Source organism: Triticum aestivum, chromosome 2D, assembly GCF_018294505.1.
Source record: "Triticum aestivum cultivar Chinese Spring chromosome 2D, IWGSC CS RefSeq v2.1, whole genome shotgun sequence".
In the NCBI taxonomy this organism is placed as follows: domain Eukaryota; kingdom Viridiplantae; phylum Streptophyta; class Magnoliopsida; order Poales; family Poaceae; genus Triticum; species Triticum aestivum.
In genome coordinates this window covers 314,554,543-314,626,237 of record NC_057799.1, presented here as the reverse complement: position 1 = coordinate 314,626,237, position 71,695 = coordinate 314,554,543, and the positions used below count along the sequence as shown (strand labels likewise).

The 71,695-nt window shown below is 46.1% G+C and overlaps 4 protein-coding genes across 5 annotated transcripts; 1 reads left to right on the top strand and 3 right to left on the bottom strand.

Moving 5' to 3' along the window:
• Window positions 1-4,939: 4,939 nt before the first annotated feature.
• LOC123049261 (protein PHLOEM PROTEIN 2-LIKE A10) lies at window positions 4,940-6,335 on the top strand. The gene has a single exon (XM_044472206.1). It carries the CDS (start codon window positions 5,029-5,031, stop codon window positions 6,097-6,099), a length of 1,071 nt encoding a protein of 356 aa, XP_044328141.1. The 5' UTR covers window positions 4,940-5,028; the 3' UTR covers window positions 6,100-6,335.
• Window positions 6,336-16,720: 10,385 nt separating this feature from the next.
• On the bottom strand, window positions 16,721-39,520 carry LOC123052906 (uncharacterized). Its single transcript, XM_044476268.1, has 5 exons — window positions 39,152-39,520; window positions 38,888-39,050; window positions 38,443-38,660; window positions 22,068-24,427; window positions 16,721-17,706 (listed from the first exon to the last, which is right to left on the bottom strand). Exons 1-4 carry the CDS (start codon window positions 39,218-39,220, stop codon window positions 24,398-24,400), a joined length of 480 nt encoding a protein of 159 aa, XP_044332203.1. The 5' UTR covers window positions 39,221-39,520; the 3' UTR covers window positions 16,721-17,706; window positions 22,068-24,397.
• A 1,643-nt stretch (window positions 39,521-41,163) lies between these two features.
• LOC780630 (phytosulfokines 4) lies at window positions 41,164-41,800 on the bottom strand. 2 transcript variants are annotated; one of them, XM_044472204.1, is made up of 2 exons: window positions 41,596-41,800; window positions 41,164-41,486 (listed from the first exon to the last, which is right to left on the bottom strand). In XM_044472204.1, exons 1-2 carry the CDS (start codon window positions 41,722-41,724, stop codon window positions 41,352-41,354), a joined length of 264 nt encoding a protein of 87 aa, XP_044328139.1. In that variant the 5' UTR covers window positions 41,725-41,800; the 3' UTR covers window positions 41,164-41,351. The 2 variants fall into 2 exon arrangements, with proteins under 2 accessions (XP_044328139.1, XP_044328140.1); XM_044472205.1 differs by having other exon boundaries at window positions 41,164-41,483.
• Window positions 41,801-46,567: 4,767 nt separating this feature from the next.
• Window positions 46,568-54,470, bottom strand: LOC123052905 (dnaJ homolog subfamily C member 7). The gene is made up of 7 exons (XM_044476267.1): window positions 54,010-54,470; window positions 53,728-53,769; window positions 53,507-53,629; window positions 52,940-53,169; window positions 52,519-52,555; window positions 47,121-47,178; window positions 46,568-47,035 (listed from the first exon to the last, which is right to left on the bottom strand). The coding sequence occupies exons 1-7, from the start codon at window positions 54,151-54,153 to the stop codon at window positions 46,956-46,958; spliced, it is 714 nt and encodes a 237-aa protein (XP_044332202.1). The 5' UTR covers window positions 54,154-54,470; the 3' UTR covers window positions 46,568-46,955.
• Window positions 54,471-71,695: the final 17,225 nt, after the last annotated feature.

Genomic DNA, 71,695 nt, shown 5'->3' with positions numbered 1-71,695 from the left:
CAACAAACAAATAAAACACACGACGGTCACGCAAAACATGGAACGCATCTGGAGCGCCGGTCTCGGGGCGTTACACCCTAGATGACTCTAACATCTTGAAAATATAACCAACATCACCTTTTCGACTCTTTTAATGCAATGCAAAATTCAAAATGGAATTATATTGCTCCCAAACTTTTTGCGGCAGTGCAGTATATTGCATCATAATTATTTGGCGAGGTTGGACATTTTTCAAAAATGTTTTGGTAGCCAAACAATTTCCAAACAGAAAGAAAATGACAATGCAGTAAAAGAAAAGGAAAATGGGAAAAGTACACTATGCACTTGGCCTAGTTGACCCAACAGTGTGGCCCGGCCCATTTGGATCGGCCTTTCCCTAATCCCCCCCCCCCCCCGCGCACACGCGCACACCCGACGACCGGCTCGCCATCGCAGTCGCACCAACTCGCCTCCTCGCATCGCTACAGGGCACCGGGTGGATAAGAAGACCACCGCGGACACGCAGGGCAGCCCCAGGTCTTTTTCTCCCTCTCCCTCGCCCGCTTTCTTCCTCCCCCATGAGCACCCCGCCGTTGCCGCCGCCATGGCCGTGTCTTTGCGCGGCCACCGAGCCCCGAGTGCCTCTCCGACGAGCCCGACAGCTCCACCTGCTTCCTCTACTTCCCCTCCGCCCCCTGGATCGAGCCCGGCGCCACCATAACCTCGGGATCGAGCTCCTCCCCGACCCCGTCCGTCGTCGATCGCCGCCGCCGTACGCCTCCGACAAGCCTCCCCGAGCACGCTGCCACTTCCCTACGGCTCCCGGCGAGCCATCGCGTCTCTCCCCTCGCTCCCTCGCACGGATCCATCGTCGTAGCCGCCGCTGCCATCGCCACCCGAACGCACCTCTGTCGCATAGCTCGCCGCCGTCGCTGTGGGCATCGTCATGCTCACCCGAGCACACGAGCGTGCTCAGGACCGCTCGCTGAGGCCGCCCGTGCCACTTGCTTCCCTCCCCATGCCCCTTAGCACGTACCTCGATGAGCGCCCGAACGCGTCGCTGCCTCCGCTCGCCACCGGCCTACCTCGGGTGACCAAATGGTCACGGGCTCGCGACCGTTGGCCTCGCCGCAACGCGTATGCCTTGCCCAGCCTCTCAGTTCGCTCACGAACGCACCGCATCGCCTTCGGCGTAGCTCGCCCGAGCGCGGCGCCGCCGGCGACGCCGTAGCTCCCGGCTCCGGCCACCACCATTCGACGCGCGGTCGAGTGGCCGTTCGAGCGCGCCTAGTCGCGCTCTTCCCCGTGCCCTGTAGTCTTTTTCCGACGAACCCCGTGGTCGCGCCACCGCGTTTCGCCTCGCCGGCGTTGCTCCGGCGCCGACGTGGCACGGCCAGGCCCACCTCCGGATCACTGACGTCGGGGCCCACGGGCCTCGTTGACTGGGTTGACCCAGTCAACGTGCTGACTGGGCAGCCCAGTGACGCTGACATGCGGGCCCCACCGCATATTTAGTTTAACAAACGTTTTATTAATTAAAACCTAATTAGTTACTAATTAGAGACTAACATGTGGGGCCCAGTAGCTATTTAACCTTAGATTAGTTTAATATAAACTCTGTTAATTTACAGAGGCTGACATGTGGGCCCCACTGGTCAGGTTTTACCTGGTCAGCGCGGCTGTTGACTGCTGACATCATCTCCATGTCATGTTGACGTCATATTCCTTTTTTGTTAATTCTGTTAATTTAAATAATTTCATAAAACTATTAAAACTTTAGAAAATCGTATAATAAATTATAACTCGGATGAAAATGTTTTCTACATGAAAGTTGCTCAGAAAAATCCAACGAATCCAGATACGCGGTCCGTTCATCTGTCACATGCCTCTAGCATGCTGAATATGGAACTTTTCCCCTCTTTTCCTATGTCCGGAAAACGCCAAACACCGGAAAACCTCTTCAGACGTTTCCCTCTTCGTCTGCAACATGTAGTACAGCGTTAGAACACCCCTAGCTCTACATATTGTCATGTCATGCTTAGTGATGCATTTGTTTGCTTTGTATTTACTGTTTTTCCCCCTCTTCTCTCTGATAGACCCCGAGACCGATGCTGCCCCTATGATCGACTACCTCGTCGACGACCCTTCTTTTGCAGCAAAGCTTCCAGGCAAGCCCCCCCCTTGATCACTCCGATATCGCCCATTCCGTCCTCCCTCATGCTTGCATTAGATTTTGCTACTGTTATTGTTTGCTTCTATTCTGATGCATAGCCTGTTTTTGCTACCTGCTTTCATACCTTACATGCTTATTCTAAACTGCTTAGTATAGGCTGGTTAAAGATCCATCAGTGACCCCCACCTTGTCCCAGTTGCCCCGCTTTATGTTCGATGACTCGATCAACGTGATTGACGTCCAGGCCCCGACACCGCACATCACCCCCCTTAGTTGTACTACTCTGCAGAGTTACTATCGAGTGCCGAGGGTGATACCTCATCAGCACTTCTGATGTTAACCCTGTAGTGTAGCTATTCGGTCGTGGTCATCGAGGGTGATTCCTCCTAGACCACTCCGATAATGACTCTGTCATGCAACCCCTCAAGTGTGGACCAACGAGGGTGATTCCTCCAAGTCCACCTTGATGGTTACATCGAGTGGGAATCCGTCGAGGGTGATTCCCTCAGGTTTCCCCCTTGCTGTTTCAGACACATGGTTACTTTGACTTACCACAGAGCCATGATGACATCGGGTCAGCCCCGAGGGGTACCCGCGAGTGATGTGAAGTCGGGTTGATCTGGAGGATACCCGCAAGTTTTCCACGCGGCGCGATCGGGCATTCTTAGCCCTTGTCGCAAGTCCGTGAGACGGGGCGATGGAGTCACATGATCGTGTCTCTGCTCGTTACCGCACACTACCAAGACACTAACAGTTTGGATATTTGATCTTAGTAGGCCTCTGGCCTTTTCACACTAACCACCACGCGGGAATAAGTATGGGCACTATGCGTCGTATGTATCAGCCGAAAGCTCGACGGACGCCAGCGATGGAGCGGCGCGCACCGGGTTGGACTACGTAAGCACTTGCCTTTTTAAGGAGGTAGCCAGGTCAGTTCACCGGCCACGTTCACAATGTGCAGGAGTGCAAAGGGCGATGGATCCAAGACCCCTGCGCGCTTAGGATGTAGACCGGCGTGCTGGCCTCTCTGGTGAGCTTAGGTAGGGCTGCGGCGTGTTGATCGGCCGAGGCCGGTCATAACCTGATGGTGTGTCAGGCCAGAGTTGATCGAGCGTGTTGGGTAAGTTGGTGCACCCCCACAGGGAAGTATTCTATCTATTCGAATAGCCGTCTCCACGGTAACGGACGCTCGGAGTTTTATCCCGATCGATACAACTAGAACTGGATACTGGATGCTGAGGCATAAGATGGATGTGATGGCTTCAGGATTGCTTTCTCGTAGGGAGTCGAGAAAGGATCTCTGGGCGCTAATGTTACAACATGTTTGCTAAATATAAACTGTTATTCTATACTCTTCTGAATGCTGCAAGATGCTTGGAGCTGCTTGAAGATGCTAGTCTTCGATAGGCTAGGCTTTCCCCTTCTCTTCTGGCATTCTGCAGTTCAGTCCACAGATACTACCCATTTCATTGACACCGATGCATATGTAGTGTAGATCCTTACTTGCGAGTACTTTGGATGAGTACTCACGGTTGCTTTGCTTCCTCTTTTTCCCCTTTTCCATTCTTCTCGAACGTCGCAACCGGATAGTGGAGCTCAGGAGCCAGACACCACCTTCGACGACTACTACTACACCGAGGGTGCCTACTACTACGTGGAGGCCGCCGACGACCAAGAGTAGTTAGGAGGCTCCCAGGTAGGAGGCCTTGCCTTTTCGATCGATGTTGCATTTGTGCTAGCCTTCTTAAGACAAACTTGTTTAACTTATGTCTGTACTCAGATATTGCTGCTTTCGCTGACTCGTTTGTATTCGATCTTATGTATTCGAGCCCTCGAGACCCCTGGCTTGTAATATAAAGCTTGTATTATTTTAATTTGTGTCTAGAGTTGTGTTGTGATATCTTCTCATGAGTCCTGGTCTTGATCGTACACATTTGTATGTATGATTAGTGTACGATTGAATCGGGGGCGCCACAGTCTAGTCTACCTATGGTGTGTCCTCCCCTCTAAGGTCTCGCTTGGATAATCGACTCTTATGACCCACACAGAGGGTTTTTCCCAACCGTTCATACCTCTCGGCTATTAAATAAACCCAAATGATAATGCTCACACGTGTGGCACAAAGCAATTTCGCCCACACGTTTTTTGATGACAACTTTAATTACAAGAGGATGACAACTTTACTTGTGAAGCATGTCAACTTTCTGTTTGGGTGACAAGTTTCAGTTTTTTGAGATTTGTTTTTTTCCTGATGATAACTTTAGTGTAAAAAATATGTGGGCGGTGTTAATATATGCCACACGTGTGACAGTTATCGTCGTAAATAAAATATTTAAAACAGACTTCACTCGTCCCACGCCAAGGGAAAGGGATCCACGATCAATTCTACGGGAAAGTATCGAGTGCTCCCAGCCTTGGGGTACACCCGGTGCTTCAATATCAAAAAATATTTTTAAATGTTTCAAAAAAATCCAAAAAAAAGTTGTAAATATTCACAAGGAATGTCATCACATCCTCTAAAAATTTCAGGTCCAAAATCGAAATGTACATTGAGAAACAAAAAAGAGAAATCTAGGTGTGAATAGTATCAATGTTGCTTTTGTCTCTTCTTTACACTATTCATTCTAGATTTTTTTTTCTCAATGTTCGAGTTTGGACCTGAAATTTTTAAGGCTTGTCACATCCATTGTGATCATTCACATTTTGTTTTGGATTTTTTGAAACATTCAAAATATTTTTTTTGACATTGATGTATCGGGAGTACACTGAGAGCACCGGATACTTTCCCCGATTCTACTCCACGCGCCACGTAGTCTCGTGTTCAGACTACCACTGGTCCTCGCGAATTCCCCATCCGAACCCCGATTCCGGCCGCCATGAACTGCGTCCCCACCTTCTCCCGCCACCACCGCCGCTGGATCGTCTGTGCGGGCGCTGCTGCTGGTGCTTACCTGATCTACCACCACCCAGCCGTCGCCGCCCGCCGCCGCCGCTTCTCCCGCCTGGCCTCGGCTCTCTCGTCCCTCGCCGATGCCGTCGCCGCCGTCGCCTCCGACCTCGCGGCCTTTCTCCAATCTGACTCCGACTCGCTGCCTACCACTCTCACTCAACTATCCAAGCTCGCCTCCTCCCACGAGGCGACCGCCTCCGCCTCCGCGCTCTCCGGGGCCCTCACCGCCGGCGTGCTCCGCGGCTACGCCTCCGTCACCAGTCCAGCTTCCGCAGGCGAGGTAGCGTTTTCGGATCGTCTTGTTGAGAAGCTGTTCTCCCCAGCCGGCGAGCGGCTCGTCTCAGCCGTGGCGGGCAGCTTCGGGCGCGACATCGTGCTCGCCTGTTATTCTGTCCCAGCCGATCCTTCAGGATCGGCGGGATCATCACCGGCGAGCTGGGTAGACATTGTCACCAGTGGGAGTTGCCGTAGGGCGATCCGCAGCTGGGTGGAGGTCTTCACGTCCACCGCCGTGGGCGTCTTCATTGACAAGACCATCCACATCAACACCTACGATCAGATCTGCGCCGCTGCCACAAACCCGGCCTACGACTCCAAGCTGCAAAAGCTTCTGGTGGCACTCTGCAGTGCTTCCGTCGAGACGTTGGTGAAGACCTCCCACGGCGTACTCTCCAATGGCAATGGAAATGCTCACAGTGGCAATGGTGAGGTTGGGGAAGGATGGACAGAAACGGTCTCGAGTGCGCTTGCTGTTCCAAGCAATCGGAAGCTTGTTCTGGATCTGACGGGCAGGGCGACATTCGAGGCAGTGCGGTCTTTCCTTGAGTTTGTGCTGTGGAGGCTGCATGATGCTGCAAGGGCTGGCGGTGATGCCACAGCGAGGGCTGGATTGTGTGTCTTGAGGTATATGAGCGAAAGGTCCATGGTTGTCGCTGCCATCTGCATAGTATTGTGCTTGCATGTGTTGAACCGCACATGGCTCTTGGCACCGGCTTGAGCTTGAGCTTTACTTGAGTAGAGAATATACTGAAACTGAAGTGTTCAGAAAGGGGGAGGGGCAACAGAAACAATAAGTTTGGTCACTTGTAAATATATTTGTTGTGTAACAATTTGACCCTGCATACAGTTTATAGAAATTTCTGGCAGTGTAACTTTGCCTGCTTATTTCTAATTCTGTTGGTCAGTTATATTTCCACTGTGTAAATATGTGATTGTAGTGAGATGGTGATTCTATTGTGTTACAATACTGTCGCACAATTTTAAAATCTGCTCGGATCAGCAAGTTAAGTTTTCAACGGAAGTTTAGAAGATTTTGATCGTCTAGGTAATCTCACCTGTTTCGTACATGATCCGTTTTATCCAATTGCTTGCTCAACTTGCTTATCCTTATCGACATTCAGAATGTTCCTTTTTGTGTGTGCCAACAGATTGATCGAGTAAATATCAGTATAGATTTTGCGTTTCTTCATTTACTCTGTATGTACTGAAGAACAATCAGACAAAGGTGTTAATGCTTCATGGCCTGCCTCTAGTTCGCTTTTTGAGGAATTCTTCAGTTTCTTCCCGTATTCGTATAATTATTGCACGGGAAAATGATCTGTTGATTCATTGGTTAAAAGTGACGATCCTTGTTTGGGAGTACTGGAAGGGTTCTGTATCCAGAGTAACTTCGTAATGGTTTCGCTAATTCTTAGTCGACTAAAATTTAACTAAGTCCTAGTCGACTCACAATGGGATACATGATGCAAGGAGAGGCCGGTTTTCCTGGTTTCTTTTTTTAGTTTAGTCCTTAATCCCCTTATGTCTATTAACCTACGTTTTTGTGTTAAGTTAAAAAAAAAACTACATTCTTGTGTTCCTCCCTCTCGATGCCGCCGCCTGTCATGTTTCCTCCGCACGTGTTCCTGCCTTGCGCCGCCGCCTATCGTTGTTCCGTCGCCTCTCTTCCTCTGCCTTGACTGTCAGTTCCCTCCCTCCCGTCGCCGGTCGGTTAGTTCGTTGCCTCCGTCAATTTTTTCTCTCACAAATATGCTAGGGTGCATATCTTTTCATTGATAGGAAGGAAAAGGGTACAAGAGGGGGGGGGGGGGTTGCCAACTCAAGGTCTTGTGCACATGAGGCAAGACGTTGAGCCGCAGAGCGTTGGTGACGGGTTGCTCAGCCCTGGTGACGTTGAACCTCCGACAATTTCACTTTTCATTTTCAGTTTCCCATTATATTTCTAGGAGAGGGGGTAAAATGGGTGGGCTTTCAACTCAATCAAAACATCAACTGAATCAATTCTTAGGTTGATCTACTACTATATGGTTGTCTAAAGCTGGGAAAATACAGAGGAGTAATTTCAAAAAATACCAAGGAAATTCAAAAGAAAAACTAAAAATTAGGGTCAAACCTGGGTGCCCAATCTACTCCCGTATGATGGAAAAATGCTAGAAAATGTATCCGCGGCGAAGAAAATAGAGTATAACCTACGATCTATCCAAACATTTTTTTTCTATACAGAGAATTTTTTTCCTTTTTTACTGAGAATACATTGCTTGGTATATTTTCACGAAACTTCACACGGGAGTAGACTAGGCACCCAGGTTTGATATCCCAAAATTCCAGTTTTTTGAATTTTCGTGCTTTATTTGTTGATCTTCTTTGCGTATTTTTATTCACTACCGCCAGGTACGTTTCATGTCTTATTTGCTTTATTTTTCTCCTTTGAAGCTTTGAAGGATCTTAGTGAACCTGATAGGTAGTATGTCAAACTACCCAAAAAAGACACATCCAAGATGATACGTGTTTGTCATAGTAAGTCATGTTTTTGTCATCCATGTATATCTATGTTGTTTTATGATAGAATTAAGATAGTCATACTTGTGTTGTCGTAGATATGTTCCTTGACAATATTCGTCGTTTTATCATGGAAGTGTGCTCTTCCATGACAGAAAATGTCGCGCCATGGAAGTGCTTCATCAAGGGTAGCCAACATGTTGCAACCTCCCAAATGGGTCATCGTCAAGCTAATGGGTGCGGGTTCTGGATCCGATACCCGTTAACGATGTGGCCAACTGTCGATCCTCGATGTGACGGCTTCCTATTGGCCGATGGAGAAAATCCCAATCTTGAACAATTGGATCCCTTGACATACTTTTCTGATGAAACTGAAAGTTACTATTATGATCACCCTATTATGGATAATGTTTGGCAACCCCAAAGTAACCTTCAGGTATGAAGGTCCACGATGTTCTTATGGTCTAAGGACGTGAGTATACATTAACACATAATATGGTAATACTGATAACATAGTGACGATGGGATCCAGTAGTATATCATAAGTTGTGTATGTCCAACACCATTGCTCTGCTAACAATGTGCTCCCATTATTGCAGACATCCTTGTTACTTGAACGATGCCCTGTGATCAAGAAAACATGACCATCATACAATACATGAGATAGTCTTACAAGTGAGACAAGGGATGTAGTTGGTGTTTATGTCTTCACACATGAACCGAGTTTTCCTGTGTGACGGTACGGGAAACAACAAACACCCTCGGTAGGGTGGGGAACGTGGTGAGAAGTACCAGAAGGGAGTTTGCATACGGGGGTTACAATATTGATCAATGAGTAAATGGTAATGGTTAGCCCTAGCCTCGCCTTATATAGAAGAAGAGAGCTAGGGTTTACACGGTGCCTAACCGATCTAACGTCGTCGGCATCTTGGCTTGCACGCCAAGATAATATTTTAGCCTCGAGCTAGGCCACCACCAGGCCTCCTAGCCCTAGGCACTAAGGCCGGCCCACCACTGGGCTTCCCAACTGATGGGCCACAACCGGTGTGTATTGCACTGTCAGTAGCCCCCAAGCATGACTGGAGGGGCGTCCCTATGTCTCCCCTTTAACGAGTCCACCTTCGCACTTTCTTAAGGGGCGACCGAGATGGTTCGGCCGATGCGCACGGCAGGCCACATGCTCTTTTTCTGGGGTTTTTTCTTTTGTTTTCTGTCTTCGTTTTTGCTTTATTTTTGTACTTTTGTTTATACTTTAAAATATTCTACATATATATAATACAAAAACACTCTACAAAACACATTTGAAAAAATGTTGAACAAGTATTTAAAAAGTATTGAATAAGTATTTGAAAAATGTTAATCAAGCATTCGGAAAAAATTTAAACGTAAATAGAAAAATTGTTGATCATGTATTAAAAAATGATGATCTTTTTATCATGTATATAAAAATGTTAATCAAGTATTTAGAGAAAAATGTTGAACAGGTATTTGAAAAATGTTAATCAAGCATTTGAGAAATGTTAAATGTTTATAGAAAAAATGTTGAACATATATTAAAAAATGATGAACATAAGTTAAAAAATGATGAAAAAATTTGATCGTGTATATAAAAATGTTAATCAAGCATTTGAAAAAATTGTTGAACAAGTATTTGAAAAATGAGAATCAAGCATTTGGAAAATGTTAAATGTGTATAGAAAAAATGTTGATCATGTATTAAAAAATGTTGATTTTTTATCATGTATATAAAAATATTAATCAAGAATTAATGTTGATCAAGCATTTGGAAAAATGTTAAATGCGTATAGAAAAAATGTTGACCATATATTAAAAAAAATCTTAAACTTGTATTTGAAAATGGTAATCAAGAATTTCAAAAAATGTTGACCATGTATTCAAATAATGATAATCTGGTATTTGAAGAAACTGGTGGAAAACAAGAAAGAAAGAAAGAAAGAAAGAAAGAAAACTGAAGAAAATTGAAGAAAAATAAATAAATAAAAAACAAAGTGAAAACTAAGAAAGATTTGAAGAAAACCAAAGAAAGGCAACGAAAAAGAAAAAAAATCCCCAAAATGATTAATCCGCATGTTCCCTAGACGCCGTGCCTTGTTTAGGTACATAAACCAAGGAAAGGTAACTAAAACACTAAAAGTGGATCTCGGGACCCACTATAGCACCCCCAGCAGGTATACTGAGATGTGGACCCTGGAATACCGCCAAGGGTCGTGAGTGGTCCTTGGAAATAAAGCTTTAAGGATTGATATCGGCATAAAAGACCTTAGAATTCAAACCCTCACACCAACGGCCTTCAAATACAATGGCATTGGATTGTTTTTTTGTAAAGGGTCATGTCAAAAGATGCCCTGATGGTCTGAAACGTGTTGTTATGTGGGTCCATACATAGATGCATAAATGAAGAAGCTGAGCATTGGAAATTAATAAAAGGACTTCAGATCCCGAGAAAACCTCAGATATGTTGTCAAATTAGAAGATCAAACTCGCCTACAAAGCGGAAGACCAGAAAGGACAAAGTTATCCCAAGAAGTTTAGGGGCTACTAACGGTGTCCCGGATTAGGGGGTGCACACCACGTTGTCCTGCCATTTATGGGTCGAGCCGAGGACCGTCGAGAATCGAGGATTGGTTCGTATCCACCATGGCCCCCGGCGTAGTCTAGATGGAGCCCTCTGAAGACTTGGTGTATGCTTCAAGGCATATTCAAATATTCGGCATGTCTATCTCTAGATGCAACCGACCATGTGTAACCCTAAATACCCTTGATGCCTATTTAAGCCGAGGGGTTTAATTTATAGAGGCAAGGTTTTTAGAGGTTAGAGTTTACACATATGATCCCGAGGTAGATCATCATGTACTTTGTACCCCATCCACAATCAATATAACAAGAGCAGGAAGTAGGATTTTACCTCTTCGAGAACGCCCGAACCTAGGTAAATATTGTGTCTCTTGTCTTCTTGTTACCATTGTGCCAAGATCACCACCTTAGGACCCCTTACCTGAGATCCGCCGGTTTTAGCACCGACACCCCCTCTAGACCTACTTTTGATCCTACAGTCTAGGGCTAAAAAGCGAAATAGAGAAGGTTTACTTATTCAACATTTAATAATATGGGAAAATAATATATCCAAATAATTTTTTTGATTAATCCAGTATGATGCTCGATGCTTATGAGATGAATACGATGGAAAATAAATAAAATAACAAACAATTTCTAATTTGTGGTAAACCCTAGGCTCATGTTGTTCGAATTGTCAAGGAACCGGAAATTACATCAAAGCATTAGTTAGCACTCATGGTAAGAGCTTTCCTTGCGCAAATGTGCATCATTTAATTTGCTTTGAGGCTAATGTAGAGAAGCTTGAAGTCCTGGTAAGAGTCAAATATATTCTTTTAACTCATGCAGGATATAAAAACCACCCACTCTCGGTTGGCGAAGTCATTCCAGAGATCAATTAGGCTACAATAGTCTATTTTTGCAAAATAATTTTCTGAAAGCCCCTTGGTTTGTGGATCACGTACAAAGCTTTGTGGGGGCACAACCAGCAGAGCTCCTAATCACATCAAACGCTCACCTCCTCACCTGGGCCAGCACTAGTGGGTCGGGCCAGTAACAGGAGTGCATGTAGCGCTTCGTAGTGTTTGCGTTGTACTTGTTTTCTGGGTGGTTTTTTAAGCACAATTAATTTATTTTACCAGATTTTGTAATAAATACTTTCAAAAAACTAGAAAATTGTTCGTGAATTCAAAAAATCTACACGAATTTGAAAAACATTCCCTCACAAAGAAGTTTGCTATTTTGAAAAAAGGCTTGCAAATTTTAAAATGGTTATGAATTCAATTTTTTAATGATTTTGAAGAATACTTGAGAATTATAAATATGTTTGTGACTTTGAAAAAGTTCATAAATTTTAAAAAAGTTCATAAATTGCAAAAATGCCAATGAATTCTAAATATGTTAGCGAATCTAAAACAATCTTCCTAATTTCAAAACATGTTCACAAACTCAAAAATGTTTGTGAATTGAAAAATGCACGCAAATTCAAAAAATATTCGCGAATTCACAAAATGCACGAATTTTAAAAATGTTGATCAATTCGTAAAAATACACAAGTTCATTAAATGTTCCTAATTTTAAAAAATGTTCACTTATTTGAAAAATGTTTGTGATTTCAAAAACAACTCAAGTATTTAGAAAATGTTTGTAAATTGAAAGCAGTGCTCGCAAATTCAGAAAACGTTCACGGGTTCAAAAAGGTTTTAAATTTCAAATAATTGTTCCTGAATTATTATTATTTTTACAAATTGCAAAAAAGTTTGCAATTTGCACTAATGATTGTGAACTCAATTTGTGAATTTTCAAAATTTTAATAATTTGAAAATTCTTAGAAAATTTTCAAAATACTGTCGAATTAAAAAACTTCCCAAATTTGAAAACAATTCACGAATTAAAAAAGTTTGTGATCCGAACAATAGTTGAATTCAAAAAATGACCATCAGTTAAAAAAATGTTCACATATTTCAAGGGGAAATGGAAACACAAATTAAATAGAAAAATCTGAAGAAACCTGAAAGAATAAATATAGAAAAATAATTATAATTGGTTCCGTAACCTTCCCAAAACTAATGGGAAACACATAGAAAAATAGTTGAACTGGGCTGGTCCAATAAAGTGTGTGCTATTCTTATGTTTGGTCAGTATTCATCGACCTATGCGGGGAATAGGATTTTCCCCACAATGACCACCCCCAAACTCTCCATGACATTGCGACTGAGATAACATGACCCTGCCTTGGTCCATGGAAGTTGAGTGAGCCATCAAAATTGCAATACTATCAGCCGCTCATTGCGGAACACTGTTGTTGAATCATACAGGGGACGACCGACTGACCGGCGAAGTGGGCCGGCCCACTTGATATTTTTTTAAATGCAAACACCCCGATTTTGGGAGGGAGGATCCTGACCGGTTTTTCGGGACCTTTCTCAACCAATTTTTCTTTATGGGTTTTCGGTATCTAGGTTTTTCTTTCTCTTCATCTTCTTTTTTCGGGTTTTGTTTACTTTTCTCTTTTTTGTTGTTACAAAAATCTTCCAAAATTATTTGGAATTTTAAAAATCGTCCATGTTTCCAAAAAAATGTTTTCATTAAATTTTCATAATTCCAAAAAACTGTTTGAATTTTCAAAAAAATTCACGTATTATAATTTATTTTAGGAATTTTGATTAAAAATCGTTTAAATAATCTATTCAATTTTTTTAAAATGCTCCCGTTTTTGTCAAAAAGTTCCCAAATTCATATTTTGAACAAATTTCAAATTGTTCATATTATTAAAAAACTTTCAAGATTTTTTTATTAAAATCACATTTTGAAAAATTGATTAGAGATAAATAAAGTTCCCGTTTTCAAATTTTGTTCACATATTCAAAAACCAGTTCGCTACATTGAACATGATGCTACATTATCGGTCCGCTGCAGTAGATCAGCTCAGTGCGGTGCAGCGGTCACTACAGTCGTTCGGATCACGATAGTACTCGCTTTCCGTGGCTTCGCTACTGTTCGTGCATGAGCAGGCCCATTTAGATGAACCACTGTGCGGCAGTCTCCTATTTGATGCAAGAGGTCCATCAAAAGGAGAGCTCCTCGTCGGCACCTTATGCGCCAGTTTTGCATGGCGGCGCTCACGTGCAAGCTTGCTTGGGCCGGCTCATTTGAAAATTTCGTCGTATTTGAAAAAAGTTCGCCGGATTTGAAATTTTCATCGATTTTGAAAAAAATCATGCTTTTTTAAAAAAGTTCTTGCATTTTTTTAAAAAGTTCTCGGATTTGAAGAAATTTCATCGATTTTGAAAAAATAAGTCATATTTGAAAAAAATCATCAATTTTGAAGAAAAAGGTACAAGAATTTTCGAAAAGATAGTTTAGTAAAAAGTTGCAAAAAATAAAAAATCTTGGATGTTGGAAAAAAATCACGGATTTGAAGAAAGTTCATCGATTTTGAGAAAAAGTCAGATTTAAAAAATCATAGATTCAAAGGAAAGGTTCACGGATTTTGGAAAAAATATTAGTAAAGAAGTTGCAAAAACCTTTTAAAAGTCATAGATTTGGAGGAAAGTTCATGCAATTTGAAAAAAGTTCACCCTGAACATTAGCAAAGAACTGGATTTTTTTGCAAATTTGAAAAATGTTAGTGAAAATTTAAAAAGTTCACACATTTTAAAAAGGAAAAAATAAAATAGTAAAAGTTAAAATAAAAGTAACCGAAAATAAAAACCCAAAGTAAAACATTTGACGTCTAAGCGGCGCTGCAGGCGCCAAGTAGGAAATGGGCATCAAAATTAATCAAAAGCCACCCTGTGCGGCAAAGGTAAATCCAAGGCTCACATCAATTCAGAAGACCGAACGAGAGATTTCCTCGGATGAAACTTCTCCTTCACAACAATAATTTTAGTTAGGGTAAACTTAATGACATACTTCCTCCGTTCGCGAATAAGTGTACATCTACATTTTGTCCTAAGTCAAAGTTTTCAAAGACTTGCCATTGTCGTCTTTTGAAAGCGAACTCTTATCTAGTTGCACTCGGGTTCTCCTGTCGACGGGAAGTGCTCGGTTCGGATAACTTATGTTTCCGTGCCGGGACTATTATGTCAAGCAATACATAGAGTAAATCTCTCTTTCTTTTGACTGCCTCGTGGACGGACGAAAGAAGGGAAGTTGCAGAAGGGGGTAGTTAAGGCTCGCCAAGTAGACAGCAAGGCCCCACCCCGTCAGTCCTGTGTTGCATGACTACGACTAACGCAAGAGGGATTCCTGCGACTAACGCTAGAACAAAAACACCAGTCACTATTTCAATGACTAAACAAACTAGTAGACTGCCCGTGCGTTGCCACGGGCCAGCGAATAAATTTGCAAACAATGCTCAAGTAACCCTTCCCGAATGAAGACATTGCACGCAATGTTCAATCAAAACACAAATGCAAGTATCTTATCTCTATTCCAACAAACGCCATGCACCCCATCTAGCCTCTCTTTTCTGTTGAACTTCTCCCTAGCCCTATTTGTCCATACATCAACCATCCTCTCAATCTACTGCCCCTTGATTCTGCATGTGGCTTCTATGTCATTGTTTTGTTGTCTCGCTCTACTACGTATGTTAAAAATATGGCATATACAAGGCACCTCACCTTAGTAGAAATAGTAAGAAAATGCGACATATGAACATGAAAACATTCTTTCCATCACAAGTTCATTCACAAACTAATAATGCCCTCTTTATCTCTACGCTCTGCTTCCATCTCCACCTAAGATGCATCTCCATCACTTTCTCTCACTAATACATATTTTCCTACGGACCTCAAATATACATACAAGAATCACACGACAAGGTTGCATCATTGTCATTCCATCTCTTCTTTCACTTCGGCTCTTTTTAGAGTCTCCACACAAATGGAACCAGGGGTGGAGGCAGCATTCTGTCACTCCCCAAGCTTGCTTCATATTGTAGCGACAGAATGTTGTGCAATGATACTACTGGAAACTTGTGTGCGGTCGTCGTGCCCCGAGTCACGGCCCTAGGTGACCTGGTATGGACACTTATAGGATCAACTAAAGAGGAAGTAATTTGCAAATCTACATTTTTGAAACCAACCCCAGCCATGGCATAGGAATGTAAGGCGAAAACAACACAACAACTATAATATTTTACTTGCATAGAAGCATCCTTATTGCTCTACTGCTAACATAGGACAATGAACGTGCATTGGTACAAGAAAAATACGAGAATTGCCTCAAGCACACTACAACAAGCGCTAAAGTTCATCTCTCCATATCTCACCTTTTCATCGACCATTGTGATTTCTAAACAAGCTTAAGTTTTGAGATCGAATGGGAAATTCAAATTGAAGCACTTCCGAAGAGAAGCGAATGATATGATACAAGAGTTAGCTACGTTCTTGGATTTATTATAAAAAGCGTCATAATCGTGTCAATGAAACCCCCCCTTCACTTTTTCCATGTAATATCATATAATGTAATTATTATTGATAGTAGAAAGCCCGTGCATTGCCACGGGCTTATGGATACATTTTTTGATGGTTGCACATATGAACATAATGCATGTCAAATGTTGCGTGTAATAAAATGATAGCCCATAAGTTTTTTTTAATCCACGTCGCTTGTGATGTAAGTTGATAAAAAATCTAATAGAAAGTTGTGTATATAGAGAGAGCAATGATCCAACTAATTATTTGCTACAAACTTATATCTACTTGATGGGTTTCATATATTTTCATAAAATGTGAGGAATGTTGTCTTTACCTTCGTTTGCATCGTACAATGTCAATCAAATCCCTATTTTAATGAGATATAGATTGTAGGCTACTTATACATCACTTGGATAGTATTTCCTCTAAAAATGTCTTGTTAGGGTATGTGACATTTATGTCACCGCATAACAGCTGCTCCTTTCTCCTCTTCTTGAAGGAAAAAGAAAGCAGACACTCCTCTCACTCGCACCGCATAGCCGATTCCTTCTCTCCCCACAAAGACATCCAACAATGAGGTGTCTCTACATCTCATCTCCCATCCTTCTCACAACCACCTTCCAACGTAGCTCCCCCTCACACAGGCTTTGTAATTTTGTTGTCGATTACATTAGGTTAAACTCGCTCCCTTCAATACTACAATCAAACTACAGTTCCTCTCTCTCTCTCTCACCACAATATAAAAAATCAAACAACAGTCTCTCTCCCTCTCAAGCTCTCTGTAGCTCTACATGTCTCTCTCTTCTCTCTTATCTCTTCTGCACAATGTTACAATCCACTCTATCAAGAATTTGTCGCCTGTATTTGAAAGTTCACTGCCAACTTATCATATGTGGCCACATGTATATGTAGTTGCAAGCGTATGCAAAGGAAAGCTACATAATATCAATGAACAACCGCTGCAGCACCTGCATTTTAGTATTTCATAGAGCACCACAATCACTCTTTGGTGTTCAACCTACGCAGACTCAAGCTCATTAAGAAATCCTTTGTGGGTCTCTCACACACAAAGGAACTACACTACTTCCATGATCGCCCTGAGCTTGCAAGACCATCACTCAATCTTGTGTATCACCTTGAGCAGCATGCACAAGTGTCCCCTCTTCTTACAGGAAGCACTCATAGAGCGTCGTAACGGGGTTGGTTGGGTGGGGGGAGCTTTTCACATCCCATCACATATCTCCCTAAGAAAGTTTGCAATTTTATTGTTTTTATATTGTAGGCCCAAAATCGTTTCGGCATGTTCCATCAGATATCTCCCTGATCACTTTGCAAATATTTTGTCACGAAGACATCTTCAGACCACTTGCATCGTCATAAAAAAATCAGCAAGAGGTAGAAGAAATTTTGCGTCAATATGTGATTGTCAAAACTGAAATACCGATATGTTGAATTCCTATACACAAGCATTCAACAGTTTTTTGTAGACAAATAGACCTTCCCAAACCAACCTACACCCTTTTGCACAACCCTATGAGCCTTAAGCCCTGGCCAACCAATGACCAATCATGCACTTAATCAACCACATTATCAATGAGCGAAAGGGAGTGTACATTTGTCAGAACAAAGGGAAACCAAATCCAACAACACCTAAAAGAGTACAATTTTAGGGAAAAGAAGAGAAAACAATTCCATACCCGGTGGCCGTTCATGCCGACTACTTCAAGATCGTGTCCTCCAGCAGCACATCAGCCACACTCGTGGCACCATGCTTCACCACTCACTGCAAGTGAGGTGCAGCGCCATCTACTACACATGATGTTTCGTTGCTGTCTTAGACCAACAAAACACACATGCGCGTGAATCAATCAGCAAGGATGGTGGTACAATGATTTTCTCATGTTAGCAAACAAAGACAGTTATAGTCTGCAGTAATAACTCAACACATGCTTATGAGGTATATATGTTGTCTACCATGCAAGGCCAGGAGCATCGCCTAAGCGGGAGGGTCGTTCGACGGCAATGAGTCACTATTGTAGCGCCCTATACCTAGTTGCGCCTCCCTGCCACTTCACATCTCTCCAGGAACATCATCGCTGCTACATCCAGCAATGAGAGGTTCTCCTGCATGGCGGCAGCGATGGGGACATGGCAATGATTGCACCCTCAGTGGAAAGTGACGTGAGCTAAGGTTAAGCACACTGGCATGGATTCCCTTGAAGAATGATTCGGCGAATAACCAATGAATCAATAAATATGCGGTGCTACTTTGATAATCTATTACTATAGGCAAACAAATAATCGACCAAAAAAAGAGAGTTTCATCTTTTACTGAAATGGTAATTTACTCAAATGCATTTTGATATGGTGTTTTGCAAGCATAGTTAGATGTTTTGAAAGTTCTTTTGACATCTTAGAGTAGTAGTTATTACTATACGGCTATACCATAAAGCACAACGTCACTTTGATTATTCCACAATGTAACACCTCGGATGTAACTTTCCATATTTGTAACTCCAACTCTTGCTATTTTCGGCTATGTGTTATGATATTCCCTCCGTGGTTGGGTTTTCATTTTCGTTTTGCATTTTGTTCATGTCATGCATTGCATATCATGTCATCATGCGCATCTCATTTGCATACGTGTTCGTCTCATGTGTCCGAGCATTTTCCCCGTTGTCCGTTTTGCAATCCGACATTCCCACACGCACCGGCGCACCCCTCTTGTTTCTTTTCGTGAGCGGGTGTTAAACATTCTCAGAATGGACCGAGGTTTGCCAAGTGGCCTTGGTACACCACCGGTAGGCCACCTGTCAAGTTTCGTTCCATTTGGAGGTCGTTTGACGCTCCAATGGTTGACCGGGTAACCGCAAAGGCCTTTTGTGTGTTGCAGCAAAACCCCCTCCAAACAACCCAATAACCCACTTAAGTCACTTCCATGCTCTCGGTCGTTCGATCACGATCGTGTGGGCGAAAACCGTGCCTCATTTGGACTCTCCTAGCTCCCTATGCCTATATAAACACCTCCTCCTCCGAAATTTCGGGTCCAAACCCTAGCCTCTCCCTCCTCCGCGCGCCGGACAAAACTTTCCCCACCGCCGGACACGTCCGCCGCCGCCCTCGCCCAATCCGCCGCCGCCACGTGTCCACCCCCGCCGTGGCCCGGAGAGCCCGGATCGGGCCCTCCCGGCCCATCTCCTCGCGCCGCCGCCCGGGCGCCTCGCCCCGCGCCTCCCGCCGCCTCCGCCGCCGGCCACCGTCTGCCGGTGCCCCGCATCGACCCCAGCGCCGCCCGGCACCGTCCGCCGCGCTTCGGCGTCCACGCCCCCGAGGCCGCGCGTCCGCGCCCCGAGCCCGTCTGCCGCCGACCGCCTCCGACGCCCGTGCCGCGCCTCGCCGCCTCGCCCGAAACTCCGGCCGGCCGCCCTCTCTCAAACTCCGGCGAGCCGCCCGCCTCGATTTCCGTGCCAGATCTAGATCGGAGAAGGTTGACCCCGAATTTTCCTCTAAGTCCTGAAGTTTTTCATAATATGTTGCTCTATTCATCATGGCATATCTCATTACATACTGCTCTGTTTTGCGTGCATGATATATAGAAATGTTCGTCACGAGATGCTCTTCATTTTGTTCCATTGTGCCATGCTTGTTTGAGTTCATCTTGATGCCCAAATCTCTGGTGCAAGAGTGCTATATGATGTTTACTGCTGTTACTTATCAGAACTTGATGTTTTGTTATTTTGTTGCATTTGATGTGTGCATCTTATGGGCATGAGCTCTACAGATGTTTTGATTTATGCCATGCCATCTTCATAAAGATGTATTCCATATATTTTTGTGATCTATATGGTGACTAGCACAAGCATGCAAACTAGGCTTCGTGATGCTTCTGGTTTCAGGGACTTAGAATTTTGCTAAGTCTGTTACTGCTGTTATTTTGTTGCCATGTATCCATGTGTCTACAGTGAGATCCATGCTTATTTTGAGTATGTTCATTAAGGATGTTTTGTAGATATAGTTGTTCTCTATCTATCCATGCCCCTTTTTGCAATTATGGAGTGCCCTAGCATGTCTTAATCTTGCTCTACTTTTGCTATAAAATGTTTCTGGCAGAATGTTAACATGATATTCAATTTTGCCAAGGTTGTTGTAGTTGATCCATACATGCTATGAACTTTCTCTTGCCATGGTTAGTTTTATAAACATTCCATCTTGCTTTAGGTATGCTTGTTTTGTCATGCATTGCTTTGTGATGAGTGAATCAAGCTCACCAAGATGCCTTCATAATTCTGTTAATGCCATGTTCTGTTTTCTGCCAAGTCTGCAACCTGTTAACAAAACTTGCTATGTTTATATGGGTGCCATCATATCTTCTGATCCTTTTTGGCTCATGGTCAGTAAGGGACTTTTGTTCTATGCATTTAGTAGATTCATGCCATGCCTTGTTTTGCTATGTTAAGTTCCTGTAGCATGTTGATTGCTTGCTCTAAACATTGCTACTTGATGCTGTTTCAGCCATGTTCAGTATTTTCTCTGAGTCTGTGAAACTGATATCTTTTGCAGTTTTGCCATGCTTGTTTGAACCTGTTATGTTGTGATCTAGCCGTAGCTCAGTGTTCATCTTTTGTCAAGAATCTCCTGTAGATTACTGCCATATGATTTGTTGTTATGTTGGGGTGCTGTAGCATAGTTACTTGATGTATTCTAAGTGCTATCATGCTGTTAATCGCATAATCGTGTCATTCTTGTTTTGCTTGCCATTTGCAAACCGTGCATCCGTTTCCGGTGATCTTTATATCGATTTCGACCGAAATCATCTCATCTTTCCAGTGGCATACTTGGTTTGCCAAGTTGCTGCCTTGTTCATCCTTTTTCTTCCGGAGCACGCATACGCATCGCATATCATATCTCGCATATCATGCATGTATTGCATCATGTTGTTTGTGCATTTCCCGTGATTGATTGTGGTTCCATTGCTTGTGTTCTTGCTGTGGGTAGAGCCGGGAGACGAGTTCGTGAACGAGGAACCTGTTGAGTACGCGTACGAGGATCAAGCTTTCGACAACTCCGAGAACCTTGCACGCAAGATGACCATACCCTCGAAATCACTTCTATCTTTGCTTTGCTAGTTGTTCGTTCTTTTGCTAAGCTGCGCTACCTACCACTTGCTATATCATGCCTCCCATATTGCCATGTCAAGCCTCTAACCAACCTTTCCTAGCAAACCATTGTTTGGCTAAGTTACCGCTTTTGCTCAGCCCTTCTTATAGTGTTGCTAGTTGCAGGTGAAGTTGAAGTTGGTTCCATGTTGGAACATGGATTATTTTTGGCTTATCACAATATCTCTTATTTAATTAATGCATCTATATATTTGGTAAAGGGTGGAAGGCTCGGCCTTATACCTGGTGTTTTGTTCCACTTTTGCCGCCCTAGTTTCCGTCATACTGGTGTTATGTTCCTTGAGTTTGCGTTCCTTGCGCGGTTGGGTGATTTATGGGACCCCCTTGACAGTTCGCCTTGAATAAAACTCCTCCAGCAAGGCCCAACCTTGGTTTTACCATTTGCCACCTAAGCCTTTTTCCCTTGGGTTTTCGCGAGCCCGAGGGTCATCTTTATTTAAACCCCCGGGCCAGTGTTCCTCTGAGTGCTGGTCCAAACTAGAGCCACTTGCAGCGCCACCTCGGGGAAACTCGAGGGCTGGTTTTAGTTGTACGTAGTGTTCATCCGGTGTGCCCTGAGAACGAGATATGTGCAGCTCCTATCGGGATTTGTCGGCACATCGGGCGGCTTTGCTGGTCTTGTTTTACCATTGTCGAAATGTCTTGTAAACTGGGATTCCGAGACTGATCGGGTCTTCCCGGGAGAAGGTTTATCCTTCGTTGACCGTGAGAGCTTATAATGAGCTAAGTTGGGACACCCCTGCAGGGTATTATCTTTCGAAAGCCGTGCCCACGGTTATGAGGCAGATGAAAATTTGTTAATGTCCGGTTGTAGAGAACTTGACACTTGACTTAATTAAAATACATCAACCGTGTGTGTAGCCGTGATGGTCTCTTCTCGGCGGAGTCCGGGAAGTGAACACGGTTTGAGTTATGCATGAACGTAAGTAGTTTCAGGATCACTTCTTGATCATTTCTAGCTTCGCGACCGTTGCGTTGCTTCTCTTCTCGCTCTCATTTGCGTATGTTACTACCTGTGTGAACTTTTGATTAGTGAAAAATGTAAGATACCATATCATCTGCATGAATTCACATGAGTTGCAACAGGCCAGGTTGCTCCCCTTTAATAGTGAGCATGGTCTGTAGACAGAGAAGAAGATGTCAACAAACAAAGTAATACCAACATGCAGACCTGCTTAGGAAGACGCATTCACCCGAGGGAACAAAAGAACGTCTTGAGAATAAAGAACTCGCATTGTTGAAGCAGATTTCAACCAACAACAGTGAAAAACAGAACAGTTGTAGACACACAATTAATAACTGTTAAACTTGCACATTGTGTAGTAAATAGATGTTATGCTAAGTTTTGTAACTTCCTCTCATTTTATCAACATTACAATCTGACAATATATCTGATAGTACATATATGCTTATATACACAAGCTATGAGGCACAAAACTTCTTAGAAATAATGCAAACGCTATACTCAAAATAATTGAAGCGTGAGTAAAATCTGAGACCTACCTTTAAGGCTGATTTTGGCTCAAAATTACCTGTCTGGACATCACATCCAGCTAGCCTCCAAAATACCACAATGATGATAAATCCACAATGCTTTGCCCCCTAGAGATAACATATATGTTCCCATGTTGTACACACGCTGAAATGCAAAATGTATTGGGTTAGCGTCAACAACAACAAGAAGTTGTTCCTTTCAATTTCCTTACTTCTTCCATCACTACTCACCCTCCCACTCTTGTTCTGAATCCTGCACAAATGGCACACAAGATCAGCCCAAGATGTTCATGCCACCGATCCCATGCCTTTCAACTAAATTGCGCTAGCTCTAGCATGACCACTTCTGCTTTTTCTAAAAGCACCCCACAGATACCTGATCGCACTTTCACAAAGTATAAATTAACAAGACCAGATCATGAATTAATGTATAATGAAAAATTCTTTTGAGTGAGTTTCCCGTGGGCATCTGGTGGTGGTCGAAGGCCATGCACCCAAGGACACGACCATCCTGATGGGCAACTTAAACGCGGCAAGCACCAAGCCAAGGTCCAAAACAATCTTGTCCTTCACATGTGGCACATATAAGCCCCACGAATCCTCACAGTGAGATGTAGGAGGCACCTAGTTGAAGAAGCTGATCTTACCTTGCACCTCACATGGTGGTGGCCGTTGAATTGTTCTACACCCAGTGCCGCACGCACACGCCCCATCACCAACCTGATTTCTTCCCTCATGTTCGTGTTCCCATGTAGGATGTGAAAAGCATGATGCCCGCCTTCCTCTCCCTGCTCCTCGTCGTCTCAGGCACGAGGCCCGCCTTCATCTCCCTATCTCATCATTTCAGGCATGAGGCCCACCGTCCTCTCCTTTCTTGTTCTTGAGGCAGGTGGCAGTCCCTTCGATGCAAAGTGATGGAACTTGATCTTGTCTTCGCCATGCTTTTAGGGGATCGGAATCTCATCAGACTTCTAACAACGATCCTCTTTGAAAAGAAATATGTTAATAGATATTGGAACAAAGCTTTGACAACATGAGGTTTGTTATCCTGCACCAATCTTTGAAATGAATAAATGTTAGCAATTATACGAACACCGGAAGATCAACAACACTACTGGTCTCTCCATCACATACATCGATAAATTCTAGTCTCTAACAATCTAGAATAGCAGCGCTCTATGGTACACGATAATTAACAGTTTAACACTACTCAATAAAACATAAAACTTGGTAGTGATTATGAATGTACGAAAGAATGACTCTTTGCCAAATAGTAAAGATGAGAGAAGTAACACAAGACAGTGAAACTTGCACAGTAATACTTCACCATGGTTTTGACTAACCCTGAATATCAGGTGAATCATGTTTCCAATCGTTTTCAATCTAGACAGAGTGGACTTTGTCTTAACACCCGCTTTAGCTTCACAACGAAATTCCTGAATATGTAGGAATAAAACAACAAAGCTCAGTACTTTGCAAAAACCATGAAAATCTATAGAAAGTCCATTGTGTTCAACTGAAAAATAACACATCAGTATAGAAAGAACTATATGTTTGATAATAACTAATCCAAAAGAAACCCGAGTGCATTCAATTGGAAAAAAGAATGAAATAGAAAAACTATTAACTTCTTTGATTAGTAGAGAAGCACTATAGAAAAACTATTAACTATCAATATTTAAATAAGCTTTTTGGATATTTGAGACATGATATTCAGTACAGAGAGGTGGACATGGCTGAGGTGATGACGCAGGTGGCTTTCGTATCACCGTTTCTTACATAACTCAGTAGTGAAGCATTATCATCAGTCCAGAGAGGCGGACATGGCCAAGTCAAGGTCGTGTCTGTCTCACTGTCGCGGGCTCACGGTCGTCTCCAACTACAAGAACAACAAACAACACATCAATTCACATTACTACTTTGCTTGTCAAATTACTGGGTCCTGATATTTTCAGTTAGCAGTTCAGTGGATAGGCTGCCAAGGTCTACTCAATCTAAAGTTTACCAACATTAGAGGAAATGCATATAACAAAGGAAAGGAGAAGGCATTGGCATCACAAACAAATATGTGCTAATACAACAAATAATATGAGCTAAAACTGATAAAACAGAGTAAAGGAGTAGGCATTTGCATCACGAACCTTCTCTGATATAGAACGTTGTGTGATGTAGAAGTTGATGTCAAAGTCAGCTCCCCCAAGCCACCACCAGCGCTAAGGCCCGCTGCAGCCCGATCTCGGGCATCTGAAGCACATCTCGCCACAGCGCCTACGCCTCCCGTGCACCTCCTCCTTCCTGCTCGCCCCACCAGGGAGGACGCCACATGCGAGCCGCCGTCACCGTGTGACCCAGCCGCCAGCCAGCCTCCGGCAAGCGTTGCCGCGTCGGTGAGCCCCTCCCCGGTCCCTTCCTCTTGCCCTCCCATATCCTCCTCTGATTCCTAGCCGCACCTCTGATGCAGGACGCGGCTGCCACTCACTACTAGGAAAAGGGCTATAGATGGAATGGCCACTAATGACGCACCAGACATGTGGTGCGCCATTGCTATAAAGCAGTGGCGCACCATGTGCTGGTGCGCCATTAGTGTGCAAGACACTAATGGCACACCACACACGGTGCGCCATTAGTAACAATTTTTTTTCCAAACATACTAATGGCGCACCAGGGCACAGTGCGCCATTACTAGTTCTAATTAGTAATGGCGCACCAGCCACATAGTGCGCCACTACTATATTTTTTATTTTTTTGCAAAACTACTAATGGCGCACCACCAGCAGGTGCGCCATTAGTAACCAGGGTTACTAATGGCGCATTGGGTGGTGGTGCGCCATTAGTAACCTGGGACGAGCTAGATATTTTGGACAGCCACACCTACCCACTCACTTTCCCCACTTCATTCTCTTCACCTCTTCCTTCAAGCTTGTCTCGGCTGCCTCCTCCTCCTCACCTCATTTGCTCCATAAATTCATCCAAATTAAGTGGTTAAATTACCTTTTTTTGATAGGTAAGTAAGGGGGAAGCTATCTTTATGTTGTTCTCCCTCTCGAACAACGTGCACATGCACTTTTTATGGCCTAGCTAGATCTATTTATGTTAGTGGTGTTGCATATGTTTGTGGTGTTGCATATATGTTTGTGTTTGCAGGTACCGGTATTTGAAATGCGATAGTTGCCAATATTTTGCCGGAATGTTGATTCATTTCCGTTTCGGTGAGAATTTTGGCACTATGCATTCTTTTTGGTCCTATTTTTAGGGAAAGTCATGCCAAATTTTTCTTGGTTCTAAAATATCGTTTTGCTCTACCCCGCAGGCGACCATGGTCCACACGATGAACGAAGGCATCGTGAATAGGTTTTTGAGCTCCGTGAAGGCCGAGATGCTTGAAAAGAACGAGACGGAGATAAGATGTCCGTGTCGAAGATGCAAGCTGAAGAGCCTTATTGCGGACCCGGATTCCGGGCAGGTGCGGGACCACCTGCTCTTGCGTGGTTTCATGGATGGCTATCGGTGGCAAGGTGATGAAGATGACTATGAAGTCGTCCATGGGGTCGGGCAAGAAATGAGGATGGGCAGCAAGACAACCACCGCGGCTCGGGCGGGCGAGAAGACGAAGAATCTCCAGGACATGATCACGACGGTGATGCTGTACACAGTCATCATGTAGAAGATGCCGGACATGATGATGAGGAAGATGCGGGAGCAGACGAAGGGCATGATCATGAAGATGAAGATGCCGGCGGAGCAGACGACGATGGACCATCGATGGGCTGGGTGCAGGACCCTCATATTCAAGAGCTGCTTCTCAAGCAGACGGATAACGCAAGAGCTGCCGCCCGAGAGAAAGCCAAGCTGGATCAACTGGAGATAGACGCGGTTACTCCATTGTATGAAGGATGCAGGCCCGAGGATACCCGCCTGAAAGTAACGCTCATGGCTCTGGAGATGAAGGTAAAACACAAAATGACCGACGCATGCTTCGACGAGAACATGTCATTCTGGCACGAACGTCTTCCCAAGGGGAACAAGTGCCCGACCAGTTTCGAGGAGGCGAAGAAAATCGTGTGTCCTCTGGATTTACCGCACGTGAAATACCATGTGTGCATGAACAATTGCATCATTTATCGGGACGAGCACGCGGAGTCTACCATATGTCCGGTGTGCGGCGTCACTCGATACAAGAAGAGGAAGAAAGCTCCTCGAAAAGTGGTGTGGTACTTTCCGATCACTCCTCGTCTGCAGCGGTATTTCGCGGACCCTAAGGTAGCAAAGCTCCTGCGTTGGCACGCGGATAGGGAGGAGAAGAAGCGAGAAGATGACGCAAATGATCCGGAGATAAATAAAAAAGACAAGATGCTGAGTCACCCTAAGGATGGGAGCCAGTGGCAAGCGTTGAACTTCGAACACCCAGAATTTGGGAACGATCCAAGGAACATCGTGCTGGGCGCGAGCACCGATGGAGTCAATCCGTTTGGCAGCCAGAGAAGCACACATAGCACCTGGCCTGTGTTTGTGTGGATGTACAACCTTCCCCCTGGTTGTGCATGAAGAGGAAGTACATTCACATGAGTATGCTAATTGAAGGGCCGAAACAACCAGGGAACGACATCAATCTGTATCTGGGGCTGCTGAAAGAGGAGCTAGACACGCTGTGGAAAACGCCAGCCAATACGTGGGACGCCGCAGAGAAAGAATATTTCCCTATGAGAGCCGCACTGCTCACGACGGTGCACGACTATCTCAGTTTCGGATATCTCGCGGGGCAGGTGGTCCACGGATTTTCTGGATGCGTCAGGTGCATGGATGACACAACGTATCGCCAGCTAGATAGAGATCCCGGGTCTTCGAAAACCGTGTTCATGGGACATCGAAGGTGGCTTCGCGACGATGACCCGTGGAGGAAACGCAAGGATCTGTTCGATGGTGAAACCGAACCCCGAAGACGCCCGCGTACGAGGAGCGGCGAGGAAATAGACGAGCTGTTGAAAAATTGGAAAGATTGCCCACTGCCGGGAAAGAAGCAAAAGGCGCCAGAGCCGGGAAAGAAGCGAAAGGCGCCAGAGCCACTGCTGAAGGTATGGAAAACGAGGTCTGTTTTCTGGGACTTGCCGTACTGGAAGATCCACCGTGTGCCTCACAGCCTTGATGTCATGCATATCACGAAGAACGTGTGCGAGAGTCTGCTTGGTACCCTGCTCAACATGCCAGAGAGGACCAAAGATGGGCCGAAAGCAAGGGCAGACTTGAAATCAATGGGCATCAGGGAGGAGCTTCACGCTAATGATGATGATGATGATGAGGCGAAGCAGGACACGGAAAGTCGTCGCAAAGGCAAAAAGGCCAAGAAGACCGGAAATGACTTCCCTCCCGCGTGCTTCACTCTAAGTCAGGAGGAGATCGATCAGTTTTTCACCTGCCTCGTAGGAGTAAAACTTCCTTACGGTTACGCGGGGAAGATAAGCAGATACCTAGACTCAGCGAAGCAGAAGTTCAGCGGGATGAAGTCTCACGACTGTCACGTGCTGATGACGCAGATACTTCCAGTTGCAATCCGTGGGATCATGGACGCGCACGTCCGTGAAACGCTATTTGGCCTATGCAACTTTTTCGACGTCATCTCTCGGAAGTCGGTTGGCGTGAGGCAACTCAGAAGGCTACAGGAAGAGATCGTGGTGATACTATGCGAGCTTGAGATGTACTTCCCTCCCGCATTCTTCGACGTTATGGTGCATCTGCTGGTCCATATCGTGGAGGATATCATCCAACTCGGGCCGACGTTCCTGCACAGCATGATGCCGTTCGAAAGGATGAATGGTGTCATCAAAGGATACGTTCGCAACATGTCACGTCCAGAGGGAAGCATAGCCAGGGGCTTTCTGACCGAAGAGTGCATCTCCTACTGCACGAATTATCTAGGCATCGAGAACCCCGTTGGTCTGCCCGTCAACAGGCACCTCGGCAGGCTCGCTGGATGGGGTCACCGTGAGGGTCGCCGCGAAATGCATGTCGACTTCGATGGTCGACTCGCCGACTTTGAAAGAGCAAACCTAGTCGCGCTACAACACATAGACGTGGTCGATCCTTGGGTGGTACAGCACAAAACGTTTATTGAGAAGACGTACAATGACCGAGGCCAACAGAGGACGGACGGAGATATAATCAAAGAGCACAACTCATGTTTCACGCGTTGGTTCAAGCAGAAGCTTCTGTCGTACCCTTTACATGAGGATTCTTCCGCGGAAGAACAACTCATATTCGCCTTGTCACAGGGCGCCGAGCACAACCTGATGACGTATGAGGCGTACGATATCAACGGCTACACATTCTACACCGAGGACAAGGACATGAAGAGCGATGGTTATCAGAACTCCGGGGTAACGATGGAATCCTACACCGGTAACGACAAGGACAGATACTACGGAAGGATCGAGGAGATCTGGGAGCTGAGCTACGCTGGAGAGAAGGTCCCGATGTTCCGTGTCAGATGGGCCAAGAGCGTCATAAAAGAAGACCGGTATTTCACCACCATGGTTATACCCGAAGCCAAATCCAAGACCGCAGGCGCGAACGTCACCGCGAAAAATGAGCCATGGGTACTGGCTTCCCAAGTGGACCAATGCTTCTTCATTACCGACCCGTCAAAGCCCAGTCGTGTTGTCGTGAGGAGAGGCAAAAGGAAGATCATCGGAATGGATGGAGTTGCCAATGAGCAAGACTTCGACAAGTACGGCGACCCGAAGATGGAACATGACGACGACGATGAAGTATCAGCATACACCACAAGAAGAAGTTGGACCACCCTACCTAAAGGACGTCCGTTCAAGAGAAGAACTCCATTTATGAAAAATAAGGGCAAGAAGATTGTGAACAGATAGCTAGCTAAGAACTCCATTTCTCGATTGTGTTTCGACATATTGAAATGATATTTCTTCTGTTCTAGTGTCCTCATGAATATTTATTTAATATGAAAAAATATTGAATATTCATGAGGTCGACACTCGATATCGATCCCCCTTCATCTCGATCGCTATCCCCCCTCGCCAGATCCCCCTCGCCGCCGAGCACCCCCACCCTCCCCCGCTCCGCCGCCGCCGCCGACCCCCCGCACCCTTCCCCGCTCCACCGCCGCCGAGCACCCACCACACCCTCCCCCGCTCCACCGCCGCCGCCGACCCCCCGCACCCTCCCCGCTCCACCGCAGCCGCTGACCCCCCGCACCCTCCCCGCTCCACCGCCGCCGCCGACCCCCCGCACCCTCCCCTGTCTCCTCGCTCGGTTCCCCCTCCCTCCCCCCCCCGAGAGCCATTGCTATACAAAAAAAAGATTACTAATGGCGCACCTCTCTGGGGTGCGCCATTGCTATTCAAAAAAAAGATTACTAATGGCGCACCTCTCCGGAATGCGCCATTGCTATACAAAAAAAATATCTAATGTCGCACCGCTCGGGGGTGCGCCATTGCTAACCCTTCCCCCCCACTAAAATCCCCAGTCCTTTCTATCTTCCCCATGTCTCTCACCCACCCACTGCCCCGACTCGTACTGCGCCGCCGCGGCCCCCGCCGCATCCCCCGCTCCGACCCTCGCGCTCCAGCCGTAGTCTTCAGTCTTCACCGGCGGCGACGAGCCCTTTCGCCCCCACCATCTCCGCCTCTTCTTCCTCAGGGAAGCAGAGCCGAAGCGGAAGCAGAGCCGAACTCGCCGCTGTAGACGTGCTCGCCCGCCCCTAGTAGACGTGCTCGTCGGGGCCTCTCCTCCGACGTCACCGGTGAGCCACCACGCCCTGCCCTCTCCCTCTCTGCTCCTTCCTCCTTGCCCTCTCCCTCTCTGCTCGATCCCCTCTCTTCTCTGTCTCCACCTTCTGTTCTTGCCTGTGAGGTGTTTGATTAAATGTCAATTCAAACGATTGATGTAGCCGCGTCCACCGGAGCACCACAACTGCGTCTGCGACCTCATCTCTGCTCCGCCGCCGTCTACGACCTCGTCTGCGACCGCGTCCACCGAGGTGAGTTCTTCCATGGATCATTTTTGTTTCTTCAGTGAACTGGTTGCAGGACCTTGACTACACGCAAATTTGGGCCTGCTGTGTGTTTGTGCTCTGTTTCTTCAGCGTTTTGCAGTGTATAGCTACGGATTTTTCTCACTGTAATACATCAAATGGTCCATATCGGTGCTAAACTGCTAATGTCTGTCAGGCTTGGCTCACTTATGTTGATAGCGTATGATTGCTCTGCTCAGTATCAAGTTAACAAGACTAGTTTATCCTCACACAAAGTCTGCCAATCTTTATAATCCCTAGTTGCAAGGGGACAAGTTACTGAACCAGCAGTAGATGTGCATATGCCATAGAACTTCTACTGTCCTACTCCTACATGCTCTTTATGTAGCTACAGCCTACAGTCAGCACTATTCTACTGTTGAAATCTTGCTGCCACTTTTAAATCTGTAATACTCATTGGTACCCCAGTTATCTGCTTGCTGTATTAGTAGCTTAGAAAATAAAACCATCCACTATTTTTTTAACCTTTCCCCAGTGTTACTTTTTGTTTACATAAACTGTATGCATGTTGAATTATATACCATGACCAAGTTTTTGGGTGACAGCTGGTTTGACTATTTGTTTTAGAGTTCTGTGTTTCTGGTACCTACGATTTTAGTGCAATACTTTTTTGGTCTGTACTTGCTGGTTAAAGGTGGTTGATGGACAAACAATTAAATCCAATCAATTTTCTCCAGCACTTTTTGGTCTGTACTTGCTGGTAATTAAAGGTGGTTGATGGACAAACAATTAATTTTTTGGTCTGTATCATAGCGAAGAAGTTTCAGTAGCCAAGACATGAAGCGGAGAGTATTCATATAAAAAATTAGAGTAGATGGAGCTTCTTTCTTTTAATTCAAACAAACTACTACTATTGATTGTTGTGGTTGCTCAACAAGTTATCTCTCATTTAGAGTAGATGGAGCTTCTTTCTTTTTCATCTCGTTTAATAAGTGGCTAATCATTTGCTATCACTTGGCAAAAATGAAAAGAAAGGAAAGAATCGTTGTTTGTAGGCAATGTGATGTGATTTCAATGTGATGTTGACAGTAGTTAATTAAACCTGCTGCTGCTGCTGTTATGCCTGTATTCACTGCAGCTGCTGCTGTACTTGTGATCTACATATGCTTGTGTGGTTGTGTTTGTGCCCATACAACTGAAGATCTGAAATCTTTTTTGTTTAAAGTACCAGCCAATTTTCTAGGTTATGCATTCTGAAAATCTTGTGTCATTTGGTTCAGCAAATGATCTTGTCTTTGTCAATGGCTCACTGCAAAAAAGAAAACTTCTTCTTTCATTTGTCACTGCTAAGAAAGATACACTGGAAAAAGGTTCTCCTTATATTATGCTTTCTTCCGTTTATCAACAACGGAAAAGATAGGACTGAAGTGCCCTTAATTTGGAGATTTATGTATCTAGAGTGTGCAGAATTCTTTTCAGGTGTTGCAGTATGGATTTTAGTATGAGTCGTGTGTTGAACTATGTAGTGCCTCTACACTTGAACTGTATGTTGAGCTGCTAACACTGAGTAGTTTTGAGCTGTTTTACGTCGAATATGAGTTTTCCGAACTGTTTTACCTCTTAGCTTCCGATTCTATAGTCCTGGAATCTGTTAGATAAGTTGGAAAGAACTGGAATGTAGATCTGGAATGTTTCTTAGCCTGCAAGTACAAGTGAACAACTTGCTGCTATTAGATCTGGAATGGAAGCTCACATAAGTTGAGCTGCTTTTTGTCCATATGAAAGCAGAGGACCATATGGTCTATGGCCTTTTCATCCATATGAAAGTAGAGGCACATTGTGGTGCTAGTTTGCTGGGTTTTGTCTCCGACCATCGTGTCGTGATGATTTTGCAGGTACCCCGAGAGGCCCTTGAGTTTGCCGGAATGTCGATTAACTTCCGTTCCGGCAAATTCGGGTACTCCATATGTCCTATTTTCAGCAAAGGTCATGCTGAAATTTTCCGTGAATTTTAGCATGACTTTGCTAAAAATAGGACATATGGGGTACTTGCGACTAATGCATGGGCCGGGGTATCTTAGTACTTAATTAAGTAGGATCAACTGCCTCTTGTGTTATACATATAGAAGTGTGATATGTTTACTGTCTCTTGGTGTTTGTCCTTAATTAAGTAGGGTATATTATTAGAAGATACCCATATATATCAGTCAACCTAGGGTGCCTCGGCATCGATAAACCCTAAATGATGAAAACTTAACTTAGCATTTAGGGTGCCTCGGCGTCGACAAACCCTAAATGATAAAACCTTGGCTTTTAGGGTGCCTCGGTGTCGATGAGAACCTAAATGATGTACGCTTAGGCTTTTAGGGTGCCTCGGCGTCGACAAACCCTAAATGATAAAAGCTTAGCTTTTAGGATGCCTCGGTGTCGACAAACCCTAAATGATGAGACCATGATCTTGTTCCTTGACAATAACCAACTTTTTGACCAAACTTTTTTCCTATTTAGAGCGAAACATGGCCCACAACGATGAGGCCGGCGGTTCGGGCGGCAAGCAATTCTGGGAGCTGTCCCAGGAGATGGAGGAAGAACCTCACCGCTATGAGGACGCCGCCGCGGAAGACACCGATCCTGACTACACAACCCCTAGTGGCGTCGGGGATGACACCACTGATGGTGCCGCCGAGGATGCCACCACTGATGATGGCGGCGCACGCACAGATGGCAGCCAACCGAAGAGGCAACGGAAGGACCGGCGCCCGAACGTGCTCGGCACCGTCAAGGAGGAATTTACTGAAGTGAACTCCGACGGGCATCCAACGGCGCCCAAACATGTAGTCAAGGGGTACTCGGTTCAGCTCGGGTGCATTCTCCGGAGCACCGTCTCGATCAACACCGAGAACCTAAGGCATAAGGACCGAGGGAATTTGCGCAGCCTCCTCTTCACGAAGCTGCACGAACGATACAAGTTCCCCGCTGAGTTTGCAAACACACGCCTCTCAGGGAATAAAGTGAACAGTGCCGCCCTCACGAGGATGAGCACGGCCCTGTCTACATGGAGAAGCACGGTGAAGGCAATGATTGAAAAAGGTGATAGTTATGAGAAGATCAAGGCGAAATATCCTTTGATGAGCGAAGATGACTACAAGGAGTTCAAGATCAAGTGCGAGAGCAGCGCAACCTCCGAATCAAGTCAGTGGGGGAAAGAAATGCGGGAGTTGAACTTAGGGGTCCACCAACTCGGTCCCGGCGGTTACAGAGTGGCGGAGCCTATATGGGACAAGGAGGACGCGGAGCGTGCCGAGCAAGGCCTACCGCCCCGCTTCGAGAAATTACGTGACAAGCAGACCAGGAACTTTGTCAGGGCCCGGTACAAGGAGGACCCGGTAACAAAGGAGCTTACCACGGATCCGAAGACCAGGGCGCTTGAGCTTGTTCTGGTAAGGAATACACCCCCGCGTAATTAGCTCCATATGGTTGCATTCTAATTAATGAAGCCAAATTTCTAAATGGTTCACATTCCTTCCGCAGGAGGCTGAAAGCAGTAGCGCGGGGTCGTCTCAGAGCTCCCCTTTTGACACCCCTTTAAATAGGGCGTTGAACGTAATGAAAAACAAGGATAAGCTCAGTAAGCCGTCGTCAGCTGGTCGTGTGGCCGGCAAAGGCTTGTCCACAAAATGGTCGTCATACTATACCGCTGGTGGGCGAAAGGAGAAAAAGACCAGCTCGGAAAGCCAGTCGCGCGAGGTTCAAGAACTCAAGGCACAAGTGGCGCGGATTCCGGAGATTGTCCAAGAGCAAGTGCAACAACAACTGGGAACGACGCTCACCGCCATTGTGCCTACCTTGATTCAGGGGCTGACGACGTGGATTGCGGGCGGCCAACAGGGGCCTCCCCCGGTTCCCAGCTTCACGGCCAGCAACTCGCACAACGCGCAGGCGGCGCCATTGGTGTCTCCGGCGGAGGCGGTATTCGTGTCTCCGGCGCCGGCACGGGCATTGGAGCTTAATGCACCCGGGTGTACGCCGGCCGGCACCTCGCCAGCAAGCGGCCCCTCCGTCAGTTGCACGCGCACGCCCGCCGTTGGCGGTGCCTCGACATTAGCCGAGCTCGACGGCATCACGGTAACTAAGCCTCTCGGCCGATGACTTCATCTCCTTGCCTTTGACTGGGCATCCCTGACGCCCTACATGTTTTCGCAGGGCGCCACCGATGTTCCTTGCACTCTCCTGCACTTCGTGGGCGGCGAGTTGGTCGATGTCGCCAAGGGCAGAATCGTTCAACCGGGCAACCGCGTGTTCCACGGTAATCCGATGCCACCCACCTTGTATAGGGTTGAACTGGTTCGGGTGCTGCCAGGCTGCGACGAGTTGTTACCTCCGATTCGGCCCGCTGGGGCCGACGAAGATGATCTGATGACCCTCAGCGCCTGCATAAGCTGGCCCCTACTTTGGCCGAAGAGCCAGATTCGTTTGGGGGCGGGGGACACCACCCCACAGACAAGACCGCCAGTCGTGCCAGCGCCAAGCCATGGCAAGAACGCCGCAACGCTACCGGACATGCCGGACATCCCTATGGCACAGGATCTGGACATGCATATGGCACAGGATCCGGACGACGACGACAACGACGGCGGTACATTTTCCAACGTCGATAAGTACTTTGCCGAACATGGGTACGGTGACGAGTTCTGCGGGCCTCCTTCTCAAGAACCCAACCCTGAAAAAGACGACCGCAATCTAGCTGGTACGGCGGAGAAACCCAATTGCAACAGGCGTCGTCTGGCGTTCAGTTCTCAGGAGACGCCTCCAGCTGCCGCCTTCACCGAGCCTCAGATAGCTGAGGTGCCAAATATTATCAGCCCCAACACGCTCAAGAAGGCGGTCTGTGAGCAGAACTCGATCCCATTACAGCAGATCAGGAAGAAGGGACGGAAACGAAAGACTAACAAGGGCGCCAGTGCGAGCCAGCCGGCACCGAGTACGATCCGTGCTCAGGACGGGCCACCTTCACCTAAGGATATCTCGAGGAGGGTGCATGTGGCGGGTAGGCCGATGCTACCGACAAATATGCTCAATGCTGCAACCGGTGCTATGCGGAGTCTCCATGACAGTGTTCTTTCTTTGGAGAAGCGGCGTCTCAGAGAGAATGATGTGGCATACCCGGTTTTCGTGGCCAAGGTGCCAGAGGGCAAGGGCTTTGTGGATAGCGCCGTCGGGGGTACGATCGTCCTGCGGTTTGATGACATCTTTGCTATGCTTAACCTTCATCCGCTGCACTACACCTTCGTTCGGCTGTTTTCGCTGAGTATGGAGATGCGGATCATTAGAGACAAGACCCCGGACATTGTGATAGTCGACCCCTTCTACATGCGTGCCAAGATCTTGGGCAGCGCTGGGGACCGGCAAGTCGCGAGTTCACACCTCGAAGGCGTCATTCTGGCAAACCCAGATAAGGATAACTTCCTCGTGCCTTACTTTCCCGAGTAAGTCATCTCCTAACCGCCCCGTAACATATGATTTCTTAGATTTCGATCGTTCTTTTTTTTCTAACATTCCGTGTTCTGTGCAGTGACACACATTGCACACTCATCCTCTTAAGCCCGAAATATTCCATGGCCACGTATTTCGACCCGGACCGTGACTCCAAGATAGACTACACAAATATCAAGAAAGTTCTTGATGATGCTCTCCCCGGCTACGCCGCATCTGGAGGCACCTTTAAGAGGCCAGTTCGTAGGTACGGCAGGCACGTGTTCACCCACAATACGACGTTCCCCTGCGTCAAGCAGCCGCCTGGCGGTCAGAAGGATGCCTACTACGCCCTCCATCACATGCGGGCGATCGTGCGGGACCATAATCACCTTCTGCTACCAAATAATCTCAAAGATTGGGCCGCAAGCTTGGCGGCAATCCAGGACGCGGACATCCGACAAGAATTCTTTCGCATCCAGTCGGAGTTTGCAGAAATCATCCATCAAGATGTCCTTCGTACCTCGGGGCAGTTCTACCTCAAATTTCAACCGTCCAACAGTGAGATAGACACAACGCTACAAATGCAGGCTGACAACGCCCGCGACTTCATGACCATCACGACAGACGGCGGCTTCATCCACGCTCCGGTCCCATGAGTCGAGTCGAAAGTAGTGATGCTATGTGTAGTTCTGAAACATTGATTAGCTCATGTTGTAATTAAACTTTAATGAACTTGTATGTCTCTTTGGTTTGGACAGTCGTTCAACTTAGATGTAATCGATGCTATTTATTAGTAGGACCATGAATCGTGCTATTAATGTCTTGCTTTTCTCTTCCGATCCTTTTGTTGCATACTTATATATTGCTTATGTATTGTCTGTTGTTTGGCTAGTGCATAGAGATGCCGTCGTATGTCGTGTACAAGGGTAAGGTTCCCGGAGTCTACGACGACTGGGAGGAGTGTCGGAGACAGGTTCACCGTTTCAGCGGTAACAGTTACAAAGGGTACACCACTAGGGCGGAGGCGGAATCTAGATACGCGCGCTATCTAGCGGGAGAGAGGAGGGAGCGTTGGAGGAACTGGATGAAGACCAGTTTCATCGCGATGATGCTCATCGTGATGACCGCAGCTCTCTTCTATGTGATGGTAGTTTAGATGATCGATATCGACTTGTAATGTGAAGACAAACTCGCTACTCGCGGTCTCGAGACTTGTAATGTTCTATCTTTGTTCGGTCTTTTGAATTCGGAGACTAATATGATGAATTGTATTCGGAGACTAATCTTCTATTGTATTCGATGAATCTGTTGCTGCTGTGTGGTGCTGCTTATATTATGTCCAATAATATATTTTGTAATCTGTGCAAAAATCAGAAAAGAAAAAAATCCCTAATATACATACTAATGGCGCATCACCCCAACGTGCGCCATTAGTATGCCAAAGGATACTAATGGCGCATCACACCGCAGTGCGCCATTAGTATGCCAAAGGATACTAATGGCGCATCACCCTGCGGTGCGCCATTAGTATGGCTAGGCACATGGGTAAATATGGCCCTCTAGGAGGCATACTAATGGCGCACCGTGGCCTATACTAATGGCGCACTGCCTGGTGCGTCATTAGTATACCAGATACTAATGGCGCACCAGTGGTGCGCCATTAGTAAAAAATACTAGTGGCGTGGTACTAGTGGCGCACCAGTAGTGCGCCATTAGTAGGCAAAACTGGTGCGCCACTAGTAGGCCTTTTCCTAGTAGTGACTGGACCTCCGATGTGCGCGAGTGCCTCAAACCGCCCCTGTCCAGATCGTCGTCGGCCCTATGTAGCCCGACTGGGGATCGCCACCAGCCCCGCCCACGTCGACCGATCTGCGTCACGGAGTGGAGGGACGCCGTTAGCAGGAGGAAGGGGAAAAGAATGGCGTGAAGCTGCAATTAGGGGAGGAGGGGAGATCAGCGGCGGCGGCGGCTAGGGTTATCGGGAAGGAGACCTGCGTCTTCGTAGGTTATTCGCTGTGACAAGCATGGGACTGAAAATAGGTGTGAGGCAAAAATAAACCGATGGAAGTGGCGGTGGTGGTGGGAGGCTGGACGAAAAAAAACCAGACGAAAGTGGTAGGACTATTCAACCAACTCATCCATTAGGAGTAGAGATTAGGCTTGAAACCATGAAAAACACTAAATCTGGAAGGGCCACAATGTATACTGTATTCCACTAATGCATGAAAAACACAATGCTCTTCTTTTTTTATCTTTACCGGATGTATTCAAAACCATATATAAAAAAATCAGCAGCACAAGGAATAATTTTTGTATTTTCTTCTTAAAGCATGACAATTGGCCTAGCTAGGCTGGGATATGTGTGCTACATCAAATGTATTGTCTTAATATTTTGTTGTACAAGAGCATTGGGCAGACAAACTTACATGTGCTGCATATCCAAGCACAGCTGCTGACCACTGAAGCTCCTTGTGGCTGTAAGTCCGCTTCTTTGTCCTGGGCTTTCCAATTTGCCAACCAAAAAATGTCAAGGGTCCAATGCTGCTTACATGTGCTTTGTCCTTGATAACGGTGAGCAAATGTGTTCCATTTCCATTCTCTTCCGTAAGTGCCCCATTCTCTTCCGAAGGTGTTCGACACACTCCTGAAAATGTGGTGTAATTTCATCATAAATGGCTACAGGAAGCAGGAAGTTCTACAAGGATCGATTGAAGTTGTACATCATGTGGTGTAATTTGCCAACCAAAAAAGAATCATATGACAAAATGATTGTTATTGCTTATATGGGCCTATGGGGCACACACGCTAAAATCATGCACATTATATCAGACACTGTTGCTCAGGGGAGGCACATGGATACTGAATTCTCACCATTGGTACGGGAATGGTGGTTTTGTGCAACCGGCAGGTCACGGAAGACCCTGACAGGGTACAGGGCGGCGACCTGGGCTACCATGGACTGCTGCCTCGTCCTGAGCAGCCTCTGCAAATCCCCAAGCCGCGCCCTCTCCACGGATAATCCCTCCTTGGCATCCTGCAATCTGCAGATGATATTGGACCAAACGCAGGCAGCCACAATAGCCAAAGCATTCCAGTCTCGCGTTGAGAGGAAGAAACGGGCGGGCAGGCAGGTACCTGCACTTGCCGGTGCGCGGCGGCGAGGGCCCTGGAGAGCGGCAGCACCCGCTCGACCTGCGCCTGCATCTGCTCCTTGCGGCGCTCGACGCCCTCGGCGGCCCTCCGCCTGGCGACGAGGAGCTCGTCCGCGCGCGCCCGCCGCCGCTCGAGCCGCCGCCTCAGCTCGTCCAGCGCCGCGCCCTGCCGCACCGACTCCCTCCTCACCTGCTCGAGCGCGGCCTCGAGGCGGCGCGCCAGGTGTGCCCGTTCCTCCGGCGATGTAGAGGAGGGTGGTGGTGGCTGAGCGGGTGATAGTGGAAGGCAGGGGGCGGCGGCGGCGGAGCGGGGAGATTGGGGCGGCGCTGCATCGCTAGACGAGGGAGATAGGGCGGCCGCATCGGGTGGATCGAGAGACGGATGGTGGCATATGTTTTTTTTTTGGTTATGCACAGGGTGGTGGGAGGTGGGCGAAAAATAACCGACGAAAAAAAACCGGACGAAAATGATGGGACGAAAATAAACCCGGAACGGAGACTACCAACTGAGACATTAGGAGTAGAGATACCTGCTAACGAACCGAACCCCCACCAATAACTAAGATTGCTCGGGGTTGGATAATAATCTATCAAATGCTGGTTAAGTGTGGAGGTCCTGCAGACCAGGATAGCCTCAGATCAAAACCTAATAAATGTATTTGGGGCTGATTATATTTTTTGGGCAATAAGTATTCAGGAATTTGAGTGCTTTCTGCCACCACTTGAATACTTGATTCGTTAAGGTCGTCACCCTATATCCGGAAGTCTCTATCATTTTTTTTGTCTGTTAAGCTTCACAGGGTTGGGACTCCCTAAATCAAACTTAAATCGTTGTTTATCGAGAAAAAGGATAATTTCGTATGGGTACAACTCTTATTTGAACGAAGCCACTATCACATCATACCTTGGCTTCTTTATCATAGTTGCCTAACTCTTCAGATCAAGGATCAAAGACTACAGGAGCTTAAAGTTATTGTCGCACACTTTCATTTTGACCAATTTTATAGAAAAAAATAGTGACATATATGACATTAAATTGGTATATTATGAAAGTACATTTCAAAAGGGGTCTAGTGATACTAATTTAGTGTCATAAATGCTGCTACTTTGTCCTATAAAATTGGTCAAAAATTTAAAATTTTCACTTAAGACAAAAGCTAGGAGTACACTTATTCATGGACGAAGGGAGTAGGATTTAGATGTGCAATATTTAGGACACATCTAAATGTAATTTAGCAAAACTATTTAGTTGATATAGGTTGTCAAAATCACGACGGTCGTCATCAAGAGCATTCTGGAGGAGTATCCTTTTTTTTAATGGTAGAGGAGTATCTTGATATCTAGAGTTGTAAACATCCAGCAGCAGAGTACGTTGCGTCAACCTTATACACTTACTGAATTGCTGATCTAAGCATCATCTGAGCGAGGTCAAATGATCCCGGTTGTCGCTGCCCAAAATCTGACGCCCAATCTGGCTATTATATTCTGTCTTTCTTCGGATATTTGACCTGTTGCGTCGCATCCGTCAGGAAGTCTTCGCTGGCATCCAGAAGAACGAAACCGACGTAGACCGTGCCTGTATCAGCGAATAAATACGTACGTATACTGACTGACTACCAGTACAAGATTTGTTTACTTGCTGCCGATTTCGATTGTTTGCTGTCATCATGGTCCACGTACGAGAGTGTTTTCTTCACTTGTGTCTGATTTTTGTTCTTTTGCCTTGTGTGAAACAGTGTGCGCTGAAGATGAATTGTGACAGATTCGGCGATTTCCGTGGCTCGTTCGGCCGTGGAGCGCCTGGAAAGCAAACTGATTTTGGCGTTATGTTACCGAATGAGCTGGTCTGGTTTTGGTCAAGTTCGGCTCCGATCGAGTGCCAGAAGAAAGCCAGCCTTGATTCCAAAACAATAAATTTTGGCGTCAAACTGAAGACTAATTAAGCAAATTAACGAGACAGCCCAACATGGCTTGGCAGCCGTTTGCAAACCGAGCGATAAAACCAAGTTTGATTATCGAATTACTAAATTATTTTAGGCAATACATAATTGCGCCATGCATGCATGCATGCACGGTGGGATCGATCCCTTGTTCATGGAGGAAGCTATAGGATAGAGATCGAACACGCAGACGCAGTGCCGACTAACAATAACATCATTACATGGACGCAGATATGAAGGCTACTAGTTGTGCTTCTCCTGGGTGTAGATGTAGTCGGTGTGCGCGGCGAGCGTCCTCCTCGCCATGCACTCATCCCGCTGCTTCTCGCCGGCCATCATCTCGCACTCGTGGTCTTCCGCCGCCGCCACAGCGACCTTCTGCAAGAAACACAGCGGCATCGGTTAGAAAAGAAGATGAGAAATCGATGGAGGATCGGCCGAGAGTCCTTGAAAACGTTTTAGATCGATCCTGCGCGCGCGTGCGTACCTCGTCGGGAGATGCCGTTGCCACGTCCTTGGGCGAGGTCCGGGCGGCCGTGGCGCCCGCGGGGCCGGAGGCGAGGAGGAGGAGGACGGCGAGCGCGGCCACGAGCACCAGTGTCGTTGCCCTCGCCATGGTGACGGCTACCCTTGTTTTGGAACGGATTGAATCGTGCAGTTTTTCGGCCGGAGTGCTGGTAGTGGAGAATGCGGGCGGAATGGATGGTATTTAAAGAGGTAGAGGGGGAGCATGGAAATAGCGGAGCCGTTTTGCAGGTGCAGGAGCGGAGCAGGCGCGCACTGCGCTGCCACATGTGCTGGCCCCATTACACGTGGCCCTTGCTGCGCGTAGGCCAGTCTGTCGGTGACTGTCGATCTGCGCAGGCCCTTCTCGCTGTCTATGATGATCTACTGAAGGAAAATTTCCTGGCTCGGGGCGTAATTATTCCCGGCTCACAACTTGTTCAACTGTCAAACGGCTGGATGTGGTGGATCGAGTCTCGCGGGCGCGTGCTTACCTTACCCGAAAGGCTGCATGTCCGGTGGCTGTAATGGGTGTCGATCCGCCCCTGCGCACGCATGTGCAACAGGACTCGTGGATGAATGACCATTTTTGTGTGTTTTTTCTAGAAAATTGGTGTGATTTCCTATTTGACGCTTCAGGCGTTTGTTATTGTGCATTTTGCAAACGGACGCACACACACCCTTTCAAGCTGGGCCGGCCCGTTTAGATTTTTTTTATTTTCTTTCTATAAAACTGCAAAAAAAGCGTCCGCGTGGAGAGTCAAACCCAGGATCTCCTTGCCACGTGATATAGTATGTGGTAAGCAATCCAAACTATTTACGAACAAATAAACAAAAAAAAACCCAGGATCTCGTTGCACTCGATAAACTGCACTAACCACCCGGACCACAATGCATGTTTTGATCACTTCTTCTTTTTCTTCTTTCTTTCCTTTTTCTTTTCTTTTTTCTTTTTTCCCTTTTCTTTCCTTTTTCGTTTTATTTTGTTCTTTCTTAAATTCATGAACTTTTTGCAAAATTGATGAACTTTTTTCAAAACTGGTGATTTTTTTCAATTTTTTTATTTTTTAGAATTGATGAACATTTTTTCAAAATTTATAAACTTTTCCTCGAATTTTTGAACTTAAAAAAAATTGATGATAATTTCTAAAATTTGTGAACTTTTTAGAAAATGATGATCTTTTTAATAAAATCGATGACCTTTTTTCAAATGGATGAACTTTTTCCAAAATAGATGACTATTTTCAAATGGATGAACTTTTTCCCAAAATAGATGACTATTTTTCAAATGGATGAACTTTTGTATAAAATCGGTAAAACTCTTTTGATGTCACAAATTATTTCATTAGTAAAGACCAGCTGTTTTTTTTACCATATCAACAACACCAAAAAAAGGAAGAAAAAAACTTGGCGAGCGAAGCGAGCGGGGGAAGGGGCGGGTGAGCTAACTCTGCTCGGTGTGGCCTGCTTGGGGTGCGCATGAGCGCCAACTCGCTTTCTGGCGTTGAAGGCACCTAATAGGAGCACCCTACTTGCCACGGGTGCTCAGTTTGGCGTTTAACGTGGCTTGCCAGCGTGGAGTAGGGGCTGCTGTCATCGACAGCGACCTCGGAGAGAGACATGGGTCAGCGTGGCCACTGCTCATTTGCGAAAAAAACTCATGGTTTTACTTGTTTTGCACGAAAAGCCCCCCCTCCAAATCTAATATACACCGCTTTGTCTGCCTCGTTCTCTCCTCTCGATTGGTGGAAGGCGGAGCCGCAATGGATCATAACGACAGCGACGATAATGACAGAGCCTTATCGTCGAGCTCCCGGAGAGCCAGCTCGTAAATATGGTGAGAAACTCCTCAATTGCTCCCTACACAAGCAATTCATCCCCAGTTTCTGATAGGGTTAGACGAATTCACTCAGACGAAAATGTGAGATTTGCCTGTGATTTTGTCCTCTGATGTTGGTTAGATGGCGAATCGCCCCCTTCACATTGACCCATACTGCTAATTGTCTATACGGCTTACTTGGGGTTTAAAGGGGTTGTACTTTAGCGATTTGAACTGTTCGGTGGCGAGATTCATCTCCTCGTTGGATAGTCGTAGGAAAAGTCTATTTAGTTGAATATATTCCTAGATAACTATACATATGACAATGTATGAAGAACATGTAATGCATTTTTGTGCTGATATATTGTGCCTGAACGTAACTTTGTATTGTAGTGCAAAATGGAGCTGCATTGCTAGCAATTTTGCATTACCAACAGATTATCATCACTGGCTGGTCGTATGCAAATGGTCAGTCGGTAAAGAACTTTACGAAAGACCCTTTTCAAACTTATCTTTGACCAGCCTATCCATCTATGATGAAATACATCACTGACAGGCCAACATGCCCATCTGTTATGACAATGTCATCACTGACCCCAAGGCACTGACGGGCCTGATACTCGTCCATAATGATACAATTTGTCCGGTCAGTGCTATTTGAATCTGTAATAGTCTATGGCCAGATGTTGAACACATATTTTGTGTTAGGCATCTTTCCCGGCCAACTTCCCTGATGTCCGCAACATGTTTGATGGCATGCCGCCCTTGACGCCCGACAACCTGAGGTACTACGATGATGTCATGGCAGACATGATCAATGAGGGTGGCCAAGGGGATGATGGTCAAGACACTCAAGACCATGAGACCGAAGGCCAAGAGAGTGTCAACGTCGAGGAAGAGCCATTGTTTGGGGAGGAGCTATCTCATCAAGCCTGGTCACAAAAGAGACGGCAAAGTGTGAGGACCGGAGCATACACGAAGGATGAGGACAAGTTGCTTTGTGAGGCTTGGATGAAAATTGAACAAGATCCCCAAACAAGCACCGAGCAAAAAGGATCAACATTTTGGAAGAGGGTCCATGCTTTCTTCCATGAACATAGAAAATTTGAACCCCACAAACTTGAGAGTGACCGGGGTGATTTGCCACTTCAAAAGAGATCGAGCTTCATCCAATTAGAGTGCAACAAATTTTGTGGCTCATACGAACATGTGGTTGGAGGCCGGTGAGTGGCATTGGTGTCAAAGGAAGTGGAGAACATGGCGGCCCACTTGAGCAAGAAGAAAAACAGGGCTTGGTTTGAGGGAACATAAAAGCTCATGATGGAGCGAGATGCGTGATCATCTTGTATTTGTTTGTTTTTCGTGAACTATGGGCACATGCGATCCTTTTGATGCAACGTTGTATGCTGGCATGACATGTGGTACTATGCAAAAAAAAATGCTATGTTAAATATATTTGTTATGTTTCATGAAAATATATCAAATCTTGATTATATTAGGCGGGAAAAGGGACATGACGGATCAAATGTGTCGCCGTGTTGGGTGTTGAGGCCACTGAAGGGCAGACATGGGTTGGACGCCCATCCATTTGGCCAGCTAAACAGACAAATCTTCTGTCCGTTTTGAACGACTGGTTGGAGTTGCCCTAATCAAATGACGTTGCAATTGTTATAATGATTCGAACCAATTTAAGCTAACTTTCATCCTTGTCAATTTCTTCTGAAATATTCGTGTGCATTCTATAATTTTGACACCACCAAACAGACCGACAGCTCCAAACCTGGTTGTAATCCATGAACTTTATCCCGCATTTCATGGCCTCAACCCATTCTAGAGTTCGAGCCTTACATTGCTTCTGAATAAGTCACATGATTGTTTGCCCAACAATAATACATCACGCAACCTCTTCAACCTCCGTGGTGCTACACTGCTAATGCTTCTTCAACCACAGGCTTCCCGACTTGCTCCGCATCATTTGTCGAGTCGTCCTGAAGTATAGCTGGCCAAATGGGCCATTTTTCTGGGCCGGCCCGTGAGCATGCGCGGCATGGCCCGCCTTGGGCCAGGCACGACATGGGCTAAACGGGTCGGGCCCGGCACGCGGCACACCCTGGATCGTGCCTGTGCCTGGAGGCTGGGCACGTGGGCCGGCACGGCCCGGCCCGATTACTTTTTTTTTACTTTTTTATACATCTATATGTGGCTCAATATGTAAAAATAGGCTAAAAACGCTCAGTGCGTCAAATAACAGGCTGAAAATATGCGGCCCATCATGCTAAACGGGCCAATGTGTCGGCCCGTTTACTAATTGGGCCGTGCCTGGGCCGGGGGGCGCAGCACACGGGCCGGCACGGCACGGCCCGTATAGTAATCGTGCCATGGCGGGCCGTGCCGGGCCAGGCACGATTACGATGGGCCGGGCCGTGCCGGGCCGGGCCAGCCCGTTTGGCCAGGTATATCCCGGAGTGGCTTCTCTTGAATTTCTTCAGGTTGCACCGCCCTCCTACAGTCCTACTAACCTTGAGCGAGAATTGAGAAACTCGTTCTATTAAGAAAGACACTGTTCCAAGCAACAAACACCCACAAAGATAATATAGCTAACCCCACCTCATTAAAACAAATCACATTTGGGTCCGTGCTCTCCATAACTTTAGCAATCATGCATATGGAACTATTGATAGAATTGCTTCGTTTTTTGGAGGATGATCCAATGATATGCATAGAGAACAGGAGCTACACAGGTTGTCTAAACTTGTATAAAAACGGAGAACTAGAATAGCTGACAAGCCAGTAAACTCGCTCATTTTGTAAATGCGCCATCAGAATTCTTTGTCCTGTCAGCAAGAGCAAAACTTTTCTACGTACTCCCTCCGTCTCAAAATAAGTTTTTCTATATACTCCCTCCGTCTCAAAATAATTGTCTCAGGGCTTCTTTGAATCAAAGGATTCTCACAGAAATTTTGAAGGATTTTAATCCTTAGGAATTTTTTCTATGTAGGTTGTTTGATTCGTAGGATTGTAAACCATAAAAATTTTGATTCGTAGGAAAATTTCCATCCACTCAAACCTCTTTAAAAGAATCCTACGTTTCTTCTATGCACAATCAAACACTCATCCTATAGGATTCAAGATGACATGCCACTCTAATCCCACATTTCTTTTATTCCTGCCTTTTGGAAATCCTATGAATCAAAGAGGCCCTCAACCTTAGTAAAACTTTGTACTAAAGTTAGTACAAAGTTGAAACACTTATTTTGGGACGGAGGAAGTACTAAACACGTTGTCTCCATCAGCTTATCTTGAACCATAGTTAACTCAAGTAAAAAAACATAGTTAACCGGCCCCATAGTTAACTCAATTAAAAAAAACATAGTTAACCGGCCAGCTAGAGGATCAGAGCCCATAACAAAAGGGCCATTTGATGCTACGTACTAAACCAATAAGGTACAAAATAGAAGGGTTTTTTGGACATATTTTATCTTTGTGTCAAACGCCAAGATGCAAGTCCCGCATCATGAGTTTGCTCAGCAACTTCCATTTTGCCTTTCTAATTTTATTGCTTCGTAAGAATCCATGACCTCTTTGAATTTTTCCTCAGCAACCGCTGCCAAACAAAAGGGGCAGATCATGACATCAGCACACATACAGTGGACATATTCTAGCTTTATAGAAAAGGGAACTGCATTTACCTTTGTTGTTTTGGTTTTGGTCTGGATGGTATTCCATTGCTTTTCTCCTAAACGCATTCTGGAAAGAATGCATATCATTAAGGAAGTAAGCAAGACATATATGGCTCCCTAAAAGCTTTACCCATCTTATAGGAAAGGAGAAAAATAAATGTAAAACACACATTTAGAGTTGCACAGCGGAGAAAATGTGTGATGAAGTTTACATGAAAATGAAATCATATTGTTTTGCAGCCTGGCTCATTTATCTAGCTTGGTTATCAACCACTTCAGGTGTGCTTGGTAGAGTGCATTAGATATTCCCTCCCCAACCCACTTTTCTACTGTTTGATAGTGTGTGAGGTCCCTCAGCCATGCCCCACCTCACCCCTCAAACCCCTAGCTGAATCTGTAGCGAGAAGATGTATATTTCGCTAAGATTTTTGTACAGAGAAAATGATTTCTTGTACAGAAAAGGTGATGTATATTTTCTTGAGATTTTTGCACTTTGTCTTACGTTCAGATGATTTTTCTGAGAAGATGATACATATTTTGTAGACTTCCATATGTTCAGATGATTTTGCTGCACGATCATATGTTCATATGATTTTGCTACACTTTCTCATGATCAGACTTCTGCTTCATAGCAAAGTACATACAAGGTGTGTCATTGTGTTATTTAGAGTGGCAACTAGTACAAAATACTCCCTTCGTCCCACAATATAAGATCATTTTCCAAGCTATGTTACTCCAGGCAGGATCTTATATGTTACTCCAACTAGTACATATAAGGCAGGATCCTCCAGGCTCCAGCGCGCCATAGTGATCCCACTCCTCTGCGATGAGGGCAGTTGCCTCCTCATCCAGCATCCATTGCTCTTCCAACAGCGGCACCTGGTCCGGCTGCAGGGGAAGCGACATGGTAAAGCGAGGAAAGTGGAGTGGAGCTGTGGGCGGTGGGAGATGAGCTAGGACGGGAAAGCGCCGGCCTTTTTATAGCCGTGGGTGGCTGATGGTGAGAAATAGCGCGCGTGGTGGTAAACATGGCGGGTGACAAGAAAAGGAGGCAGGAAATAGCACGAGGAGTTAACCAAGCAGCGGCCTCCATTAATTGGCCTGTTTCCCGCTGAGATGAGCGGCAGGATTGGTACGGCTGTCTGTGCCATTGGCAGTGAGAGAAGAGAGGCCGCATAAGAGGACGAGGAGAGAGGTAAAACTTCCCTCCATGCGGTCCGTTGGGGATGGAGCATGCTCCAAAACAACCCCCCCAGGCTCACATGCTCAATTTGGAGCGGCCTCCAAAACATATGGCGGTCGAGCGCAGGATGGCGGCTCTGCTAGCCCATCCATTTCGGCCAAAATCATTGCCATACGGGCAGTTATTATGGCGATCGATCACTTATGGCGACTCTGCTAGAGTTGCTCTCAGCTCAGCAAGTCTCAGCACATACAAGCTATCAAACACAGTGTAGTTCTATGCACTCAGCATGTGTCAGGAGAACAACGATGCTAGGGTGAGACTGGCTACCAAACACGCCCTTCGGTAGTAAACTATGTCTCCATTAACTAGTGGCCACCGATGCACATAAGAGATGCATTAAGTAAACGTCAGTTCTTAGGGCGTGTTCGGGTCCCCTTCAGCTTCACAAAACTCTACGATCCAGCTTCTCTTCGTGGCTTCTAGCTCCAGGTAGCGATCCCAGATCCTGCATCGACAGCTTCTCTCAGGGCTACAGCCCAGCTCGAAGGGCTGTGGCCTGTTTGTCGCAGATTGGGCTGGCTGGAGGCAGCCCAATTGCAGCGCAAAAACCAGGAGGTCGGTCGGCCCAGCTACACCGATTGGAAAATCTGGAGTTTGCCCAATTTACAGCAACTTGCCACTGCCAAGCGTTCAGGTCAAAATCATCTGTGGAGTTGGTGGAGTTAGAAGCTGGAGGGGATCCGAACACGCCCTTAAATTTCTAAAATGCATTTTAGTGTAATATCAACTCCGCCTATGTTGTCTCAACATAGCCGGTCCCAAGCCCGGGTGGAGGATGCTTGTGATAGGCTTGGCGAGCCAACATCAAAATTCAGCCACTCTTATGGAGATGAAACCCAGAAGAACATCGTTGGGGCGTAACCCTCTTAGCGACGCGCCATATCGGAACCCGAGTGTGGAATTAAATGGGCAAGGGCCGCGCCGTCACCCCTTGGTGGCGCGCCGTATCTTGATCTAGATACGGTGATAAGTGAGCAAAGTTCGGGTCATCGCATCGTTAGTCACGTGCTACATTGACGCCCGAGTGTAGTGAAAAATGAGCAAGGGTCTTCATGTTTGACTCGACGAGTGCGAAGGGTAAGGAAGCTAGCCGAGCCTAGTAGGATCCACAGGTGGCTCAAACGTAGGGTCCCTGCCGGATAAGTTACGGGAGTTAGTTGATACAGTGGTGAGGAGAGGTGTTGATATCCTATGCGTCCAAGAAACCAAATGTTAGGGGCAAAAGGCGAAGAAGGTGGAGGATACCGGCTTCAAGCTGTGGTACTCGGGGACAGCTAAAAAAAGGAACGGAGTATGCATCTTGATCAACAATAGTAGGGAGTGATAAAAGTCAAGAGGCAAGGGGGCCGGATTATCCTAGTCAAGGTGGTCGTTGGAGACTTAGTTCTTAATGTTATCAGCGCCCCACAAGTAGGCTACAATGATAGCACCAAGAGGGAGTTCCGTGAAGGCCTAGAGGACATGGTTAGGAATGTACCTATTGGCAAGAAACTCTTCATAGGTGGAGACCTCAATGGCCACGTGAGTACATCTAACACAGGTTTTGAAGGGGTGCATGGGGGCTTGGGTTATGGCAGCAGGAATCAAGAAGGAGAGGATGTCTTTAAGCTGCCCTTTAGCCTACGAGATGATCGTAACTAACGCCCTCTTTAGAAAGAGAGAACCCCATCTAGTGACTTTTAGTAGTGATCAACACTCCAGCCGGATTGATTTCGTCCTCTCGAGAAGAGAAGACACGCCTAGATTGTAAGGTGATACCCGGAGAAAGTGTGGTCCCTCAACTTAAACTTGTGGTTGTTGACTTCCGCTTTTGGATTTGTGTACAGTGAGATAAGCGCGCCAAAATCGAAGGAGGAGGCAGCTCGGGCTTTCAAGGAGAGGGTTATTAAGGAGAGCCCTTGGGAGGAATGAGGTGACACAAAGAATATGTGGACAAATGTGGAGAGGGGAAAGGGGAATTGGGTGGCTCGCGGCGGCGGGGGGATAGGGTTTGGACCTGCAAAAGGGTCGCGGAACCGCAGTTATAGTGCTCGGGGCGTGCGGTTTGCGGGCTGCGGCAAAAAAATTTGCGGGCCGGGCGAGTATGCGGGCTCTGTTCTGGCCGGAAAATTGGGCCGAGCCCGCATACTCGCCGGAATTTTTGCGGGCCGGGCGTTTTGCGGGGTCTGCTAGAGTTGCTCTAACAATAGTATGGCTAACAAGCTTTTTAACCTCATTTTTTGGTCAAACAAGATGCCCAAAGAATACAAGCAGAGTATATCAGTGTCAACCTTCAAGAACAAGGGGGATGTCCAAAGTTGTACTAATTATGGTGGAGAAGCTATGGGACAGACTCATTGAGCATTGCTTAAGAAGAATGACAAGCATGACCAAAAACCAGTTTGGTTTCATGCCTGGGAGGTAGATCATGTAAGCGATTTTCTTGGTACAAAAACTTATGGAGATATACGAGGAGCAAAAGAAGGACCTGCATATGGTGTTCATTGAATTGGAGAAGGTCTATAATAAGATACCACGGAAGGTCGTGCAGTGGGCCTTGGAGAACTACAAAGTGTCAACAAAGTACATTACCCTCATGAAGGACATGTACGATAATGTTGTGACAAGTGTTCGAACAAGTGATGGCGACACTGACGACTTTCCAATTAAAATAGGAGTCATCAAGGGTCAGCTTTGAGCCCTTATCTTTTTGCTTTGGTAATGGATGAGATCACAAGGGATATACAAGGAGAAATCCCATGGTGTATGCTCTTTGCGGATGATGAGGTGCTAGTTGATGATAGTCAGACGGGTGTTAATAGATTAGAGCTGTGGAGACAGACTTTTGGAATCGAAAGGTTTTAGGCTTAGTGCAACTGAAACTAAGTACATGAGGTGCAGTTTCAGTACTACTAGGCATGAGGAGGAGGCCTTGATGAGCAGATGGTACCTCACAAGGACACCTTTCGATATTTGGGGAATGTTGCAGAAGGATGGTGATATCGATGAAGATGTGAACCATCAAATCAAAACTGGATAGATGAAGTGGCGCCAAGCTTGTAGCGTCCTCACTGACAAGAGTGCCACAAAAGTTGGATGGTGATCCAACCTACGATGTTGTATGGCGTCGAATGTAAACCAACTAAAAGGTGTCATGTCCAACAGTTAGGTGTAGTAGAGATGTGCATGTTAAGATGGATATGTGACCACACAAGAAAGGATTGGGTCTGAAATGATGAGATATGTGGTCTCAATGGGGTAGCACCGACTGAAGAGAAGCTTGTCCAACATCTGATGAGATGGTTTGGGCATATACAACGTAGGCCTCTAGAAGAGTCAGTGCATCGCAGACGGTTAAAGCGTGCTGATAATGTCAAGAGAGGTCAGGGTAGACCAAACTTGACATGGGAGGTGTCCATAAAAAGAGATCTGAATGACTGGAATCCTCTATTCTTAAATAGTTGCAGCCCACTACATATTTTTCCTTATCATGCAACTATGCCACATCACCAAGTCATGCATGTGGTCATAGGTTATAATTTGTGCACTAGTCTATCCATGCAACCATGTCGCCTCAACAATCATGCATGTCAATTTGTTTCACCATTTTTTGTGTGGGCAGAGACGGTGCATACGTTGGATGCTTGGAGCAATTATATGTAGGTCATGTTATACATTTTTGTTATGTAGGCACCCCGTTAACTTCAATCCAATAGTTTTCTCTTTTTATATAACATTTTATCACATGATTCACATGCTTTATTGTTTTTAAAAAATAAACTGAGAGCAATCTTAAATATGTCTGCAATATTTTTAGTTTTTAGCATCTATTTATGCATCTGTTTTATCAAGGTTCCCGCAGCAACGCGCGGGGCATCATCTAGTATCACCAAAGAACTAGTCATGGACATAGGTGCATGGAAGTTAGCTATCCCCATGCCAGAACCATGACTTGGTTTCAAGATCTTATGGGTTTCAACACTAGCCTACCCCAACTTGTTGTTTGAATTGTACCGAGTACAAAGGAAAGTGCAGTGCGATTAGTAAGAACGAAAACGTTTTAGTTACTTTGTCTTCACCTACAAGACTGAAGTGCAAGTGCTACAGAATATATCAGAAAATAACGGCAATCTTTCAGCTGAGAATTCTATGTCACAAAATGACAAGTAAAAGAAGGCAGACCTTAATCTCAGCATCTGAAAATGGTTCTGGTCTTGACCTATGTAACAAAAAGTAGAAATCTTACCGATGAGAAAATTATGAGTATAACATATGTCTGTATCAGTATATAAATTTCCAGGCAAGAGAAATTTATCCAAAATGTGCGGCAATAATTCAGGATTCCATAAAGGCAGATTCGGTATAAGAGAGTCAGATACCAGCTGGTAAACTAAACCTAAGGAGTATGGGACAATCTAAGAACAGTTGGTAGAACAAACCTAAGGAGAAGGGAGACAGTTACATGTAACCTATATCTGTAACATGTTGCACATCTAACGAGAAAACATGGGCCGAAGGACCACTGTAGTATGAAAGTGGCTCATACAAGCTCAACTATCATCATACACAACTAGAAAGTACATGAAGAGCTTTTATGATATACCTGTTTAGGCCCAAGACAGAATAGTGATGTGACATACTGTACTGCATAGCTTCCCTGGGCCTTGATCTGAAATTTGTTCTTTGATTGGCATAAAATGTTTCTGCGTCTTCATACCAGTCTTCTCTTCGACTATGCTGATTATAGGTTGGATTATGGCCATTGCGAGTCCGATAATCCCGGCATTTACTTCTCTCCTTCTTGAACATATCTTGCATGTGCATGATGCGTTCCTACAGAAAGCGCTAATGTTGGTTGATGATTAGTTGAAACATATCAGCACATAAATATGGGACTAACATAGTGACTCTATAATTAAGAAAATGGTGCGGTTGCTTCACCGAAATTTTCATAAGATAAAGAATTTCAACTTGAGGGGGTAAAAGTTTCAGCTGGTTTATAACTATTAACCTTTAAAGCCGTTCATGTTCTATGAAGTTAATCTTAATAATTCAGAAGCAAGGTTTGAGGCATTCACAACACTACACTTTTTAGCATAAGTTTTGAAATGTAAATATCCAGAAAAACATTAAACAATCCTAATCTCCTATATGCAAGTAAGGAACCGACCACTCTCTTCCTCTGATCCTCGTTCGTCTCACGCGTCCTCCGGTAATATCGCCACGCATCACCACACCTATTCGGCCCACGAGGTATGTCTTCCCAGTAGACATATGGTTCTGATCTGCTAAGCTTCAGTGAAAGAAAACGATTTTAACTATCTCTCCCAATGCTGCTTACAATTTGGTTAATGATGAATTTCAGAATCACAAGATGAGCATTTCATATACCTGAGTGTAGAACCAGCCAAAGGTGCGGCGCAGTTGACCAACCTGCAAACACTCCCAGAAACAGATGCACAATCACATTACCTAAATGCATCGGTAACACACAAGTGGAGTAACTGTTAAGTGAATGATCATTTTCATGAGTTTGCTTCAGTTCAACGTTGTCCATCTACGCTACAGCAACAATAAAGCAGCGTCGCACACCCTATAAAGTACTGTCGCGTCTCGAATTAGAGCTACAGAACGCGCGGCCGGGAAGGGGGGGGGGGGGGGGGGGGGACGTACAGCAGCGGTGGTGACAGTGGCGCCGATGAGGGCAAAGAGGAGGATGGCAGCCGGGGAGGAGGAGCCGGAGTCCCTCTCACGCGCCTCCTCAGGACCTGTATGCCACCGGTTCACCTCCCGCTCGCCTCTTCGGCGGCCGTCCATCAAGTCGGATGCGGCGAATTGGGGATCTGTTTGACTGTTTCACAACGTTTGCACAGAACGCAGGGGGTGGCCGAGCTCCTCTGTGATTGGTTGGCAAGGTCGCCGCGGGGTGTTGTGCGCTCGAGACAATCGACTCGGTGGCGCGGCGGAGGCGATGTGGCTGCCCGTGGCCGGCCGCTCGCCAGGAGAGGGGATGCGCGGTGGAGAAGGACGTGCCGGGCTGAAGCCGGGTCCGTGTCCTACGACTACGAGCCAGAGGATGCGGACAGCAGCGGAGGAAGGGCAACTCCAACGCGCGGTTCACAAAACGGACAAATGTCCTCGCGGGGGAAATATCAGGTGATGCCACCCTTTAACCCTGCTCTAACTTTTTTTTTCAAGAGTACACCAAAGACATACCTTATCTTCATAGAAGAGAAAAAAACACAATCTACAAGAAACCATAAGATGAAATAAGCCTCCATCTTAGTCACACACCCTTAACACCCCACACATTAGACTATGCCTACATTCTCACAAAACGTGCTAAACCCTCCTCCACCTAGTCCTGCCGCCTTCCACTCCTTTAGCTCCTCCAAAATGGCAATGGCCAGGCCATGCGCCTGTAATTGTTGGTTCGTCCTGTTGAAAAGTCTCGCGTTGCGTTGCTTTCAGAGGGCCTAGATTGTGACGATGACAAGGGTGTCAAAACCGCGTTTCCAACCACTCCTAAAGTTACGCCGACCCTCCAGCCACCAATCCAACAAGCGATCCTGAGCCTCCGGAATGCGGCCCTGCAAATCCAGCACGGTCCAAATATTGTGCCACACTTCCCTAGCATACACGCACTGCACCAAGATGTGTTCCGCGTTATCCTCCTCTTGGAGACAGGTATAACAAGCCGAAGGCAACTCCTGCAGGCCATGCCTCGCTCTCCTATCCGACGTCCAAATCCGATGTTGCACCGACAGCCATGCAAATAGTTTACACTTGAGAAGAGCCCAACTTTTCCAAATGCAAGAGGCAAATGGCACCCTCTCCGCTCCGAGGCACAATCTGTGATAAGTGGACCGAGCTGTGTAGCAGCCGAACAGGTCCGCCGGCCACGAGAAAGAATCCTCACTAGATGGATCACGAATAACCGTGCTGATGGCCAAGTTGAGGTGCAAGAGTTGCAGATGACCCCCAAAATTCAGCTCACCATTCAAGTCCAATAGCCACCTGCCATTATCCAACCCCTCCTGCACCGTCCTTTTGTTGACGGTTCGCGTGTCCACTTGGGCGTGTATGAGAGGCGCTATGTCCTTAACGGAGAAACCGTGAATCCATCTATCCCTCCAGACAAAACCTTGTTACCTCTCCCAACTACTATGCGAACAAGGCTATCAAACACCGCTCGAGCTTCCCGGTCCACGGCCATCGATAGTCTTTGCCACGGCCTCCCCGGGTCAGTTCGCCGTAGCCACTCCCAACGAACTCGCGGAGCCAAACCTTGGAGCCGTAGATCACGCACCGCTAGACCACCAAGCCAAGTTGGCTTGCAAACCAGGTTGCAAGCAACCAAGCATTGACCTCCATTCGCCTTGTTTTTGCCCACCCAGAAGAAACCACGCATCCATTGGTAAATTTCATCGAATACCCAAAGCAGAGCATCTTCGATCATGAAATGGTGAATTGGCTTAGCCACAATCACCGATTTCACAAGCACCAGCCTACCCGGACGATGCAAGAGACCTCTCTGCCATGCCGGGGCAAAGCTCTTGGCTTGGTCCAACATGGGCTGCCATTCCGCTTTAGTGAGCTGCCGCATCGCCAACTGCAGGCCGAGGTATTTGCATGGAAAGTTTCCCAGGCGGCAGTGTAGTATGGACTCCACACGGATCTTGTCAGCTTCACACCCATGGATCATGATAGCCAGTGATTTGTTGTAGTTCACCCTTAGCCCTGACGCATCACCAAACACCTGAAGGACTGATGTGATGAAAGTGAGATCCGACTCCCTTGGTTTGACAAATAAGGCCACGTCATCCTCATATATCGAGACCGATTGGTGAGCCGCAATGCCAGTAAAGGTACTGATCACTCCCATACTAGCGGCTTTGATCATGATCGCAGAGAGCACATCCATAGCAATCACGAACAACAAAGGCGAGACGGGGTCACCTTGCCTCAGACCCTTGACATGGACGAAACTTCTCCTGGGCACACCATTCACTATCACTTTGGTACTAGCTGTCCTGAGAAGTATGGCAATCCAATCACACCATTTATGTCCAAAGCCCTTGCTTCTCATCACCTCGAAAAGGAACGGCCAAGCGAGCGAGTCAAACGCACATGAGATGTCCAACTTCAGAAAAACTCCCGCCTCTTTCCTTACATGGATCTTCCTAGCAACTTGCCTCACCAATAAGAAGTTGTCATTCAAATGCCTCCCACAAATGAAGGCCGATTGGTTGGCCGTCATAATCTCCTTCATCCTCCGTCGTGCCCGATTAGCTAACATCTTGGCGAAGATCTTAGCCGCACTGTGAGTAAGACTAATCGGTCTGAAGTCACCTACTTCCTCGGCGTCTGGCTTTTTAGGAATGAGCACAATGTGTGCCCGGTTAAGCCTGCCAAACCCACGTCCATCACCAACATATATCTTAAGGAACGCGGCCATAACGTCCTGCTTGATGATATTCCAAGCCTTTTGATAGAAGGTGTTGATGAACCCGTCCGGCCCCAGAGCCCTGTCCGGCGACATCTCCTTGATGGTGTTCCACACTTCTTCCTCCATAAAAATGGCATCAAGCTCCAAGAGTTCGTGCTCCTCCATGTCCAAGAAATCTAGGTCCACCTCAGCCACCCGCGTCGAAGTACGTCCCAGTAGATTCTCATCTGCCTCCGTAAAGAGCTCTTCCTTCCTCTCTTGGTCCGTGATAAGCTCACCATTGTGCCTTAGATCTGTGATGAAATTCTTGGACCTCCTACCATTTGCCACGGCTTGGAACAACTTTGTATTGGCATCACCTTCCCTAATCCACCGAAGTCGCGACCGCTGGCTCTCGATCGTGCGCTGGAGGGAGGCCAAGCCCAGCACCACCCTTTTAAGCAAGCTCCGTAACCACCTTTCTTCCATAGTCAACGCACGGGCCTTCATGGCTCTATCTAGCCGAAGGATGACATAATTAGCGATCGCCAACTGGACCTTTATATTGTCGGTCTTCCTCTGCCCCAAGCTTGCAAAGCCACCGCGGTGTTCCTGAGCAACGCATCAAGCCTCTTGAAAGGATCCACTATTGCATCTCGCACACCCAAGCATCCTTTACGGCCTGCTCAAAACCATCCAGCCTGGTCCAAAACAACTCAAATCTGAACCTTCTTAACACAAAAAGGTGCTGAAGTGGAAAGATGAAGCGGTGCATGATCCGATATGTTTGTGGACAGGGCTTGAAGTAGAACATCCGGAAAATTCAGCTCCCACTCCACCGACACGAGGACCCTATCGATCTTTGTCATCACCACCAGCTCCCGCTCGTTGGACCAAGTAAAACGTCTCCCATGCATGTAAATCTCCTTGAGCTCGTTGTTATCCACAAACGTCCTAAACCTCCTCATCATGGTTCTGTTGAGATTCACATTGTTTTTCTCATTCGCGTTTAAAATCATGTTGAAGTCCCTGAGCACCATCCACGGTCTCGGGCACAAATCCCTTCTAAGCTGGAGCTCCAACAAGAATTGCGTCTTAAGCTCATCACCTTGAGGACCGTAGACCACCGTTAGCCACCATTCCCACCCATCCTTATTATGCACCTGTCCCGTGAGGGAGTAGTTGTCCATGCTGAGGTTATCAATCACCAAAATGGAAGTATCCCATCCCACAAGTATACCACCCTAGTATCCGTAGCCGGCAAGTAGGCAAAACCATCAAAGGATGGCCCTATGCATTGCATAGCCACATAAGTGTCAATTACATCAAGTTTTGTCTCTTGGAGACACACCAAATTGACCTTAGCTTCGCTAATGAAGTTCCTCACCGCGTTCCTTTTGGACATGTTGTTGAGCCCCCTCACGTTCCAACATAGCACCTGCGGGTTCCAATCCATAGGAACAAGTGGATCCACCCTACTCCAACACCCATGATGTGGGTCCATCAAGACGCCCCAACCACGACAGTCGTGCCGGAGCTCATAGCCTGAACTGGGGGCACCTCCTTCCCAAACAGCGCCGCAATCACCCGGATGTGTTGCTCCCTCCACTACAAAAAAATACACTTCCGTGATGATACGTGTTTGTCACAGTAGGTCGCGTTTTTTGTCATGCATGTACATCAATGACGATTTTATGACAGAATCAAGATAGTCATACATGTGCTGTCGTAGAAGTGTTCCATGACATTACCAAAATTATCATCACGGAAGTGTCCACTTCCATGACGATAAATCGCGCGTCACAGAAGTGCTTTCGTCAAGGGTGACCGACACGTGGCATCCACCGTAACGGAACGCCGTTAAGCTATCGGGTCGGGTTTTGGATCCGATAACCCGTTAACAGCCCCGACCAATGGGAAATTTCCACGTGTAAAATTCTTATTGGCCGGACGAAACACGTGTCAGCTCGTCAGTGGGTCAGATAGGCGCCTATGATATGTCGACACGTGCCACGGCCCACCACTGGCCCATTTAGCTTACAAAGCCGGCCCGTTTGACTTGGTCAAAAGTTAACGGGCTGGCCCATGAAAAGCCTGTTAACGGTCTCTTCGCAAATAGCCCATTTTACGGCCCGTTAACTCACGGCCCGTTAGGCCCTAAAGGAAATCGGCCCAACAACGTCATGTGGGCCGTCGAATATAACACCAGCCCATTTCACTTTCGGCCCATGTATGGCCCACGACGTCTTTCGGCCCATATGAGGCCTTCGTATCTTTCGGCCCTTTACAGGCCCACGGTGACTCTAGCCCATAATGAACAGTAATTTTCTTTATACCCGTTAACGGCCCGTGATTTACATGGGCCGTTTCCAGCCCGTGTTAGCTTTCGGCCTATTGACGGCCCATACGTTCTTGGGCTCCTTTTCGGCCCTCGATTACTTCCGGCCCGTTACTGGCCTGTTCCCCTAATGGGCCAAATTCGGCCCATGGCAAGAGTCGGCCCGTTACTGGCCTGTTCCCCTAATGGGCCAAATTCGGCCCATGGCAAGAGTCGGCCCGTTACTGGCCTGTTACCCTAATGGGCCAAATTCGGCCCATGGCAAGAGTCGGCCCGTTTCTGGCCTGTTAACCCGTTGCGCCGTTTCCAGCCCGTCCTATATTCTGGCCCATTAACGACCCGTTATGCCTGTGACAGAATTAAGCCTTTGCTGTCCTACGGCCTGTTAACGGCCTGTTACCGTGCTGGGCCGATACCAATTACGCCCGATTACGGCCCATGTAGACCCATTTATCCGACGGCCCGAGGCCCACCGATTACAGGCCCATTTATCGACGGCCCGTAGGAGACCCATGGATCCTACGGCCCGTATATGGCCCATGGTAGTTGCGGCCACTAGCAAACCAGGGAAAAAGAAGACTAGGAAATAAATAAGGCCGAAACTAACGCTAGGCTATTAAGGCGATTGCACAGATTACATCCACTCGGCATCAAAGATCGCCACCAGTGCAAATATAGGGAACACCCTACACTATACAAAAATGGCTTGCTGTTTTCTTCAGCCGGTGGCTGCACGTTAAGAATAAATTTTGTATCGCACCAAAACAAATTACAACTATATAACAAAAGGAAGGTTGGCATAAAACTTAACAGTCTAGCAGATAAATGCACCACCAGAAGTTCAGAAGCTCAGTTCATTTGACCTGACTGTTACGTTTTCATGCTGTATTGTCCGATGGAGCACCATAACCCTCGCCTTCATTTCCCCTAGGCTCCTGAACAACATAGCAAATGTCTGATAGTCTGGTTTCAAAACCATGCATATCTTGACGACATTGAGCAATGTTTCTCCTTGTTTCACAAAGGGTCTCTGTTAGGGAATGGACTTGTGTCTGGAGCGCAGATACAACATTGCTTTGAGCTTGCATATCTTGATCATGAGGCAGTTTGGACGATATTGCCTTAACAACCAACCCAGTATTACGCAGGAACGTGCTTTTGGCACTGTTAGTGGACAGGTACTGACCCACTGCAGCAAGAGCTGACATTGCGGTTATAGTTGCCTCGCCACCTTCAGAAGGTGGCGGTTCCACCATTTTTTCCATAGCTCGCTGAAAAGTTGAGGTTTTACATTAGTAGTACCAGAACAGAAGATATTAAGGAGGCAGCAAAACCAAACAAAATAGCTTTGGTCTATATACAGAACTTATTCTGGTGAACCCATGTAAAATATTAGTTGTATTTTATTGCAAAGTACATAATAAAACCAGGTTCCAAACATATGACCATGTACCATCGCTAATGTATTGTCTATTTCTTCACATTGTATTGAGGGCTAAGGATAAAGAGACGAAGTTTATAATACGGTAAGCATAGTATGACATCATTCATATCACAAAACAACTGAGAACAGACAAACAGGCAATTGTAACGTTGTGTGGGCAAGTCCAGCACGGAACTAGATTACGGGTCAAGATCAAAGGAACATCACTCCTCTCTTTTAAACCTTGTAAGGTGCAATGATACGCTAAGACAATTGTGTATAAAATTGAAAAGAGTAATAGACATTGGCTGCAAACCATGCAGTTCAAGGCACAAGTCAGAGTAAGTAGTAGTTAAAAGGCATGAGGATTAAGGACTTACAACAGCGGCTTTGACTGGTGTAGTCATGCCCTTCTTCTTGCTGGTGTGACAGTCCTTGAAGATTTCCACAGCATTTGGTTCAGGTACTTTTTGGTCCTTGCGGGCTTTCCTCTGCATTTCGAACAAGTCAATATAGATCTGATAATATGGTACAGCGAAAAGAGTGAAACAGCAGCTAATTACAAGAGCCTCGCAGTGTGCAATATAGCTACGAGATCCTGTCGTCTGTTGGAATTTCACTTTCGTACGGTTGGCCTTGTTCTTTGAACAGTTCACCTACAAGAAGATAGATTTGTGTGGCACATGCGTAAATAGGACTTCAACATGTGATCTGATCACATATATATAATGTACCTGATACTTCGGATCAGACCAGTGTTTAACAAGGCCCCTCCAGTCTTCATCCGATATATTTTCCACTGGAGATGTTTGGGAAAGTTCACTGTTAGCCTTGCCTTCAAAGTGAGTTTTCCTCAAGTTATACCGATACTGTCGCAGAGCAGACTTGAAAACATGGGTGCAAGCTTGTCTGGTTGCATCATCTTGGCTATCCAACTTGAACCTCATCTGTTGAAAATTATGGGAGTCTCATTATCAGCAACCTAGAAAGTATGGGACAGAGCAAGACGATATTACTAGTTTCCATACATAACCATACTTACAGATAAATGGTCGAGGAAGGTGTTGAACTGGGTTTCGTCTTTGTCATTCCTGTACTGAATCCATGTTGGGAGGATACGTACATGACACCTAACGGCAACCGCTGCCTCTGATACTAACTTGGCTGACTCTGTAGCATCACGTGGCCTTTTTAAACCTGCCTCAAAACGGATCTCCATTCTTCCTCCTCTAGATTTAGTTAACCTATCGAGCATTATCCCTGATGTTTGTTTCCTCTTGCGCCTAGGTGCTAGTCCAACAACGAACATAGGAAGTGTTAGTGTACATCAAACTGTGAGACTACATATAAAGAAGCATGCAACTGTAACTTGACTCCAGCAACTACCTTCTTGCTGTTGAAGCTCACAAGGTTCATCTGATATTGCCAACTCGTCTTGTGTCAAGAGTGCTTGGGAAGTAGTGTCAGGTGGCAAGGGAGCTTGGGAACGTGCTGCTAGCTCAGTTGACGCACGAGTAAGTCGTGCAGCTGGTAGTACTGTGGTAGGTGTTGCAAGAACTAGGGCTGTCTCTGCTTGTTTGGTGGCAGCTATTTGTTTCTGTTTGGCTTTTTTTGCAACTCGTGTAGCATGGGATGCCGTGTTTGTAGAATTTTCCGCTGGACTTTGACCTTCTATTGCACCATCAGTACCAGCAGAATCTGCAGGATTCATCCGCTTCTCATTCCCTGCCATTCTGTGTTTCTTCCTCTTTCTCTGTGCCATGTTAAGTCAAGCCGACAAGAAAAACGAATAACAATTTAGTTCTTCAGAACAAATTGATGCGTGATGCAGACGAACTGAACTTTGATGTTAGACAACCACATGATAGGAGGATGTAATATGTATGAAAAACAGGACGGAAGAGATAACCAGAACTATGATGTGTAAACTAAGAAGAAGACATTTCACCAAATTAGAAGCAATGCAATGGAAGGTAGACACCATATGAAAGATGCTACAAATATCGCTCTGCCAAGTTAACAGTGTCTCATCATAAATGGCGTTTAAACAAATGTGAAGCAGTACAAGAAATAAATCATATGCAAGATGCAAACAACATCACACTACCATGTTAGAGGTCTCTCGTCATTAGTGCCATTGCATATTCACAGCATTGCATATTCACAGCTTATGATGTGTAAACTAAGGAGAAGGCATTTCAACAAATTAGAAGCAATGAAAGCTAGACACCATATGAAAGATGCAACGAATATCACTCTACCAAGTTAAAACTGTCTCGTCATAAGTGCCATTTCAACAAATTAGTAGTACAAGCTAGAAAAGAATGTGAGATGTAACCTATATCACACTCCGAAGTCAAACGTGTCTTATGATAAGTGATTGTTGCAGGTTACACAACAGTAGTAATTTGATGTAAGAACATGGTGTGATAGACAGATATTGTATGTTCTAGAAACAGGAACACGTGTCTTATTCAAGTATAATGTGTAAAGTAAGCAGATGGAATTCAACAAAATTAGAAGCAATACAAGCTAGACATCACACATAACATGCAACCACATATAACAGTGCCAAGTTAGAGGGAGCACCGGTGATGCTGCACTAGGGGAGACGTGCTCATCATAAACACAGCTTTGTTGAGTGTCTATGCATGTGTTGTCTTGGAAATCATCTTGGGGGTGTGGAGGAGTAGAAACTGTAGAGGCCCTCCGTTCGGAAGGAGCACCTTTATCCGCTGCCTTGCTAACTTCCTTCCGCTTTATTGATTTTGAATTGTCAAGTAAAACCGACAAGAAAAAGCAATAAAATTCTCTCTTCAGAACTCATTCATGCATGATACTGACAATCACTACTTTGATGTAAGGCAAACACATGATACCAGGATGGAATATGTACGAAAAACAGGACGGCATGGCATGTTCACAACTGTTTGTGTAAACTAAGCAGAAACCATTCCAGCAAATAAGAAGCAATGCAAGCTAGACACCACATGAAAGATGCAACCAATATGACTCTGCCAAGTTAAAAGCGTCCCATCATAAATGGAATTTCAACAAATTAGAAGCAGCGCATGCTATAAATCATATGAAAGATGCAACTAATATCGCACTGCATATACTAAAGGTGTCTCGTCATGTTGATTGATGCGGGATACAAAAAAACAATAGTTTTATGTAAGGACATGCTTAATAGACAGATGTACTATGTACTAAATACAGGAAGGCATGTCACATTAACAGGTATAATGTATAAGCTAAGCAGACTAGCACATGCAGTTTAACCAGATTGGAAGAATTACAATCTAGACACCATATGCAACATGCAACCACATATCACGCTGCCAAGTTAGAGCAAGCACCTGCGATGCTAGTGTAGGGGAAATGCTGTAATCAACTACAGAGCTACGTTCACTATCTTCATCTAGCATTTCTGTTTCTTGAGAATCATGTCGGGAGGCTGACGCTGCATTCTTTAAATGAGGAGTAGTCCCCTTGCCTGCCTGCCTCGTCATAAGTGATTGATGAGGGATACACAAGAACATTAGTTTGATGTAAGAACATGGTTAATACACAGATGTACTAGTATGTACCAAAAACAGAAAGGCATGTCATATTCAAAGGTATAATGTGTAAGCTAAGCAGATGCAATTTAACCAAATTGGAAGCAATACAAGCTAGACATCCGGCTGGAGTGGTGAGCATGATCATCTAGGACCTGAGAGCCTGGTGGGAGGCGGGCTGCTTCGCCACCATCGCAGCTTTTTAGTTGGCTTCCAGGTGATGCCTATCTTTGCTGGGCTTGTCACTGGCTCGGCCAGTGCCCTGACTAGCTATTTGTCTTCTGGTGCTCACGGGATGGTGGTTCATGTAAAAAAATATCTTTCCTTATCTTACCGACTTCGGCCTTTCGAATACAAGCTAGACACCATATGGAACATGCAACCACATATGACACCGCGAAGTTAAAGCAAGCACCTGGGATGGTGGTTCATTGCGAGCGAGGTCATCAACTCCAGAGCTACGTTTACCGTCTCCATCTGCTGACACTGCACCCTTTATAGCGCTGTAACGTGTCTTGCCTACCCGCATACGAAGCTGGAGCGACTTCTCTCTTTTCTTTTTGGCTTCTCTCATGGCAGCAGAGTCTGAAATACCCTTGCATAAAAACACAATAGTGAGAGTAAGGGTGAAGTGTGTGCAGAACTAGTGCACTGTAAAAGTAGCAGATAGCAGGTGGCTGAAAAATAAATGACAGGAGACATATGATAGCTCTACAACATTGCATGGCAAACAAAATTAGATTCTACTCCGTATGATTTTGTAATATATGAGCACAGGAAATGCAGGTACTCCTCCAGCACACCACCACATGTGGTCATATCTAAGATAACAGTCGACTGAAAATAAATAGGTCAGTCGATTTTTTTAATGAACCGTCCGATCTATAAGGAACGGGCAGATGGCCTTCGTCTACCTCCCGCCAGTCACTGTTGACGATCTTTCTCGAACCGCCAGCGACCACCGGCCCAGACCCCTGCCTCCGCCGCCCCGCCCTCCCATCGACCTCACACCACCGCCGTGCTTGGCAGCGCCCCCAGGCCATCCCTTTAATCCCGGCCGACCTCCAGATCGGGCGCCAGTAGCTCTAGGCCGCACACGCCCCTAAGATAAACACCAAGGCGCTGCTTCCCCGGCGTAATAGGCGTACTAGCGCCTGTTACGCCGGGGAATGCTTCCGTTAATTGGGAATCAACTGGCCAGAAATTGAAATTCAGGGGGGCGACGGACCTCTAGCTAAGGTGAAATAGTATATGAGGAGAAACCTTGTGCATCGCGAGTTACTAGGAACATCTAGTATCAAGAAGAAGCGGTCAACTAGTGTCTTCTGTGGGATGAATACCGTGCAAGCAGAGACGTAAGATTTGCACGAATAAGGGAAGAGGAGTACCTTTTTCGGTTGCCGGTGTGGTCACCTCCACATGTCGCGCCGATCTTCTTCTTTTTACCGGGGAAACCGATGTTCTGGAGGGTGCAGGCTTGGACGAACCCATGGCCAAATTGTTGACTGTGTTGCCGTGGCCGTATGTCGGCGGAGGGGAAGCAGATCCGAGGCGGCGAAGGACGGCGTAGCAGGAACAGCTCCGGTGCGGTGGAGGGTGGCGAAGTTGGAGCGGCAGCGGTGAGGCGCAGGACGGCGTGGTTGAACTGGCTCGGGTACGGACGGCTCGGCCTCGGCTTCAACTACTAGCCGTGGAGGGCGTTGCGGTTGAGGTTGCGGTGGACGACGACGTCGGGGTATCGGCTCCGGCGTGATGGAGGAGGGCGGCGGTTGATGGGTGGGATGGGGTGGCGGACGGAGGACGCCGGGGTTTCGCGGCTGGTGGAGAGGTAGTTTTGGCGCCCACGGAGTACGAATGGGGAATCGGACGGGTGGGGGGGAACCATGTTTCGGTCTGGGACGCGCTTGTTTTTGGCTTTTTTGAACAGAAGATGGGACGCGCTTGTTTGAAATTTGGGGAAAGTACAAACTTTGCCCCCCTCTTAAATTTCGGACCTACTGCGGGTCGGGGGTAGGATGGTAATCCCAGGTGTCCCAAATAGTGGGCGGGAGCGATTTCGGCCGCGCGCATGTGTGCTTAGGCGGCCATTGTGTATGAATGTTTTTCGGATGCGGTTGCGTGGCGTCTAGATGAAGCTACAAACCTACCCCGGTTTAGACCTTTGGACGTCGGGCCGGTAGGTTTCACGGGTCGGAGTTATTAGAAAAGTAATTTCCTTGTACTACCAAACATTGGTCTCACGCGGTTTCGGGCGAGTAGAGGCTCTTTTGGCGCTTCGTTCGAAATTTTGAAACACAAGCATTCACGTTTAGAGTACTCTTGAACTATGAGGATTGACCTAAATAGACAACGTTATATTTGACCTTGTATGTTTGAAAACCTCATTAAATTATCCGCTTCTTTTTGAAATTTTGACACTTGAAAATCCTATAACTACGATTATTTTGGAATGGAGGAGCTAAATTTGAATCTATTTTGTACACGACTACATATGCTATTATGTACAAAATCAGAGCAAAGATTGGTGCCCCCATAATTTAGGTATGGTTTACAAATGCCATGATATCAAATTCAAATAATTGAATGGACTTCATGTTGAATTCGATTTTTTTAAACCACCTTAAGTTGAATTCAAATGCATGCTAGTTCATAGGTAGCTATTTATAATGTCCATTGTGTAACTTTCGTATGTATAATGTGCTTTACACACACAACATGAACTATACTCACGTTTATATTCGATTGCTAAAGCGATGCATTGTCTGGAGTTCAAAATACTAACTATGTGGATCAATTGTGTCGAATAATAACATAGACATGCTCAAATTCGATAATCTAGATGTCTGATGGATCAATGACCGCTCCTTACACGAATTGCAAATATCATGATCCCATCCTAATATTTGGATACAATTTATATCTTTAATCAATGTGTAGAGCAGTCTTTTACGTGTAGTTTCACTCTCCATCGGTGGTCTCTCACATATGCTCACACACTCTCTCCCGAGGTGTCTTTCTCGCACACATGCTCTAGATATAACCCTCCCTCCCTCTCGTAACCATTTACTACTGTTTTCACTAACCTTTATCACAAGCACTCTTCCTCTCGCAAACATACACACGCACAATCCTCATCGACCCTTTCTATATACATGGACCTGCCTACGTGTCTCATGTACGCACATTGTCTTTACGCCTGTCTCTCACGCATTGTCTCACACCTCTCTTCCTAATCGACGAGTACGATTCTAGCAGAGCATTCTGTAGGATGCCCCTTAAAGTTAGGTTGGATGAATAGTAATATCAGAGATAAAGGGGTTACCTTAGTCCGAGAACCTAGGGTTACAAATCCTAGCCGACTTTGTCAGTGGACACAGAGTCCTTCACAATTCTGCTATCTTTGTCTTGTACGACTAGTCATCCATGGGTCTTCCTAAATGCGTCACGGGCCGACTAATGTGGCGCAGGACGGAACCGAACGAAGGGCCTCACCTCGACCCACCGGACCTCACGCGGTGACACACCCTCTGCCCCCACGTCTCATTATCTTCTCACACCCACACAGAAAATTTCGCCTCTATTCCCTCCCCCCTTGCATATACACACTCAAGGGAATGGAATCTCTTGTCGTGACGTCATATTCGTCTCTCTCTCTAGACCACTCTCATTTCTCGTGCTATCTCTCCCACGCCCCGCGTCGGCCCCTCTATCCATGCCTCTCTCGAATACGTAATACACACACATACCTCTCTAGGCCCCGCCAAATGCATCAACTACACATTCACACATGTTACATCACGTACCCCATTGATCTAAAAAGCCCTCTCTTCACGTTTATTTCGCATACAACATTCCTTTTGAATAAAGTGTGGCCAAAAAATTATTTTAGAGTTTCTACATATATACAACATTACAAAGTTATATGGAGGAGTACGAACGCTAATTTGCATTGCATGGTGTCCACAATGATATTTATTCCGCACTGTGAATTTGTATATTTTTATACTATATACAAAGTTAGTCATAATAAAGAGAAACGAAGAGCATCTCTCTCTCTCCATCGCATACCCCCCTGTACGCCCCTTTCACGTATGCACACAAAACTATCTCCAGGTCCTCTAAAAGTAAGCCCCCAGAAAATTCACGCATGTTTCATCTTTCTCTCGCGATATATGCAATGACGATCATTGTATTTGAAGCGAAAGCACGATACGTACATTGGACTTCAGAATCCACTCATTACGGTCACCTTTTATGTTTAGTGGTTATTATACAGTGACGGGCTCACCGTACAACTCTGTATTTGCTCATGACATGACTAGTTGACCAATTAAACGCTCCACGTGGCACCTCTAGTGTTGCATCACATTATCTCACTACCATCGTGCCCACCTGTCGACTTGTATCTACTCTACATCTACACTCTTATAAAATACATAAAATACACTCTTATAAAAAACAAAGTTGGTGATGATGGTGTGCCTGCCATCCTGCAATATAGGTCGTCCGATTTATATCTGACGGATAGGAAAGAAACTATGGCAATTTTGCAAAAAGGTACCCACACACCTCTCCACATTTGCAAATAAGGCCTTCCCTCGTTCATCCTTCTCTCTCACAAGATAAACAAGTCATACAAATGCATCTTGATGTTACGTGCAACGCACGGGCATCTTGCTAGTAAGAATGAAAACAAACGACAAAAATATATTTGGACGGTGGTTCGAAGTCATGACCGCGGGCACAGCGGACAAGGTGGCCTTGTATTGGTATGCTGAGCCGTCTGTTTTAACACACAGGAGCTGGTGTGGTGATTATACACACACGCACGCATGCACACGAACTGCATCCACGCAACACTCACACAAACACATGCACCCACGCACGCACGCAACACTCACACGTACACACGCAGCCACGCACGCACGCAACACTCACACGCACGCACGCAACACTCACACGCACACACGCACGCACGCATGCACACACCAGTACACCACACGACCAACACACACTCTCACGCTCAAGTGCTCAACCTACACGTGCATGCGCACACATCAGGCCCTGACAGACACATACACAACCAGGTGATTCCCGCGCACGGGTTGGAGCCTTGTCACGCCTGCGTAAATTTGTGTTTATCTGACCTTTTGCCTATGCGAACTGACAGGTGAGACCCACAAGGAACGTGGTCAATTTAACTAGTCAACATGGCGCCACGCAGACTATTTGGCCGGTCAACAGAGTGCAATCCGATGCTGAACTGTGAGCAAGTGACCGTATAATCACCGCAAAACGTATATAGTGACCGTAATCGGCTTATTCTGAAGTTCGGTGACCGTATTACGCTTTTCTCTCTGTAGGCCCTCCAAAACTACATCTCTACACGTTCTCGCATGTTACATCTAACAACTATGCAATACAGCACTACTACTACACTCTAACACAATAAATCATATGTGTTTTTAGTTTTACTAGATATCATATTGTTACTTATAATTATTCAGTTTGCATACATTAAAATTGCCTTTGAAATGTATGGCCAGTATCATCTACCGCGAGGAAAATATCCCGCCCTTTCCTGTTTAATCGGGTTTGTATCGATGGATCGTGCGAAACAGCAAAACTATAGTACTATACAGTACTACAAGTGACAGTTCACTGGGCCGTCGTGTCGTCTACTCCTCTGTCGTAAGAGTGGAGCGCTCGCTTTCATAAATCTTCTAGTCCCTTTCGTCGACATGTGGGACATCAAGCTACCGGGTCCACGTGCCATACCGGAATACAGTGCAGAGCAGTCGGGGTGAAGCACCCCAGTCATGGCGCCGGCATAGTAATGAGCAATGAGGCGTCAAATCACAAAGCTGCACCTTTCCCGCAGTTAAGTTGGAGGGATGAAGCAACCATCACATCATTTCACTCGTTGCTGAATCCACTTCTCCCTCATCTTCTTCAACTTAACCACGTGTTGCTTCTGCCGTTGTTCTGCCTCATGAGGGACGCGGATCGGCTTGGTAAAGCACTGACACGTGGGACCGCATGTTAGCAAACCGCCAGGACAACGTCCTTCGAAAATAAGAAGCCTAATCCTAGACTTACAAAGGGCTACGTAGCTGCTACGTATACTTTCCATCTAATCTATATATGCCCCCCTGATTTTCAGGTGGGGTGGGCCTAATCCTCTCCTTTAATCCAATCAAATAGTCCCACATCACATCAGTTCGTAACTTTACGTAAACCATTACGTGGATGTAGCATTGCTCAAATAAGAAACCTCCCCCGCCATCCGCGCGGCAAAATCACCTCCTTTTTACTAATCTTGATTCTATAATTTTTTAGATCAATATAATTGAGATTTGTATAGATAGCACATAAGAGCAAAACCAAGTGGTATGGTTAAGGGCATCCACAATGTGTAGCCAAATGTGAAAATAGCTTTTGGCATCGTGGGAACCATTGTGGACGGTGTTGCCAAAGCCAAAAAGATGGAACCGAAGCTCCCTGATTGATTGATTGAAGGAATAGAAAAATGCAACGTCTCTCCTCTTTCTCCCATGCTTGGACGCATGTAGTACAGTATAGAGCACATAGTCTACTCCCGTGTCCCTTCTATCACAAATCACAAAGCAGTGAGGCGTCAAATCACAAAAGCACGGATGAAGCAACCATCATTTTGCTCTTTGCTGACTCCGCTTCTCCATCGTCTTCTTCGAGAAACCATCTCACCGCACTAGTACTCCTAGTAGTAATAGTAAAGGACTTCCTGGATGCAAATAAGGCGGTTGTCTCGGCTTGCAGGCGGCACTTGCGAACGACTTACCGTGGTCTCCCTCAATGGTGTTCTCCATCGAACGCACTTCGCCAAACCACCAAAAAAAAGATATCATCGACGTCACCGCAATGGGGAAGGAAGTCAAATATAGTTACTACCTCCTTTTTTTGTACACAAGGCCAGTATATCAAAATTACAACTTGCAAAGGGCCACTAACACTAATCGAGGCAAAATTGATGGGGTTAGCAACCAAGGACATTAATATCTCCTGCATGCATGCATAAGTGAGAAGGTTGGTTTGCATGGCGCTGCATTAATCAAGCGATGAGGAGTGAGATGGTTAGCTCTTTGGTATTTGGAGAAAAATATATGCATTAATTGACACGTGAAACGAGGATTTGTATCGATTAAATCCCGCGAAGGAAAACCCCGCCTTTTTTTAACACTAGTACTCCTAGTACGTACGTACTTATCCTGTTTGGGTCTAGGCCTTGCATTGCCAAACTTCACCACACATTTTTGCCAAGCTTGCCTAAAGTTTTCAAAATGAGAAGGAGGTACACTTGCGCACGGCTGTCGCGGTCGCACCGCACTCTCACACGGTCGCTCCTGCACGCCGCGGTCGCACCGCACCCTCACACAGTCGCTCCCGCACGCCGCAAACCCAACCAAGGGAACGCACCCTCACTGACATGTGCTGTCGCATGTGAACAAACCAAACTCAGCCATCCTATCGCTGACACATAATTTTCGTTCATAGAGTATGTTTATCCAACCGCATGTTGGGGAGTATCCGTACGGCCCGTGCGGTGGTCTGTTGGGGAAGAAGAAGAGGTG

Coding starts and splice junctions, on each gene's coding strand:
- LOC123049261 (XM_044472206.1), top strand. CDS start 5,029: ATGAACTGCGTCCCCACCTTCTCCCGCCACCACCGCCGCTGGATCGTC.
- LOC123052906 (XM_044476268.1), bottom strand. CDS start 39,220: ATGCAGGCGCAGGTCGAGCGGGTGCTGCCGCTCTCCAGGGCCCTCGCC. Junction 39,051..39,151: donor CCGCGCACCGGCAAGTGCAG/GTACCTGCCTGC, acceptor TGCAGATTGCAG/GATGCCAAGGAGGGATTATC. Junction 38,661..38,887: donor CCACCATTCCCGTACCAATG/GTGAGAATTCAG, acceptor CCACATTTTCAG/GAGTGTGTCGAACACCTTCG.
- LOC780630 (XM_044472204.1), bottom strand. CDS start 41,724: ATGGCGAGGGCAACGACACTGGTGCTCGTGGCCGCGCTCGCCGTCCTC. Junction 41,487..41,595: donor CAACGGCATCTCCCGACGAG/GTACGCACGCGC, acceptor TGTTTCTTGCAG/AAGGTCGCTGTGGCGGCGGC.
- LOC123052905 (XM_044476267.1), bottom strand. CDS start 54,153: ATGGACGGCCGCCGAAGAGGCGAGCGGGAGGTGAACCGGTGGCATACA. Junction 53,770..54,009: donor CCACTGTCACCACCGCTGCT/GTACGTCCCCCC, acceptor GAGTGTTTGCAG/GTTGGTCAACTGCGCCGCAC. Junction 52,556..52,939: donor TCTGTCTTGGGCCTAAACAG/GTATATCATAAA, acceptor TTTGTTACATAG/GTCAAGACCAGAACCATTTT.